We start from the raw sequence: 72,089 nt of genomic DNA, 5'->3' as shown, positions 1-72,089 counted from the left end.
AGTATTGCTACCTTTTTAACTTAATTTTTTACTTTGATTTTGAAATGAAAAAGAAAAAAATCGAATTCACTGGTAAAGTTAATTGACTGTTTTTGAGGGGATTTGATAGGTGATATGGATATAAATTAATCTTTTTTTAGTGTTTTGTTAAAAAAATACACCATAAAAGTAAGCAACATAACAACATATCTTTAGCTGTTACGTCAAATCTCCCAAATTATTGTGTTACGTAACTGTGGTCATTGTTATTTTAGAGTTAGGTAAGGCAGGGTTGAAAGTGCATTTGTGTGCTTGAATATTATTTTTAATTTCAGAGTGGTGCGTCACTGAAATAAACCATGCTTGTTTTGTTGACGGTTGCTACTGCAACGGAAATCCAATCCTCACTAACTCTAATGCCCAAGAAAGCCACCCTTTCTTTCATTCCAGCAAAGGGCATCTTGTATTTTCTTATGCACAAAAATTGTATCTAAGCTTTTTGATGATTGATTTTTCCAAACAATAATGTAGTTGCCATATCCTTATGGTTTGTGAAGGTCATGTTTGATGTAATACCATACACAGTGAACATCTAGGAACAAAATATATATCTGGCAAATATATCAGCTTTCATTCTAAGCTGTGTGACATGTTATTTAAAGGTACATTTGAGATCGAAACCTAATGTAGATCTACATAATGTCTCTTTTCTTACGTAAATATTTCATACAAAAGAGAGTAGATTCCTTCTTTACACTCTACAGTCAATACACTGTTTTGTATTTTTTATTCGGTGTGAAAACTGTGATTAGTCTTTACTTGTGACCAACACCTCTGCCCCGCATGGCTTGTGGCACTTTGTTAGCCTTACATGTTGACATAGATTAAACAAAGTTAATGTTTTAATTCCAGTGTTGATAAACAGTTATCAATTAACAAATAATTGATCTTCAGTATGTTTTTGATATGTGGACATCCACATACTTTTCCTTGACTTCTGTGAACATATTGCTATAGTGGGCTTAGGAAGAAGACATTTGTACACATGCCCTCTCTTCCCAACCTAGATCTTCACAAATCAGGTGATGGGGTGAGTTGCTACTACTTGTTTTTTAACTCCTCTTTTCTTGTTTATTTTCTTGTCTTACCTCGGTTTTGCTGCGGTTTTATCACTCTTACCATTATGTTAATATTAGACATCTCTCAAATACCTAAAAATTGCCTCTGTCAAAGCCTAAACATTTTTTGCTGATTTTTTCCTTGTCAGTTTGAAGTGTTTGAACCTACTGGTCAACTATCCAATGCAGAAGACGAGGTGCGCATTGCCGCATGTGGGTTGGTGTGCGAGTGGGCACAGAAAGTGCTGAGTCGTCAGTTTGACAGCGTTGAAGATCTGGCTCGGTTTCTTTTGAACAGCCACTACACTGGAACTAAGTCTGTGGCAGCTCTTACTGTGATGACCGGTTCCCCCTCAGGTAAACTTGGAAATGCTCAGCACTTCATTCCATGCACCTACATTTGGAAATGTCTCCACCTTGTGGCTAACAAATACAAGACAAACCTAGAAATAAGTGCATATGTTGTGGAAATATGTATTTCATTTATTTTTTAATGTCATCATAACTACAGCTGATTCTCTTTTTTCCCCAAAGGAGTAAAGATGTCTATTCAGTCATCTGCATTCGCTCCCACAGCTGATGCACTCTCATTCCAGCCTCAGGTTAAAACCCTGGTCTCACCCTCCATAGATGCCAAACAGCAGCTACAAAGGAAAATACAGAAGAAGCAGCAGGAACAGAAACTGCACTCTCCACTCCCTGTTGAAGCTCAGGCCAGGAGGGCAGATGGGGGCCTAACTCCCGGGACAGGCATACCTTGTGGAAGTCCTGCCCTTCTTTCGCCACAACCTATTGGGATTGTGGTCGCAGCTATGTCCAGCCCCATCACGGTAAACTATGTCACAAATGTTCACATTCATTTTATATCAGCACCTATTTTTAATTGACATTTCTCTTTTTTCATTATTGTAATTCCTCCAGGTTCAGAGGACTAAGCAGTTAATGTCTCCTAGCCCTCTTCCCATGGCAGCTGCAGACAGCAAAGTTCTTCCTGTAAACTTTCAAGTGGTTACGCAGTCTGTGCAGCCAATTAAGCAGTGCCCCAAGACACCTCATAACATCTCAGCTAGTCCTGTAAGCGACCGGTCAGCCCGACACCGGTATGCCCAAATCCTGCCCAAACCATCTGCCTCTAGTGGCATATCCCTACGCTCGCCAACCCTGCTTATCACCAACAGCCCCATCAAGACAGTAATGTCGACTCCGCACGTCAGTTCAGTCAATGTTGTCAAGATGACGACCATATCTCTAGGCTCTAATGGCAGTGGTACCAGCACACCAGTAGATACCCCTACCAGCAACAAAGTCAGACCTGCATCTGCTGGGGTTGCCAGCCTCAGTGATGATCCACAGCCAGTTACTCGTGTTCGTAGTGGGTCTATAGCTGCAATGCCATCTGTTTTGGCAAGATCAGGACGCTCAACCACAACGCCTGTCATCGACACTAAAACAAATATTGAAGCCATAATGGGAAGTGGTCAAGAGCAGGGTGGTACTAGTAGGCTGGCAACCACTCCAGATTCTGTTGGTGGTATACAACGGTCAGGAACATTTAAACCCAGAGTGGCTAGCTTACCCAATCCTCTTCACAAGGGCTCTCTGGGATTGGACATAGGGACCAAATGCAATGGGAGGACACTCCTTAGTGCCAATACTCTGGCTGCTGGCAGCAATAATATGTCTAACACTACTGAAAGGACTTTGTACCAGAACATAAGCAGCACTCAGTCAATCAGCAGTAAACCAGTTGTGACGTCACCCAAAGATGTAGTGTTCACATCCAAGAGCCCTCACAAGAGACCTGGCTTATGCACTGATTTGAGCCCATCGCCTGTTAAAAAAGCCCACATCTCTGTGCTACCAGTCAGTGGATCTGACGAACAGAAGTCTGAAATAATGATGGCGCAATTTCCAAGATCATGTACTCCAATCAGGCCAGAAAGTGCACCTCTTACAGCCATAGGCAAAGCAACTACAGCTCCAGTCAGGAATATTGGCTTCCAGACAATTCGCAGGCCACAAAGCATCACCCAGGGAAGATGGGAAGGAGCTTCATCAGTAATGGATTATAGAGCTTCTGTCACCTCTACATCAAGTCAGGATACATCAGTAGGGAATACCATGTTTCATACTGTTAGCAGGCCTCGAAGCATCTCCCAAGGGAGATGGGAAGGATCTTCAACAGGAATCGGAAGTAGAGTTGAGGTCACCCGTACTGTTAGTGCTCCAGGTCAAGCTTTGCTACAAGTAACAAAAAACTCACAGGATTTGCTTCTAGACCAATCAGACTCCACTGCAGTATGTGAACTGAAGAGTGTGTTTTGGGATAGTGAGCCACAAGATGGCACTCAACAGCATCAAGAAGTTTATGGTCAGCAAATGGTGTCTGAGCCAAAGCAAATGTCCACCCCAGTAATGGAGCATCTTCCTTCAATTGCTCAAGCCTCTCCTGCCAACCCACAGGCTCAGATGAGTGACTATGGAACCCAGGCCAACGCTGGCTACTACCCCTTTAATGATGATGACATGACCCAGGATAGCATTGTCGAGGAACTTGTACAAATGGAAGAGCAGATGAAAATTAACAATAGCATGCAAAGTTTCAGCAACTGTGTAGATATTTCTCTGCAAGGCCAGCATCAAACCATGCAGACTACCATAATGTCTACCCTCCAGACTAACACCCTGTACTACAGCTCTGCTCATAGCAGCAGCACCCCAATCCAAACACCCACTCCAACCCCTACTCCCACTTCAGAGATGATGGGAAATGGCCAGGGATTGATGCATGAAAGCCCCTGCTTGCGCCTAGCTCCCACTACTCCGGTCGACAGTGCTCTTGGAAGTAGTCGACAAACACCTATTGGCACGCCACACTCCAACTGCAGTAGTAGTATCCCACCCAGCCCAGTGGAATGCAGGAACCCTTTTGCATTTACTCCGATTAACTCCAGCATCACTGGATACCACGACGGAAGTACGGTCTCCCCGAGCCCTATCAAGCCAATGCAAAGGCCAATGGCAACGCATCCAGATAAGACTAAACTGGAGTGGATGAACAGTGGGTACAATAATAACAGTGGTGGGAACTCTAACAATGGCATTAGCATTCTGCCCAGCTACCAAGACCTGGTAGATGACCACTTTCGAAAGCCTCACGCCTTTGCCATCCCGGGCCAGACCTGTCAGTCGCAAAGCAGACATCATGACACTCATATCAGCCGCTTGACACCCATTTCACCTGTCCAGCAGCAAGTGGCAAGCATGACTAGCATCAACAAGAAAGAGGGTTTTGCTGTGCCAGCACCCCTTGACAATAAATCCAGCACCTCCTCCTCAGGGTCTGGAGCATTTCGTTGCCGCAGCGTTAGCCCAGCAGTCAGGCAGCGCAACTTGAGTGGGACGCAAGCTCCCAATGTTCACCACTCTGTGGTGTCTCCTTTCAATTCACCTGTAACACCTGAAGTGCTAAGCATCTTTTCTAACAGTGACCCTGATGCAACTGTCAGCAGCATGGCACAGAGGAGTCAGTCCGTTCCAGTTACCGTGATGATGCAGTCTGAGGTTCTACCCATGCAATCAGGCCGTCAGATTAATACCAAAAACATCACCAATGTCCTCATCAGCAAAATGGATGGCGATGGAGATGACTCGGTACGTGGCCTCGGAATCAACAACATGCCGTCCAACTACACTGCCCGCATGAATCTCACCCAGATTCTGGAGACCACCACAGTGCCCAGCTTCCCTGGTAGTGCCAGCCACCAAGCTCTGATCTCACCTTGTTCATCAGCCTTTGAGTCTCAGAAGCCTGGTTACCTCATGAAAAATGCCAGGGAGGAGCAGATGAGTTTCTCTGTAGACGAAAGCCAAGCACAATCAGCCTCAGGGGAGCACCAGCCGCCACAACAGCAACAGCACTTAGGCAGACGGCAGCTCCTTGGGCAGGAACAGCAAAGTCAGGCCATGCTGTTGCCTCTACAGCAAAACCTCCAACAACATCCGCACCAGCAACCACTGGATTTAGACCAAACTGTCAAAGAGCTTTTAAATGAGGAAAGCTTGAATGCAGGCTCACAGCTTGTTGGTCAAGGATCAGAGCTCAGTGCTGGGGGTTCAGAGTTTCACAGCGATATGCGAATAACCTCTGAACTCACCGGTGGCATAAATGACTTCAATACATTGGACACAAACCTTCTTTTTGATCCAAGTCAACAGCAAGGACAATATGAAGACTCAACACTGGAAGAACTGAAGAATGACCCACTTTTTCAACAGATTTGCAGCGAGACTGTGAATTCTGCTGGCTTTGACTGGCTGGAGAGCAAAGACCAGGCAACAGTGGAAATGTTGGGTTAATTTGTGCTTTTGTGTTGTTTTTATATTTGTATAGGTTTCTATGTATGTATTTTCGTAATCGCATCGATGTATGTATTCATCTCATTGTTGTGAACCATATACTACAGTAAGCCCCTGGACGTCGTGATACAGGTCCATATTAAAGTGCCAGGCTGAACAGAAATTATTGCGCTTTCAAAATTGCTGGGTTTTTGTCTCAATGGTTAGTGCAAGCGAGTTTAACTGGGGAGTCCTGTCACATTTTGCCGCCTCTTTCCCATCAATTTTGTAAAGAAAATACGCTTCAGCGCTTTACATAAGAAGTCATCAGAGAGCTTTTTATGCTCTACACTTTTGTGCATTAATTTACGCAACTTTTATATAATCTTTTGAACATTTTGCAGTCAAAGGGCATTGTATGGAAAATTGAAAAATAAGAATTTCTTTTTAACCCTTTTTCTTAAAGAAAGATTTTTGTATATGCTTTTTCACTCTGTAAAGAAAAGCAGTGCTTCCATGTGCTGTAAACCATAATAATTGAACTTTGAACATATTACTGTAACATTTATTGTCCTTCAGCAAACAAAGAATAAGGGAAGATCACATTAGATCACAAAGCTTTCAGGTAAAGCTTAATATAAAAAAATATGGCAATTATAAAAGTAATAACTTATTGGTTCACATTAAAAAATTGTACTTGTGTGCAATAAGTAAGTTGTGATATTTGCAGATTCATTCTTATTGCCACTGTCAATTGGGAAGTATGCAGCTACTTGCACAAACTTATGTTAGATGGCTAATTAATGATGTTCAAAGGGAATAAATGAGTGCGCTGTTGCTATTTAAAGTTATATATGCTAATATTTAACTAAATAGACTCTATGATTTTATTATTATTAATAATAATATTTGCAATATGCTTTCCTGAGCTGCATCTCAAGTTTCCCCCAGTCTCTAGATTTAAAGAAATCATTCAGATTTTTTATCCCACAGAACAGGCTGGGATTTTTTTTTATATAGATATACAATCATTGAATATGAATGGCACTGGTTATTGCACTAGCTGGCACCTTTATACTGCATTTGCAATTTGAATATGGCTGAGAAGAGATTGAAGGAAAAAACGGGGGTGGGGGGTAACTGGTAAAACCAAATGCCAAAGCGGATTATATGTGTGAAAAAAAATGTAAAAAAATATTATAGGACAGTTGTCAAAACCTATCCCAAATGTTTGTTTTATTGTCAACTATGCATTTATGAGGCCAAGAAATAGATGATTAGCCACATTTTGACTTCATGTGAATTTTCCCCAATTGATGCTTGTCATTTATCAGTTTGCATAAATGATATTCATTAACATATATATGCTTTCATGCACATGCCTCGTTTTGGCATTTTCAACGACTGTTTTCTACTTGAGCACTTCATTCAGGAACTTCTTTTATAACATGCACTATTAAAGAGCCTGTACCCCTTAATCAAAATATCGTACCAGCTGTAAAAACATCAGGAAACTGAAATTACCCAGATCACATTACTAATAAATGAACTCGGTGCTAATTTTAAAGCTGGAATGAAGACATTTAACTCAAATGGCCATTACCATTTTGTACTGATGCACTTGATTGGTAGACTGCTTACAAAATATCAGAGCATACACTTTGTTACTGAGTGTGGTAGTTTTTGAAGTCCATCTTAGCCTTACTTCCATACCAAAGACAAGTTTTTTGAGTTACTGAACAACATGTTGAAGGAATTCTACCTTTTTTAGTATGACCACTTTAGTATGACAAATTTAATTCTTTCCCCAGCTTTTAAGGTGCATGTTTTAATATGAATTTGTGGAAATGTCACCCAGGTTGAAATGGGGCCAAGATTGTGGGGTTGAAAAGGGAATTTGTTTTGTGAATACATAGTGTCATTTGCATAAGACTACTGTAGCACTTGAACTTTATTTATTTACAGAACATGTCAGATGTAATACTTCTGGTATTTGTAGCAGGACGATTCTTATGGGATGAAGAAAGTGGACTATTGAACTTCTGTTTGTGACTCTCTGTAAATAAGCTCCATTTATAAAAGGAAAAAAAAACCCACTGTATTACCAGTTTGACTAACATTCATATTTACAATATGACCATTATAATAGTGATCAATGGTCCGTAACAGGTTTTTTCTTTTCTCTTTTTTTTATTGTTACAATTAATAGTTTACACAACTAGACATCTCTTGTATAGTTATAGCTTGTGTGTTTCATTTTCAAACATTGATTTATCTTCTATTTATTATTAATTGGCTTCCAGTTTTTTATAGCATGTTGCTTTTTTTTTTGCTTTTTTTTTGCATATGAGTGCATTTGTGTGGGAATATAGCATGGATTTTAAAATATTTATTGTGGTTTTATATTACAAAATTGCATATCTTTCTTTTTTTATTAACAGGGATCTAGCTGTTAACACTGGAAATGTAACAACTGAAAATTCACAAAGTTCTTGTGGTTCCTTTATTGCACTAATTTCTTCAATGAACTTTGGCTTTGAGAATTTCAGTGCAGTACATGAATCCTCGGTATACGGTTTTGAAGAACAAAAAAAAAGTTTCAAGTTAAAAATAAGAAGTACTTAAATGTAAATGAGAGAAAGCAATTAAAATGTTGAATTAAACTGAACATTTTAATAAGCAAACGTTCATTACATTATCAAAATCGTAAATATGCATTTGTTCAGAATCACTGTACATAAGTGTCATGACACTCTTTATAAGTATTTCTGTACAACAGAAGGAAGTTCACCTGTTTTTATTTTTTTATTTTAAAATGTCTTCATGTAATATTTCCTTCCTCTTAAAGTATGTATGTGAACATTAGTTTTTTTCAACAAGCACTACTATTTCTACATTAATGAAGAGGCAGGTCAGAATTGTGACTATTGTTTACTGACCTGGTCAAATTTACCGTTCCCCGTGTCTTTCTTTCTTACCTTTGCTATTCCCTAATGTTGTTGTTGTTTATGTACAGACTCTTAATGGTAGTATACATTTGTTATGACGTTTCTGCAAGATTTTCTTTATTCTTTTGTATTAAAAGTGCTTACTAATGTTGAGATTTTTTAAGTGGTTTTAAAAACCAATAAACATTTTGTAAAGTATTGCAGATATGTTGTTCTGTCTGTAGATGAAATCACTTGGATCTAAAACTTTAAGGCAATCTTTTTAGGCTGAAAATTATTATATGTTCCAAAAGTAAGACTAAGACAAAAGCAGGTTAGTCTTAGTTTTAGTAACTAACCTGCTCCAGGCAAGGTTATGTTCTGGAATCTGGATAATAGATCTCAAACCAAAACTAAACCAATCAGCTGTGAGCAAAGTGACACCTCTGACAAATCACTTCCCAAGAGTCTGCTTTAAATTGAATGTCACTACATAGCAAATCATTTTAAAAGACAAATTGTCTGGCTTTCAGCTAGCCTATTTATAATAATTGAATATATATATATATATATATATATATATATATATATATATATATATATATATATATATATATATATATATATATATAATTTTGTATAATTTATTTAGACATTTATGTAATAATTACACATAATCCATTAGACATGTACAGTTTTGGTTGATCAATTATTATTAAGAACTTAGGTTAAATTAAAGGGTTAGTTTACCCAAAAATGAAAATTCTGTCATTAACTACTTACCCTCATGTCGTTCAACACACGTAAGACCTTTGTTTATCTTCGGAAGACAAATTAAGATATTTTTGTTGAAATCCGATTGCTCAGACAGGCCTTCATTGGCCTGATCTGCCAACATTGTTGCTATATGATAAATTAAAATAAGCTGATAACATCACTGTTTTCTCCAGTACGACTGTACAGCCAAATCTAATTTTGTCGCAATATTATCCTGTTTGACACTGTGAAGCTGCTTTGACACAATCGTGATTGCAAAAGCGCTATATAAATAAAGTTGATTGATTGATTGATTCATTGACACCATTGACACCTGTGCCATTTCCTCTCTCAAGACCCATAAATGGCATTAAAAACGTTGTTACAAAGCCCATCTTTGGTTCTACAATAATTTTATGAAGTGACAAGTATTTTTTGTGCGCAAAAAAGATAAAAATAACTACTTTTATAGTGATGGGCCGATTTCAAAACAAATTTTTGAACCGTTATGAATCATCATATTGTTTCAGGATTCGAATCGCGTGTCAAACTGCTGAAATCACGTAACATTGGCGATCGGAATCCTGAAACAATAGACTGATAACGGTTTGAAAATTTGTTTTGAAATCGGACCATCACTATAAATCGTGTTTTTTTGTGCACAAAAACTATTCTCGTTGTTTCATAAAATTATTGTAGAGCCACTAGTGAGATGGCATTGACTACGTTTACATGGACAACAGTACTCCGATATCTGATTAAGAGGCTACCATGTAGACAGCGATTTCTAATTACCTTAATCTGATTAAAGTCATAATCTAACTAAACATAAATCAGATTAAGACATGTGGAGTATGCCTATTTTAGTCGCATTATTGGAGAACATTACAGACATGCACACACCTTAATCTAACTATTAACGTTGTGTCGGAGATTTCGCCGCATTTTGTGACAGGACACAAATGTTACACACAACAGGGAAGTGCAGAGGGGAGGCTTTGTGGGGTTTGAGACTCTGCCCTTTTTGAAAATTAATCAAAAGTGCCCCTCTCAACAATCATCGATAATATTGTGGCAAATAAAACAGAATTGGAATTATAATTAATATAATAACGTCTACAAAACAGTAACACATGGCGGAAAAGTCCCGTTTATCTTTTACGTATTTGTCAGTCTGAAATGTCGTTGCTATGGGCAGTGTGTGATTTGCTTGACTGTTCACCCGCAGGTGAAGTTACAGCGGGTTTCCTGAGCCCATAAAAATGGACAGATCTGCCAAAGTCACGCTATGATTGGATGTTGGAGAACATAGCGTGGCATGGGGATGTAATGACGTGCCATAATCAATCTATGTTCTATCACATGTAAAACGGGAACATGAACGGAGTACTCTAAAAGCAACTCATGTAAACACCTTAATCAGAATATTGTCTTATTTAGAATAAGGTCAATAATTCGATTACTGCTGTCCATGTAAACGTAGTCATTGTGTCAATGAAAACCTTTCAGAGCCATCTGATTTCAACATCTTCATTTGTGTTCCAAAGATGAACGGAGGTCTTACGGGTTTTGAACGATATTAGGTAAATATTGACAGTTTTCCTTTTGGGGTAAACTAACCCTTTAATATAAATATAGCCTATAAAGTTGATATAAATAAGCATTAGAATTAATAGCTAAAGCTATTAAAATGAGTACATATGAGCTTTATTGTTTAAGTCTTTATATTAACTAACTTCACAACTTTTACTTGCACTGATATACCAAGACTTTTGATATACTATCTTTTAGTTGTCCTCTTTCATAGACAGCTCTTTTCTTCTTGCTGTGTAAAGTTGTTTAAATTCTTAATGTTCTTAAATCCTATTGTGATATTCTACAGAACAGAAAAGTGACTCAATTTCACTGTTCTACAATGTGATTGGCTGTTAACTATTGATGTCACACCAAAACTCAGGATCAAAGCCTCATCTGCCTCATGTACCAACAAAGCTGGATTGGTTTGGTTTGCAAAACTAATCATGTAACCCTGAGTTTGTTTAACTATACCTTCATGTACAATAAGGAGCTTCAACCAACACTTGAGTTTAAACTTGAGCTCTGGGTTTCAGAGTAGGTTTTGAGTTGACAAATCTAGATAAGTCCGACCTGTTTTAGATCAATGGTCTCTCAAAGCTTTGTATAAACATTCTCTGTCAACTCAGGGGGATATTCCAGAAAGAAAGGTTAACTTATTGTCACATATACCTTGGAACTCTCGGTTGATTAACCCAAACCTTGCTTAATCGAGGTATGCTGGTTCCAAAAACACGAGTATGTTCAGACAACTTAGAGTATGTTCCCGGATAACACACAGGACATTCTTAACAATGACGAATCAATTATTCACCATCGACACTAAGAAAAAACGTGACATTCTACCCTTCTACTTCCTTCTTCTTTTATGGCAATACAATATCAATTAAAAGAAACAATAAAATAAATAAATATAGGCTATTTTAACTGAACTAACATTTAAACATTGCCTTGTTGTAATAGTGCTTTAGAATGAATAATATTGTATATTATATAACTGTAATTATATAACAAATGTAGTTATATTAATATAACTATGTTAATTGTATATATGCATCTGAATATCCTTAACTAACCCTGGAACATGAGCTGCTATGGTTACTTACATACCCTGAAAGTTACCTCCGTTTTTAGAACAAAAGTTATCCGCTTGCTTACTCTTAAACATACCCATGTATGTCACATAACCTGCTTTCTGTAATACCCCCCAGGGTTGTCATTGGCCATGTATGTAAACCAACCCATTGAAATGATGATTATTTAACACATACATAGGCCTATTAGGCTACCTATTGAATGGGGACATTCTGTTTAGAAGCACTGTATGTTTGAAGGGAAGAAAAAGAGATTCTCCTTTGGCTGTGGATGAGTCAGTTGTTTTGCATGAAATATGAACTCAACACACAAACAAAGAGACTCATCACAAATAAAACTTTACCGGACCAGCAGATGGAGCCATAACACACTAAAGTATAGCCTACCTGCTGCTCATAATGAACACAGAACAATTTTGCCATAAACACATGTGAGGTTGTCAAGAAGCATACAACGTGCTATTACGTCTCATTTTAAAATGTTTTATTATTGCTTTTGTAATTTGTGTGGAGGGACATAAATGTGAGCTGCTGAGATCCTTGTATTTCCAGGCGTGTGACTCTGAAGAACTACACAATACTCGTACTAGCCTACTTTTACCATATCTTTCTATGACAGAAATAAATAAAAATAAAAACGACATAATAGTAGGCTATATACTCGTAGGACTTTTGCAATATGTTTATGACAGAAATAGTAAGGGTATACTGTTTTACCATATCTTTCTATGACAGAAATAAATAAAAATAAAAACGACATAATAGTATTTACTACTACTCGTAGTACTTTTGCCATCTTTTTATGACAGAAATAGTAAGGGTAGAATGCTACTGTGTGGTTCAGCATCACTGAAGTTCTTTCAGTCTGTTTCCTGGTGACGTCATTGCTCTGCTTTTTAATTTGACTACAGTCCGAGTTTCATTTCAGTGTTGACAGTGGCGCGTGGCGGGTCAGTCGCTTTTCTCTTTTAGATGACTTGTTGTAACAAACGGAAAACTGCGGTGGAAAGCGAGTTTAACTTTTAGACTTTGTGACCACGGATGAACCATGGCTACAATAACATGTCGAGTGCAATATCTGGAGGACTCGGACCCATTCGTGTGCACAAATTTCCCCGAGCCCCGCAGACCTCTGCCGTATGACTTGAACGAACATTTGCCGTTGAACGAACAGATAGCCGGTGTTCACAAACTGCTCGAAGCGCCCTTGAAGGTCAGTGAACTTCATTTGCCTCATAAAGGGCTCATTACCTGCGCCAAATGCCTGCTATAGTGTCCGCCCGCGTGTAAGCTGTGCGTAACGCCAGACTAATGTAATATGGCTAATGTTTGTATTCATTAGTATTCATTATGTGAATGAATAGTCCAAAGATTAACCTCCTAGTACTGAGAGTTTATAATGTAATAGTGGGTGGGTCGGAGTGCACATAGCCTATCTAAAGTTCTTTTGAGAAAAAATGCTGTTCGTCAGCATTAGAAGGTCAAACTAACTTTTATTTTGATACATTTGCATGGAGGTTTGCTTTTGCTGTTATTATAATTTGAGATGTCGTAGTATCAGTGTTGCGTGCAAAATGTGACAGTTTATATAATGTGTTTGGTCATTTAAAGTTAATTAATTTTAATTGTGTTACATTATTAAACTAAATATCAAATATAATAAACACAACAAAAACATTTGTGCCACTGATACTTAAAAAAGTAAATAAAATAAAATAAAAACCTTCATGGAACCCATAGTTTTTTAAACATTGCTAGTAAAGTAGAACAGCGACAGTGTGTAAACGTATATAATTAAAATAATGTGCAAAATAGATCCATACTCTAATCCATTACACATTAAACCACTTCACAGAAATCTGTGTTTCCAAATGTGTTTACATGTGATTCTACACGGCTATATGATAATATCAGAATGTATGTAATTGTACACAGGTTTAGGTTATCACTGTGCATAGTATATAAGTGAATGTCAGTAACTCTGAGAGAGTTCAGAAATCCCTGCAGCTGGAGCGTTGATGCTTGCGGAAAGGGTGGGATCTGTAAACAGAAGATAAGCTCAGCTCCTCAATCAAACCATTATTTCAGCGCAGCTTCAGATGTGACTCTGCATCAAACACTGCCATATGAGAACAATAACCTCACTTTCTTTTGCAGTAGCTGACCGATAATGATGGCTGATTTTTGTGAATGAGTGCATAAGCTTATAATGTGACTGTGTCTCAAGGGTTACTCATTTGAGATTGGATTTTAACTTTTGTTTTGTAGTTGTGATGTCTTTTATATCTTGTCAGATCATAATATGTGGGGAAAAAGACTTAAAGTTGCTCTCTCTCTCTCTCTCTCTCTCTCTCTCTCTCTCTCTCTCTCTCTCTCTCTCTCTCTCTCTCTCTCTCTCAGTTAGAGGAGTGTGCACTGCAACTGGCTAATAATGGCAACTATCTGGATCTGGATTCATCACTTGCTGAACAGAGAGATGATCTGGAGCAGCTTTATGACGATGTGGAGTAAGAATGACTGACTAAATTTTGCCATCCAATCTTCTCTCTCTTTCTTTCTATCTTGCTTTGCTTTTGTCTTACTTTGACTTTTCCCAGAGATGGAAACTTGCATCTGAGACAAAAAAACAAACATCAACAAAATATCAACAGTGGCATTTACAGAAATTAAATAAACTGTTACAATGTTTTTTTTCTTTTTCCTTTAATGAAATCCCTCTCTTGCTGACTTATGAGTAAAATATGAGGTATAAAAAATGAGGTACACCAGCTCTGTGTTTTACTTTCGTGTTTTACTCTGTGTTATAATTAGTTTATTTTGTCCATTAGATCAGTTGATCTAAAAAAAATATGTACATTTACCTGTCCATAGACCCTCCCCTCGAAACAATCAGGACAGAAGTGGTTGAAAGTGGGCAAAAGAGATTAAAACACCAGGTGTATACCTCTATGCGTCTCCCTGATCCACCTATGATTCGATTGACCAAACGCGTCTTAATACCAGGCTTAAAAAGGGCTTGATTTGGCCTTGAAAGACTTTAGACATGGCTTAGACTTTACGTCAGAGACTTAAACATGTATGCCTCATTCATACCCTTATACTTTTAATGAATAGGAAAAACAGCATAAAAATTCTGTAAAAGCGGAGGACTTTTCCATTCTTGGGTCAGTCAGAGTTCTTAGTCACATTCTAGAACCAAATTTGGGAGAATCGTTCATAAGTTGAATGTTACTTACTTGCACACAGATATTCTTAGTGAGGCCAGAGGGAAGGAGTGGACAACATTAGTCAGAGACGCTGGGAACATTACTTTATAATGATGGAGCGTTTAGAAGAGAGAGTGGATGAGGAAAGCTTGCAACACTCCACTGATAAACCTATTTTTTTGGGATGTGCAGCAATGTAAAGTTTAAACTAATTTTGACCTCTGGGGACTTTATATCACGTGCTTACCATGACTGCTCTCTCTGTTATATAATGCTATATTTAGTCATTTTTTTATTACCTAGTGGTGTCATCAGACTATAATCATGACATTGCATTCTCTTGATGCTCCTGTAGAACTCCTGTATGTTAGCTCTTAATAACATAAGTTACTGACTTAACTTGACTTAAAGGTGCACTATGTATTTTTGCAGTAAAATAACCAAAAACCACTAGGTCAGTGTTATATATTTTGTTCAGTTAAGTACTTACAATATCCCAAATGTTTCCAACTATTTGTAAATTGTGAGAAAATTGCTATTTTAACCAAGGACCGGGGACGTGTCAGCACAGCGTTCGAGGGAGTCGCCTGTCAATTGCGTCATATCCGTGTTACCCTCGGTTTTATTTGGCAGAAGCGCTTTTCTCTTAGCAGTGTGAACATGTCACAGCAGCGCCGAGCAAACGCACAGAGTAATGTCATAACATCATGTTAAACACACTTAAATGTATCTGTATATGATAAACAGAGCTGCTTTACCTTATAATCATGACCGGAAACGCGGAAATACTGCAGGCGCCCGGCGACTGTGTCCCGCCCCGTCATAATAAAAGTCCCGGTACTCGCGAGCCGTGTGTGTGTAACAATCGCTTCAGCGGCCATGCTCAGCTCCTCAACACTGTCCTGCTCCGCTTTACACTACAGTAACGTTAATAAACGCATCCATCAACATGATTTCTGCCCGTGTCCTATTTTCCACCAGCTGTGCATGTCCCAAGATACTGTGCTCTCACTTGGCGTCATCAAACTACACCTTTGTTTTGAATAGGTGCCCTCTAGTGGACGGAAAGTTGCATAGTGCACCTTTAAGAAAAAGAATGGGTTTCAACTTTTAGCCAACACACTCATAGCAGTTCATTACCTTTGGCGAGGTGCATCTGGCAGAACAAAGTAAAATCAATAACATTTATGTTTTTAGGTCTCTGTCTCTACACATCCATCCATTTGTTCTTCTAATCGGATGGAACGGTATTGAAACAATGCTGCTGATTCTGTTATAGTCAGGAAATGCACTGATAACTCTATTCTCTTTGTGTTTGTGTTTAGTCTTTGACATTATAGTTGAGGAATTCCCCAATTTGTGTTGTTTTAAAAACTGTCAGCTATGGTTACTTTCACCATGAATTTGTAACTGTCACAGTTTTTGGGATGTACCATGACACTTAAGAGGGATGGTTAGGTACTAGAAAATGGCCCTATTTAACTCTCTAGCATGGTTGTTTAATCACATTGATGTTTGAGAACACCAATTTTAGGTTGTTTAATATATAACAGGCTAATTTATGAAGATGTTTGACTGGACATATCACAAATGCTTAAATAAACTTTTGAATTAGCTAAACCAAAAACAATGGCTGGATTAAAAGCGCTAATTTGATATTAATGCTTATTTATTATTCATTTATAGTGTTGAAATCATGCCAAACTCTTATGTAGAATGTCTGTGACCCCCTGAATGTTAGGCCTTGCCTAATTATGACACATATCAGTGTCACTAAATCATTTACTAGCGTTGCTTAGTAACACAGTCATTGGACACACCAAAGGCATGAGTGATTTCACACAGGCAGAGCCAGCATTTCAGTGAGTGTGCTGACCACAGCTTAGACTGACAGTCTCAGAATACACTGAATTGAGGAAAAACACTGAACCGCAGATCTAGAACTCTGAGTCAGCTCAAACTGCAGTATTGCATAAGTTTGAAACTTTCAGCCTTGGTCTGGAGAACCACTTTAAAACCACTTTAATACTTTTTTCTAGTAATTTGAAGTAATTGTAAATCAAGTACACTCCATTCCACTCAAAAGCTTAGGGGCAGTGTTTTTGGAAAGAAATTAATAATCGGCAAGGGTGCATTAAATTGGTCAAAATTAACCTTAAAGACATTTATAATCTTTTAAACGTTCTATTCCTCAAATAATCCAGAATGTGTTTGTCATTGTTATAGTGTAATTATAAATTTAAGTACTTAGTAATATTAATTAACAGCATGCACTTATTATAGAGTATGGTTAAGAATAGGGGTTTGATTTAGGGATAGTTGCATTAATTATGAATAATTTAATCAAATAAAATACTATTATTATTACAGTAATTTCATGTAACATATGTACAACGCTGTATGTAAGAAATGTTTCTTGAGCACCAAATGTGACACTGAAGACTGGATGAATGAAGCTGACAATTCACATGCTGACAGCTTTGCCAGAAAAAAAATCTTTAAAAATATATAAACAGGAAATTTTAGATGTAAACAATATTAAACAGTACTATCATCTTACTGAATATAAACGTTAGAACATTACTGTGTGTTTTCAAAAACTGATTCAGCATGACTGTAATTGTAATCATCATTGTAATTTGTTTTAAAGGGGTGGGTGAAATGCTATTTTATGCATACTGAGCTTTTTACACTGTTAAAGACTTGGATTCCCATGCCAAAAATGGACAAAGTTTCGAAACATAAGTTGGTCATTTGGTATTTCTGTGCCAAAAATACATCTTCCGGGTCCGCTTGATGTCAACAAGTGCGGAATGTCCTTGTACAAACCATACGGGCTTTTCTCCCAGAAGGGCACGCACGCGACTTGAGCAAGAGAAGCACGCCCATTAACGCGCTTTGCTCGGCTTTAGGGAAGCTGGCTGCGCTACAGTTACAGGACTTCATCAAATCAACAATACCACCAAAGAAGTGTGTTTTTGGTTGTCAGGGCAAGACAACCCTGTGCAGCTTCCCAAAGAACCTAGCGTTAAAGGGACAATAGATGGAGTTTATTTTTCCAATGCAGCAACAGAGTGCGTTGGAAGCAGGTGGTGACTAAACTACTTGTTGGCTATCAATGCGTAAGTGCACATCATTAAACAACATGATCACATATAGTTAATCAATGGAGCATATAATGTTATTTCATATTGAACCTAGGGAACGTTCACACAAAATGAGCTTCTTCATTCAAATTCGCTACTATTCAAAAACGCGCGCTAGTCTGACGTACAAAACGGTTCTGCTTGCTACTACTGCTAACGATAAGTCGCATACAATAGTCCTTAAACCATGAGTGCGCAAACACAAATGGCCACTGTTAAATCATGTTTTGCCCTGCCATGCACGCAAACTCAAGAGATGTAGCCAGTGTGTCATTCACCTAAACCTCTTAAGATGCAATTGTCAGGATAATGATAACATATTTTAACATTATAAACACATACATACATACATTATTTTTTAAGGGCTCGCTTTATGGGTGCATGTGTTTAAAGCATACATGGTGTGTACGTATTTGTAAGCCCGCAAAATTGCATCTGCAGCTCCTTCAGGTTCGCTGTGATTCGCAATAGGAAACGCGTCATTTGAAGCAGCTGCGCTTGGAAAATAGAAGACAAAACTGGGGTGTTTGTGGTGTGTGTTCATGTTTGAGTGTATTTGTGACTGGGTGTGTGAACCACACAGAACATTGTGAAGAAAACGTAAGACTTGGAGCAGTTCATTTTTAGCCATGAACACCCTTGATGCATAGTTTCCATGCCTGTTTACTCTCTCTTTCCATACCTTAATCCCTAGTACCGGCCCATATTCTCTCTTTCTGACTCTGTCTCTCCATTTCGCCTTCAGTAAAGCGAATGTGTTTGCAATTGGAAAATGACAAATTCAAAATATGTTTTAAATGTTCTTTGCTCCATCTGCATTATTATTCAAGTAGTTCAAGAATTCAGGTAAATAGAACTCACCTAGATGGGATTTGCAAACTGTCTGTGTATGTGAAATGAAAGTTAATGAGTTTACAAAATTGTTCTTCTTTCTACAGAAAAGGCAAAAAGCCCATCTTGATTCTCCGTACGCAGCTCTCAGTTCGGGTTCATTCCATCCTAGGTAAGAGTATATGTGCACAATAATATGCCGTGATGAACGTGGCAGGTTATTTGTGTGCTCATTTCAGCATTTGTATGTGTATTGCTGAGGTGGCAAGTACGTCATCCCAGGCTTTCCACTCTGGCTGTTGGTTTAGTTTGTCTTAGAGAAGGAAAAAATGGGCCACGTTCTCCAAAAATGCTGAAATGATATTATCCCTGTTAGGTTTTCCCCTCAGTTGGGATCATTCCAAAATCCTTAATGACCCCTTCAGTGAGCTATAGCCTCTCATTGTAACATGAATCTATTAAAGTAATTAACATAAGAGTGTTCACTTCACCCTCGTGTCGTTCCAAACCTGTAAGTCTCATTCATCTTCAAAACACAAATGAAGATATTGTTAATGAAATCTGAGATATCTCTATGCCTCCATTGACAGTCTACACAACTAGCACTTGACGCTTTAAAAAAGTTCATAAAGAGATCGTAAAGCTGATCCATTTGAATTGAGCGGTTTATTCCACATTTTCTAAAGAGACACTTGCTTTACATGATGAACAGATTTAATTTAGGCTTTTATACACATATAAATATTCATCAACCCACACATGGTAAACTAGATATGGTAAACTGAATCTCAAGATTTCTTGCTTGAAGTGCGAGAACCAGTGAGGTTCGTTTTTGTGTGTTACACAGCACATTTGAGCTTTTAGCTTTTACAAGAACCAGTTAGGTTCATTCTCATTTATTACCGAAGTGTTACACAGCACATTTGAGCTTTCACAAGAACCAATGAGGTTTTTTCTCGCGCTTCAACCAGATACAGTTGAGTTTCAGTTTGTTTATTTTTCATTTTACGGTATATGTAAATAAAAGCCTACGATCTCTATATGAACTTATTGATGTGACAAAGAGGTAGTTGTGTAAAAAGTCTCAGATTTCATTTAAAGGTGCCCTAGAATGAAAAATTGAATTAACCTTGCCATGGTGAAATAATAAGAGTTCAGTGCATGGACATCACATACTGTGAGTCTCAAACATCATTGCCTCCTACTTCTTATGTAAATCTCGTGAATCCATAACACAAGGGGGAAAAAAGTGCTTCTCAACATAAACCCAACCGTGACACAAACATTGGGGATCATTTATATGCACGCCCCCAACATTTGCATCTGTCCAAACATGTGCATTGTCAGGCGGTAATGATGGAGCGAATCATCAAAACAAGCTGCTCGCATGAACATACTTCATGTTCCAGGCTGTTCAGGAGACTTTCCCCTTTCCCACAGATAAAAAATGTCAACAGTCATGGTTGATGTTTATAATCCGATACCACAACAATTTAATTCAAGATCGTTTATTTGTTCGGCCCATTTCAAGCAAGCTTCGCTCAGCGTCTTAAACTGAAGAAAGTGGCAATTACAACTATATTCCTGCAAGCAGTAAGTAGCGGTTTATCCACTTATTGACTGTTTAAACAACTTCTGATTAAATTGAAAGTTTCGTAGAGAGACAGCATTTTCTAGATAACGCAAGATGCTAGTACAGTAACAATAGGAAACCCCAAGTACCATACCAAACTAGTCTGTCTAATGACAAAGGGTAATATTATTTTGTATTACAAAATACAACCGTAGATACTTTGCTTAGATCATTCACTCGATCCTTCTAGCAAACGTCACCTTTTCCACCATATAAGTTAAAACGATAGTCATTTGACAAAGCTATTCATTTTGTAAAAATATAAGTTATATATTTATATTTTTGAGAACTGAAGTATGGTGTTTCCTATGATGTTTTTGCCTATTTGTATTTCAGATTAGGCTACATCACAGTCACTGTGTAACCTTAGTCTACATTGTGACTAACGTTATATAAATATGCAATATCGTTGATGAAAAAGACAAGTCTAAATTGTAGGCTGAACAACACACTTTAAGCAGAACATCTCAAATGGAGATTGATAAAGTGCAGCTTACTTGTTTATTGGTGTTTCCAGTTTGTCGGCGCGCGAGAGAGAGAGAGCTTGCGTGAATATGGTTGCCAGATTGGACATGTTTAGGTATAACACTGAATCATACAGGTATTTTTCACAGAAAAGCTCTGTTTAGGGGATTTAATTACTGAAATCTGGCAACCGCACAAATGCGAGCTCTTTCTCGTGCGCGGATGATCTGAAAACGCAAATAAACAAGTAAGCTGCAATATCGCAGTCTCCATTTTGAGATGTTTTGCTTAAAGTGTGTCATTTAGTCTGTCTGTGTTCTGTCAGGAAGGCCAGGACTCACGAGCTGAACAGCTAAACTGCTGTGAGCTGTGAGCTGCTGAAATAAGCCAATCAGAGCAGAGCTCAACATTAATATTCATGACTCTTCCAAATAAGGCAAAAACAGAGCATTACATCCTAGGGACAATTTCTAGGGTTGTAAATGGACCTGTAAAACTGTATCTGGACAATTTTTTGCCCTTAAATAAGCCACATACCCTTTATGTAGATATCGGAGAACAATTTAACATATTGTTTCGAATCATTCTAGGGCACCTTTAAAATATTTTGCAGGTTTGGAATGACATGAGGGTGAGTAATTCATTTTTTGTTTGGGGGGGGGGGGGGGGGGGGGTATTATTATATGGTACAAATAATGCAGCTACAGTTGGTTTAGATCAGCGATTAAGTGAAATTGGATTTGTGTTTTATGGTCATCTTAAATTATTTTAAGCTGGCCTATATGAAGCAAGTTCTGGAGGTTTTGTAGTGACATGCTGGATGAGTGAAATAGATGACTAAAGGCTGGAATAAATTACATGACTTTTGCCCAGATTTTTGTCCCAATTTGCAGTCTGGACGAGTTAATACTAGATGCCAAAATCTGAGCCAGTCTGCAGTTTTTGGGCAGTCGGAGTTGACAAGAAATGTGCTTGTGCTTTTTAGTTGTGAAATTTTAGCTTTAGACTATGATTTGGAGGATATCAAACATGTTTGATATTTGAGCTGATTTTGAACATTGTTTTCATTTGTCATGCATCTCCTAGAAACACGCCGTTTCTGCACATGTTTCTGCAAGCATAAATTTGTTGTGTTCGACGGAATGTCTTGAATGTCTATTAATGTGTGATTCTCAGTATGAAAAAGTTGGCAAGTATGATACCTAGTGTTTTAAAGTCTGTTCAGATTTTAAAAGTTGTGTTCATGTATTCCAGCCTTAACTTGTGCAAGGTGAGCTAACATTACCGCATAGAAAAATAGCCCTTATAAAAAAAATAGCATCATTAATCGGTTTGAGCAAATTGTATTTTGTGTGTTCATTTTGTGCAAGGGATACAATGGTGGTTAAGAGCTTAGGGACAAAACATGGTATCTCTGCTGCCATTAAAGACTAACCATAAACTGAGTTTATTTTAGGCACCTGAGACTGTATTACAAAAACGCCCTCAGAATCCTATCCTATCTGTTTAGTAACTATGGTAATTTCAGTGAGGAAATAGACAGTAATACAGCTTGAAATAGACCTTTTCAGTTTCAGTAATAGAGCCGCAGGTGTGTACTGTTAAGTTAGAATCTTATTTCTGATGTCCAGGATGTAGTTAGAAAGTTACCATTGTGAGGATTCCTTCTAGCCTAGAAATCTAGATGCACCCTAGTGGCAGCTAGGCATGTGCCGATAACAATTTTTCATGTTGCGATTAATTGCTGAAGTTTTATCACGGTATACGATATTATCACGATATTGAAATAAGTTGCAAAAAAAGTGTTGCCATAGCATAACAGCTTTAAGAACTATTTTTGTAATAACAAAAATAACCAAATGTTTAATACAATAGTGCACCAAAAATATATACAGCTCTGGAAAAAAAATTAAGATACCAATTAACATTGAGAAACAATGAGAAATCAATGTTAAGTGGTCTCTTGATTTTTTTCAGGGCTGTAAAATTTTCGAACAGATTAAAGTGCAAAAGAATTAGGCTATAAAGAACAACAGGTAGGCTAACAAATAAGGTCTCATTATTTAATGCATTCACTAAGATTGAGCAACAGCTACATTTGGTACAGAAAGTATAATGTTTTTGGTAATGTTAGTTAAGAAATACTGATTGTTAGTTTTATCTTGGGTCCATTAAAAAGTTATTTTGATTTTGATTGTAATGTTATTAAACAGTAACTAAGAAATTAACATTACTTAGAATGATTAATTCTTTATAAGTATTTTTCATTGTCAGTTTGGTAATAATGAAGTCATATGTCTCAAAGTTTTACTGAACAATAACAAATAATTAGAACAGTTCTAATTATTAGGGCATGTTGTAGTCCAGATTAAAACATAAAAATGTTTAAGTTTAAAAATAAATGGCATATTAAGTCTTTAAGTATTAAGTATTTGGTGCTGTGATGAACAACATTGAGATTACAAAAAACGTATGGCTGTTTTAAAAACTACACGCGTTTTTGTTTTGTTTACGGGGTAAGCGCTGCATTCTGCAGTTCATCAGCGCCCTCTGCTGTCACTGAGCGGCACTTCACCAGCGCGTCTCCTTCACCGGTTTTGATATTCCATTTAGACATTCTACTAACTATAAGTAACTTTGCAACTACATGTCAACTAACTGTCATTAGAGTATTTGTAGACTGTCTACTAAAACTTTATTTTGTCGGTCCCCCAACAGACATTCTACTGACTATAAGTAAATTGGCAACTACAATTCAACTTATTCTACTAACCCGAACCCTAACACCTAACCAACCTACCTGTCTACTGACAGTCTACTAATACTCTAATGAGAGTTAGCGGACATGTAGTTGCAAAGTTACTTATAGTTCGTAGAATGTCTAAAGTGGACTATCAAAATAAAGTGTAACCAATTATTATTTACGATATTTTAAAGTGCCCACGATAACAATATCGTGCATATTCATTATCGTGATAAATCGCATTATCGAAAATCGGCACATGTCTATTGGCAGCAAATCTAATCTGCCGTGAGTATCGTTTAGCAGCTCTCAATACCTTTTGAGCTGTAAAAACAAAACTCTGGTCAGGCCAATCACATCCTGTATAGAGTCGGTGGACGAGGCTTAACATGATGACGGCAGAGTTGCGCTTGCAGGCTACTAATAAACACAGAAGCTGCAAGGTGGCGAGCGGCGGTCTTTCAAATCAGCTTTGACCGTGACTCTGGAAGACTTGGAGTTAAGCTTTTGTCTGAGAGAAGAACAAAGAACGGCACTGAAGTCATTCTTAAAAAGGGAAGATGTGTTTGGAGTTTTGCCGACCGGATACGGCGAAAGTTTAATCTGTCAACTAGTTCCGCTTCACCTTCGTTGCTCTGGTTGGTTGTAGCTCTATCCAATTGCATACAAAGACAACCGTTTATCCCGCCCCTCTGATTGAGCCCTGTCAATGGTGAGTTTCCAGACCAAACATCTTGATGTGGGTCAGGCTTGTCAGGCTAGATTCCTTCTCCTCTCATACTTAGAAATTGCACTCAATCAATGTGACTAAGCCAAAACACTCCAGTTGTAATCAGCATAGATTTACAGTATCTGCACTGCAAGGTCTCAAGTTCCATGTGGCGGTGTATCACTTTCCTTTGTTCACTGTCCTTATTTATTTTTTTCAAGCAGAAAATATTTGAGGCTATTAAAAAAGCATTTGAGATTTTTTGAGCATTTGACGCCCCTGCTATTAACTATCAACTTAACATTGTCTGGCAGAAGGTGAAGATGAGTAGGTTCAAACAAGGAAATATCTTTCTCTCCTCATTCTCTAAATGCATACCTTGTCTTGATTGATATTATCCGGATATAAGGTGTGTGTGTTTGAGTGACACAAAGAGAGTAACATACCTCAAGACAGGACAGACCAGTCCCAGCCCTGGAGGATTTGGGTCACTATAGTGTATGGTACATAACACTTATATACTCATATATATATATGGTACATAACACTTCCAACTCCCTCTGTAGAATTGCTTTTGTGGTCATGCACAATCAATAGATTTAGCAGTTTTGCCTTTTTTATTTGTAATCTACAATGGTCTTGTAATAATTGAGGTAATGTTGAGTCCTTGCAGCTTGTAATTGTGTTGTCGGGATCAGGAATGTCATGTGGAACGTTTAGGAATTTAGTCACATTGCCTGATTGTTTTGATAGTGTGTCTGCATGGTGTTTTTCTTTCCAGATCTGAGATGTTTTTTCATCCCATGGTATATTGACTGCTTAAACATGACCATTTTGAAAATCTTTGCAATGTAGTTTTTTTTTTTTTTACACAACCTTTTAAACTAGGAAAGTTCTAATTACATTTGGATCGGTTTAAATCAAAGAGCACTTCCTTCCACTCAGTCCAACCACCACTGAGCAGTTGTAGTGTCTGGCATACTTTCAGTTTGATTAACTGATTCAAACTGTGCTCACACTTTCACTCATTTGTTACAAACAAGTGGCCAGGCTTTGTTCCAGTACCTTGCTGTGACTGCATGGTCACATGACTTTGGCTCTTGAACATGATCCACATGTTGTCCGTGCCAGCTGGCCCAGCCAATCAGATATGAGTAAAAATAGTGGCTGATTTTAATGAAGCCATTATTATTAGTCATGGCTGTTTGTTTTTTCTTCTGTTGGAACTGTAAAGGGATTGTCACGTTGCTAGTAGTGTCTAGAGAAATGTTGCTTTGTTTTTAAAGAAATGCATGATCTTTAACCAAAACTATGCATATGAATGAGTCTTTATGTAGCATATGCGGCTCCTCCTCCTGTGATGTTAAATGATTCTTAGCTGAATCACAGCTTCCTTTCCACTTTTACATCATTCACATTTTAGTGTGAATTGGACTTTCTAAGGATTTGTTTTTATTACTGTATGTTCTTCGAACTCTTCCTGATCTCAAGCAAGTTCCTTCATTTTTCTATGTCAGAACAATGTGTTCCTTTCTATTCAGTATTAGATGTGTCCTCTTTTGCTCTCTGGTGCAGACATAATTTATGAAAATGAAAGAATCTGCTGAGTTACTTCCTTGGTATCTAAAGGAGTGTGTAAAATATCCATTCAGATTTATAACTCCACAGAGACTTATAAATAACTAATGCTCACTGTGGCTCAAATAAGTGCTTCTGTAAACTTTACATAAAGTTACAGCATCAACAGCTAATTAAAAAACATTTTTCTTTAATAACGTGTTAAAATGTATGATTTTAGGGGTTAAAAACTAAGACTAAGCTCTTATCTCCCTCTGTTTTCCTGTTTTTTTTTTTTTTAAGAAATAAGCTGATGCTGCATCCTGCATCTAATAGTCATTAGTCATGTTTGAATCATGAAATGCTTCTAAAGAGGAATTTAAATGGCAAACCTAGTTTTTAGTTTAAAGAGAGAAAAAAATAAAATAAAGAAATGCCACTCTGGAAAGGTTCCCAAAAAACAATGCAATTCATCATCCTGTTGCTCAATCAAGGAAGTTATTATTTTTATTTTTTATCGCTGTCTGCCAGTAATAGTTCAAAGCTTTCCTCAGAACCCTCAGCTTGCAGGTGCTAGCCATATTTAAGCTTTCAGCACCTGGATTCATTAAGAATATCATATTATTGTATGCAGTATATCAAGTAAAGTATTGTATGCAGTGTATCAAGTTTGTAAAGTTGTGTAAAGACTATTTAATCGATGTCTTTACTTCCTTTCTATGCCGTGAAAGTGTTTATTAAATTGCTGTCTGCGGACGGGTCAGAGACCTCTCGGATTAAAAATGTTTTAATTTGTGTTCTGAAGATGAACAAAGGTCTTATGGGTCTGGAACGACATGAGGGGGTAATTAAAAAGACAGTAATTAAAGACAGATTTTTCATTTTTGGGTGAAGTAACCCTTTAAAATTATTTAAAATGGAACTAAACAAGCATTAATAGTTGCTGCTATCATAAAAATACACAATTTGTTAACCATTTCGGTTACACTTTATTTTGATAGTCCACTTTAGACATTCTACTAACTATAAGTAACTTTGCAACTACATGTCCGCTAACTCTCATTAGAGTATTAGTAGACTGTCAGTAGACAGGTAGGTTGGTTAGGTGTTAGGGTTCGGGTTAGTAGAATAAGTTGAATTGTAGTTGCCAATTTACTTATAGTCAGTAGAATGTCTGTTGGCAGACCGACAAAATAAAGTTTTAGAAAATATTAATCAGACAGTCTACAAATACTCTAATGACAGTTAGTTGACATGTAGTTGCAAAGTTACTTATAGTTAGTAAAATGTCTAAAGTGGACTATCAAAATAAAGTGTTACCCTGATTTCAAACAAAATATGCAGATATGCAACACATGCAGATTGTTTAGTGTTTGATAAACTGCATCTGTAATATTGAAGCAACAATACATTGCAAAGTGAATAGACTGTGATGTTCATCCAAATTAAAAATAATAATTAGCTTTATGTGCTTTAGTTTCAATTGAGTTCAAATCAGTCAGAATAATCACTTTTGGTTAAAGCTACTGTATATCCCGTCAGCTCACAAAAGAGCTGTGGTGTTTTTTTTTAAAAAAAGTGTTTCCCAAGTAATTCTCTGTAGGAGGAACAGTGTCATTTAAATTGGCCAACAGGAAATGCCATGCTGCAGATAGGTCATCCCTAAGGCCTCAGGCTTCTATTTCTTACCCTGTTTATGTGAGGCTGGTCAGCAGCACATACTGTTCAAATTTTAGCAAAGCCAACCGTATGTCTGTCATTAGCATCCATTCTCTAACACCTCTACAGGCCCTCTCCCTTGCAGAGACCCACAGGTCACGTTCATAGTCAAATAAACATTTTATGTAATCTCTTTAAGTGCTGTTTTAGACCTTGAGGTGTACATTCTGCCAAAATAGGACAGATGTGTTTATTTTTAATTTGATGCCACCCTGCACACTGTTAACCCACTTAAATGCCTTTAAAATCTTTTTTACAGCTCACAGAATAAATGCAGTGACTTCTAACTAACTAATCTAACTAAACTGTTGTTGGCTGGTCTGCTTTAAATCCCTGTGTCTGCATACTGCAGGCTTCCCACAGTCACAGAAAACCTGGAATTATCAGGGATATTCCAGGCCTGGAAAGGTTATGGAAATTACTTAAATCTTCATGAAATCATCTCAAGACATTTCTAATGCGAATATCAGTTTTTTTATTTTTTTGTTTTTTTATTGCACTTAAAACTAGTAGTAAACCCCAAAATGACTGTCATCTGTGGATATTTTGATGAAAGAGAAAGTCAGCGGGGTTTATTGTTGTGTGGGACCCAATAGATATGGATGAAACAACATATCTTTAAAGAATAGGGACAAATAAATGATTTGTCCAAAGGTGTGGGAACCCTGATTTTGAAGGCAAACTGTAAGCCTGTCTCTGATTCCTGCATGTCAGCTGCTCGTGTTTAGACTTGTTGGCTCTCTCATTGTGTGCTCTGAAAGAAAAGGTTTATAATCTGGGGATTTTCAAAGTTTCATTAACATTAGTCCTTTCTACTGAACTGACTTACTGTAGCTGCTCATATATAGATAGATTGACTTCATATATCTATCAAAACTAACGCATGTGGTCACAATTGTAAAAAAAAAAAAAAAAAAAATCAGGTGTTGGGGTGGATAAATTGAAGTGTTATTCACCCCATTCTCTACACCCCCACCCCTCCATTTGTTGTGAGCTGGTTTTCTAAGCATAGCTAGCAATTGTGTCGTCCACATGGGATATGGGGGTGGTTTAGCCAGACCCACAGGCGTCCTATTGGAGTCAATTTATAAAATGTGGCTGTGGAGATACAATGCTTTATGCATGCAAGTGCTGTTCCCCATTCAATTTTGTATTTATTTTATTTTCCCCCTTCAGGCTAATCGAAAGCCAATGTGCCAATGCATGTACTGTGGGTTACCTAAGTTTGCACAACCCTAGACCATTTTTCCATGATGCTGCAAATCCAATTTTAGCTCCCCATCTCTTTTTTCCCCCCTCTGTGCCCAAGTCGTTTATGACCATTAAAGCCTGATCTCTCTCTCTCTGTGACATCTTTTCTTGCCTTGTGTTCCTTATCCAATTGACAGACTCTATCTAAAGCATCACACTCATCGCTGAAGCATTTCACATCCCTATGTTGGCATCTCTCTGGGGACTCTTCATAACCTTGGTGACTAATTTAGATCACAAGCTTTCATACCTAGTGAAATTCTTCCATAATACTGGTGTCATACTTTTTTGCGAGCCGGCGCTGGTGTCAAATCTGGATAAGGATTTGGCAGGAATAAGTCTTGTGGATGTACTGTGAGTCATTAGCCCAGGATATCCTGCATCTGTGTCTGTCAGAGTTCACATGTATTTGTCCAACTATACCAGGGGTTTCCAAACTTTTTGTCAGTGCTGTTTGACCTAAAATATTTACCCCTTGAGATTTAATAAACACGTTCACAGTTTTCTATGGTTATGCACTTGAGGGAGATCAAGTTTTATTTCATGGAGCAACAATTTTCTTTCAACACCGTTTTTGATGTGAGGAAACGCCTTACCAAATCGTTAAAACTTATGTGGTATGTGTTTTTGCAGAAAGAGTCTTCACATCCACATTCAGTTATGCTGATATGATTTTCACTTATGCAAAACTCCAGAACATTCACCTTAAGCACATAAATGTAAATACAGATTTGGACATTTCCATTTAGACAGGACACTCAGCACGTATTCAGTGTTTGTATATTTAAGTGAATATTTGTCTTTGTTTTGAAAATTGATTTGTAGATATGTTTTCCTGTAGCTAGCATGGTGCTAGCAAAACACCAAGATAATGGGTTGGATTCCCAGGGAACTGCCAAAAGCTGAAGCAAGGATAATATATCAGGCAAGGAAAGGATAAAACACTTTGGATAAAATGTCTGCCAAATGCATAAATTCAATGTAAATGTAAAATATTATGTTTGCATGCTAGAAGCCTGCAAACATGGAAAATTAAGCAAATCATGTTAAACTGAAAAGCAATCTTTAAAAAAAAGGTTCTCAAAACATTTAACAATGTTTAAGCTTTTTCTTTCCATCTCTCTATGTAAAGTGCCAGGCACACTTGGCTGTTGTCACTAGTTCAGTAATGGGGTCAATCCTTATCACCAACTTAATGTATTGGCAACAGTGACAGAATTATTTCATGCTGTGGTGCTCTTGGCTCAACATTGACAGCAGCCCTTTGACCAAATAAGTTCTGTAAATAGGGCTTTTTATTAGTAAAACATGTGCCATGTTATTGTAAAGAGATGAGAACATTATGGACACAATGAAAGCCCCCCCCCCCCATATATACTAGTTAGTGGTTACACTCATGACCTTTCTTGTGTGTTTTTATGTCTGCTCACACCTGGCGTCAGTTTGAAGTCATTAGTGTTTCATCCACTGGTTTAGGGCAAGTGCATTGTTACTCAAAATAATGGAGTCTAAGGTCCCTACTGCAATAAGGTTTGAACTCACAGAAGGCAGTGAGTGATAAAGATCTGTTCACATGAACTTAAGTGGACACTGATACCCAACAACAGCATAACTCTCTGGCTGTGGACAAAGATGTCTATGCGCAAAATACTTATTTACAGAGCTCTAAGCTTAACACGTGGTGTTGATAATGTGACAGTTGAATCAGCTGGGTAAAAGGCAATCATTTAGCATGCCATTCACATTTAATCATTGTAAACTTTCCCAGTTTAGGGACCAGTAATGGTCAGGGAACATTAACTATTAAGCACTAAAGTTTAATCCTGTGAATTTAGGTTGCCATGCAGAAGAGGTCTCTTATTGAACTAAGCGTAATTTGCTTTTGTGGTCTCGTTTACTGTTGATGGTGTCTTGAACATGGTCGTAGATTCTGGGAATAATTTTGATTACTCCTTTTGGCAATGTGCTCTGTGCATGCTTTCTATTGATGCAGATCTGAAAAGAGAGAGTGTTTTTCTAGTTTGCCCTTATAAGGCTGTAAAGGTTTTGTCTATAAATGAACTGGATTCAGGTAACCAAAAGCTATTAAATGTCTTACCCACAACCTTTTGTTTTGGCACTCCTAAAAGGGACCCTTAACTAGTCTTCACAGGCTCATTAAACTCTCCACGGGGAACCTTCTCCTCTGTCATTTTAGTCTTTGCCAATGTGCTGTTCTTTTGTCCATATGGGCATACAGCAGGGGTTTATTTGGTTAACTGCAGTTAGGATGGCATGTGTGAGGAGGTCAAACAGAGTTTCTGCCCAGTCATTGTTTTGACCTACAGTGTTAACCTTTGACCCATCCTAGGATGAAAGCTTTTTCAGATGTTTTTAGGTTTAGTTTACACTCCCACTGATATTTAAAACATAACCATAACAGAAACTAAGAGTGAATACAGCATCCTTGTGTCTGTCGCTTTAAACATCTTGTTTGGATACCTATCCATCACTTTCTATTCTTACCTTCTTATGGAATAGAGCAGTATAAGGAGCCAATCACTTGTAGCATATCGACTTTCAGAGGACCAGGCCCTGAAAAAACATAAATGGGGGTTAACTGAGGTAGAAGATTATTTCCATAGTCTTGCCAGACTGCCACTGAGAATAACACTTGTGTGTTTGGCAAAGCATGCTGTAGTGGTTTATCTTCATTCAAATGTTCTGAATATTTTGTTAGGCTACATTCAGATTTTTTTAGGTTGAGCTTTGTGTGTATGCCCTAACAAACTAACAAGTGCTTAACCTGATTTGAAAAGATAATTGGTATAGCAAAACTAGAATGCTAAATAAGGCCCTTCAAAGCACACGTTCCTTGTGATGTATTTACATGAAGCACTCCCTGTCTGATTGTTTCCAACTGAGTGATGTAGAGGGAACCAAAACTAGCATAGACTTGTTCGGCATTAGTGGGAACACCTACAAAAACATCATATCCGTTTATGTCGCGGTGGGAAAACACGCTATTCGAATAAACACAGGTAGACTTTGATCTTTCCTTTTTTTTAATGATTATGCTTGCTTGGTGCAAAGCGAAAAGTGGCTGTGTGGCATTATGCATTTCTAAGAAGTAAAAAAATAAAAATGTTTTCTACTGCTGAATAAACAGAATAAACAGACATTAGTCAGTTCCGAAAGACTGTGCAATACGTCACATTACATTTTAGCCTACTTCATAAACCACCCAGTCTTTTGATGAAGATGGTTGTTATTAAACAGCTAATTGATAAACTTCAAAAATTAAGACATTTTTAATAATATTGTGACACTGACATGTCAACTACAAATTTGCTTTGTAAAATGTAAATACTGAACTAATTAATTGGTGCATGGCTAACAAGAAAAATGAATAAATAAACAAATAAAGCTACATGCATTCAAGACGATAGAAAACTAACGGATGTCTAAACTTTGTCATTGATGCCAAAGCTCATCGTATAACTGGATTTTAGTCTTTTGATAATGGTTGTTAAACATACTGCGGTAAATTAACATTTGACATTAGACTCTGAGCATTTCATGTTGTATTCTAGCCCAAACAAACTTATACATAAACGCTCTTTGCAATGCACACGGCATATTTTGAAATATATTCATTTCCTAGCACAAGGCAAGTTTTATGATCATTTTAAAACGTTAAATGTATGTACTCTAAATCCATTAAATTCAGGAACACTGAAAAAACGTCTTCATCGAAAGACAGGGTGATTTATGAAGTAGCCACATCATGTAATATTTGGGGAAGCAGCATGCATTTTGACTAGGAAAAACGACACCACCTCTGGCTATTCTGTTGGATCATTTGTCCAGTCACAGATTATAAAGCAGATTATACATGTATCGTGCGAACGCAATAGTTTCTCGTGCACCTGTGAAAGTCTGTATAGTTTTTTATTTTTGCAAAAGTTCCTTTAGGGGCTTCGTACTTAGGGGCTCCATATTTTTGTATCGGCCTGGTTGAAGTCTTTTACTCAGGACATGATAGCTGGCAACATAGGATTCCATTCATTATGCTAAACTAAGCTGGCTGCGACCCTGCCAAACTAAAACAATGCATGCACTGAGACAAAAATGCTTTTGCCCACATATCTAAATGTAGGTAAGAAGTTGAATAAGCCCTATTTCTAAAAACAGTGGAGTGTTCCTTTAAGGACGTTATATTAAAGTGACATGCAATATTAGTGCTTCCAGTGTAGACGGTGTGAATGTTGATCAGTTAATGTCATTGTCTTTGCAAATGTTTGATCCCGCTGGCCTAAATTATTAGTGCTTTGTGTTTTCAGACCGTTGTGTTCAGAGTACTGTCTGTTACTCTTCCCTTGTGTCACTCTTCCTACGTTTCCGTTTCCTGCCTGAATGGCTTCCTGTGCTAAAACCCTTATACAATAGGCTTGACTTCTGGGGCACCCTGTGTCACAGAACTGAATGACTGCCTGAATGATACAACATATCTGGAGGAATTGTTGATCTCAAGTCTTTAACTCAGGGTAAAATTACAAGATGACAGTTATTTAGTCATTTTAACAATTATTTTGATATGTTGGGCAGTATTGGTATCACTGCATATCTTTATCCCAAATAACCAGTCTAAACAATGTTCTTGAACTGATTCTGCTAAGTTTAACCTTAGAGACGTTACGAATATCTTGTACTTGTCTTGAGTTGGGGCAGTAAATGCTGAAACAGAGGGAGAGGCCATGTGTGAATAATCTTATCCAGTCTGACGTGAGGAATGTACCAAGTCACAGTTTCTCTGAAGAATTCTGTGTCCATGTCATATTTGGTTTTGTCATTCGATATCCTCAGACGAACCTGGAACGATCCATCCTTGAATTAAGTGTTCAAATTATTCAACTGTTCTTTCTATATTCACTCATTTTATTATAACATAGTCAAATAATATATTTCTGTTCATATTATTTATTTATTTATGTATTTATTTTATTTGGATAGGGACAGATACATAATACATAGATAAACTTAAACATTCATCTGAATTATGCATCATAGTGTTTTTAGCTAAAGCTAATTCACAACATCGTCCCTAGTGAGGCTATTAAAAATACAGACTAACATCATTAAATGTGATATAAAATGAAATGTATGGAGTGTGTGTGTGTGTGTGTGTGTGTGTGTGTGTGTGTTTAAAATGCAAGTAAGTTACTTCTGAAAGCATGAAAAGTTTGTGAAGTCCCTAAAAAAAATCAGTGTTTTGGGCTTCCCCTCAGTGATGATTTATGATGTAATCTAATTAGTTTAACAGTAGCTGTTGTTGTATGACTGGGCATGGCAGGTTGTATGAGGTATGGAAGAACAGAAATGGCAACACTTTTTAACAAGTATAACAGTCAGTCTGGTGCTTTGCATTACAGATTGTTTAGACTTTTATGTAATTCAGCTGTATAAGATCTGAAGGTCAGCCGACTGTTTGTGTAAAAAGTGAGGTTTGATAAAAGCTCTTAGTACACTTTTACTTGTATGTTTGTTTGTTTGCTTGCTTGCTTGCTTTAGTATGTTGATTTACCCTGCATGTATGAGCAGCAGAGGAAGACACACAAACATGTAACCACTAAAGGATCTGTGTGGTTTCATATATTTTTCATAATATTTTGCCCATCTGCCCTCACTTCTTTTACGTGTAATTCTTCATCTCTTTCATGAACACGATATAGATGTATAGTTTTAGACTGGGAGGACTGGTTTATGGTACCACATTTGCTGACAGCAAAATTCTTGGCAGATCTATTAGCCTGTATAATAAGAGGTTGAAAATAATTTATTGAAAGGATATATGCTTGCATGTGAAAAAAAGAATGCAAGTATATATTTTTCATAGTGAGATGTTGAGAGAATTTAGTTAAATATGTGTGCCACAATCTCTCCGTAAAACCATGCTTCCTTCTCTTTGTGTGTGTGTGTGTGTGTGTGTGTGTGTGTGTGTGTGTGTGTGTGTGGCATATGATATCCTGTCTTCTTGTTGTGACATCCATCCAAGCAGCAGCATAACATTTTCACGTGTTCTTCTTCTTCATGGATGCCATAAGTGTACAATTTGTGTTGTGTGAGCAGATGTGTGTTTGGGGATCATCTGTAATGTTGGTGTTCTTTTGACACTGAAGTCTGTGTGTCTGTGTGACGTTATCAGTAGCAAGCAGCTGTCAGCAATGAACCACATCTTTCTCCATGCTGTCATGGACTTTACCACTGAGCTCAGACCACACGCGCACGCGCACACACACACACACAAATATATACACATACACAGGGATAGTAACTACAACAGAACACATCATAGTGACAGACTTTTGGTCTTTTCGTTGTCAAAACAGATCACCAAAACAAAACATTATTAGAAACCCATGCTTTTGCTAAAGGCCAGAAGCTCTTAATCTGACTCGCTTCATGACGTCACATCAAGGCTTCAAATGGCCAGTAATATTTGATTCTCGTGGGACATTAACTTGGGCACAAAATGTACAAATATTCAGTGTTCATGACCAGTCTGTGAATCAAGATGGTATCAACATTCTTTAGAAACCACTTTTTCATGGCTATACCAGATATTGTGGGAAGTTTTATACATTATACATACTGTATGAATTTAAAGCAGCTTTACACAAAATAGACTGTTTGTTCGCTGAGTCTTAGACCTTAACTGACAGTTTCAAACATTACAAAGAGTTGTTTACAAATGATGCTGTTCCCAGGCATTGAGGAATAACTGTTTACTAAGGATATCTGCAATTTTTTTCAAATAAATAATTGGTGTAGATGGTCAATCAACTGTAAAATATGCCTGTAGCATGCATTGCCTGAGTGCATCAGCTTGCGAATGCTATTGAGTAGGATCGTGTCTGCTGTGCCAGTTTCCTTCAGGAGCCGTATTCACAAAACATTTTATCTTATCACTAAAAGTTCTCCTAAATGGCAGTAAAAGTTCTTAGTTAAAGGGTTTTTTTAAATAAAAATGTTGCTATATTCAAAGAAAGATATTTAAAAGTAGGCTAAATATTTTATTAATGATACATGAATTGTCATATTGCCTCTATGTTGTACAGTGTCTTTGGGCGGATTGCAGCAACAGCCATTAGGATTGTTTAGTGATTTGGTCTTTGTGATCTTGACTACTCCTAGCGTTTCATGGATTTAGGAACTGAATTTAGTGCTAAAATGCTTTGTGAAATACTCTGAGCAAAAATTTAGGAGTCCTAAAATTAGGACTGACACGCCCATTATTTTTAAAGAGTTTCTTATAAATCAGCAAGTTAGGAGCTACTGTTAGCCTTAAGATATTTTGTTAATACGGCCCCAGTTCTCACTACATGCACAAACCAGCTTGATTGAGACTGTTCACACTGTCAGTCCAAATCCAATTATTTGTATATATATTGGAATCTGATCTAAATTATTACTGTCCACACTTTTTATTGCATTTTATTTTTTATTTTTTGTACTTGCGTGAGCTTAAATGTCTGTATATGCACTACTTTAGTGATGGATACCCCCCCCCCCCCCCCCCCCCCATTTAGTTCACATAGTACCAGTCAGAATTAGGACTCACCTGACTGTTTCTCATGATCCTAAAAATGGTGTCTACGAAGGGTTTTGCAAACCTAAAATTAATTCCACACCTTTTTGATGGTTGAGTTTCCAACTAGTTTCCCACATAATAAAGCAATGAAGCTGGTTGAAACAATGTAGAAGGCAAACGATGACGGCTTTAAAGTACATCAATTATAAAATTGTTATTGTTTTATTTTCACTTTCCCATATTTCTGTGTTATTTCACAATTGTTATGACTATAGTATTGCTTCAAAATGTGGAAAATAATAAAGAGTGAGTTGGTGTGTCTGGTAGTGGAGTAAAATTTTAAATGCTTATCAAGAAAATAAGACACTTTTATGTCATGACTAACCTGTCAATCCAGTGCTATTTATGTCCAAGGCATTTATATGACTGGAATGGCTATTTACAGGCAGTCAGTGTCAGTGACATCGCCTCTCATTTCCTACCCAAATTCCTTAAAATGATAAGTTAGTGAGGGAATTCCTAAGATCTGATGGTTAATGAATCCTTGTTTTTTTTCAATGCATATGGTTAACTTGTAATTACCACCACATGATTGGTAAGATCTAGCTATCAGAGTGAGTTTAGTGCCAGCTATGGACACTGATGCCTCAGTCATTCTGTAAACTCTAATCTTTAGGTCAGTAGGTAAATTAAGTAGGTGGTCATTTTCATTGCTGATCCTTATCTTGATCAGGTGTGTGTTGAAGTGCTCTTTGTGAATATGTCACTGCAATAATAATATTTGCCTCTTTGAATCCAGTATTGTTGCCTTTTGTTGATTGAGTTGAATGATTGTTCACTTTTACAAATTTCTTTTACCTCTCTCCCTCTCATAGAAAAGTTGTATAACTGCCATGGCCCTGAGCTCCGACGGTCCTTGTTTTCTTTAAAGCAACTCTTCCAGGTGAGATCATGAAATGACACACAACAGGTTTTTAAGAGCGATAAGATATTGAGTTGGATTAGGTTTGTGAGATGTTACAGATAGGGAGAGTAAGAATAGAACAAAAATAAGTAGTGAGTAGAAGTAGAAAGACTATCATGGTGAACTAAATGAGTAACAATAACTTGATATCTCTTCCACACATATTGTATTACAGTGAACTTTATGCATGTTCTCACTTCTGCATTTAGCCTATACATGAAAAAAATAAACAGAAAATATACTCCTGAGGAAGTATCCCATAACATCACGAAGTTGCACAAATACAATCCACCTTAATGTTTAAGGAATAGGTTCCAAAAGCTGTAAACACATTTAGTGTAATTTTCAATATAATATACTGAATAGTATGTTAACTATAATACACCATTATGTCTTGCATGTATAATATACTGTATTATAATGTAATTAGGTTTTTATTGACAGTTAAAAATAGGACAGAAAGAGATTGCTACTATTTGCTATGGAAGAATACTTTACCCGAAGCTTTTGTAGCTCTGAGATTTTAGCAGAAATATGTCGGCAGTAGACATGCATCGAGTCCATTTAAAAAAAGGTTTTAGACAAATAAGAAGGAAGGGTAAAAAAAAAAGTCTCATTTCAATCAATCAGGTCCCAAGAATGTAAAACTGATTTCCTTAAAGCTACACTGTGTAACTTTTTTAGTTTATTCTTAGCTAAAAAAAACACTTAGTTCTTTCAAAAATATATGTGCACATTATTGTATATTTACTTCTTTCAAGTAATAAAGTATTCTAGTAAGTTTATAATATGTCATTGAAAATACATACGGATGAGGGGTTCGAATGCTGGTCGCCATGTTACCTCTCCATCTTGAATGTACATTAGCCAAAGAGGGACATTACCCCGTAAATTCAAGCTTCGACTTTCGCGTTTTAACACTCGACGGCACCGTGTCGAATGTGAAGAGGGGGATTGCCGTGTTAATCTTGGACTAAATCGGCCACCGTAGGAGTTAAAACGAAATCATAATTGAAAGGAACAGAAACTAATATTCACTGGATGGTCATATACCTTTACACCGCTAGATGGGGGAAAATATCACACAGTGTAGCTTTAAATGGGTCATGATTATTTTAATATGTAATGGGTTCACACAAAAAAAGAGACCCCCTGTCTGCTTGTCAGTGAATGCTAACATCAATGCATAGGAAACCGTATCATTGCTCACTCGCTATTGAACATGACGAGTAAGTTTTTTTTAAAACATTATCCATTTAAAGCTGTCATTTACAGACAGCATTTTTAAAGAATTTACTTGTGGTTTATGCAGCTACTGTCTGATCCAATGAAGCTGACTGCTTCATCTTCAACAAAAGTTTCTTTGCAGACTACATTGTGCCTCGTTTACATGCTGATGCAGTATCCTTCTGAAGTCTGTACAGACATGCAAACAAGCCATTTAAACTGGTCACCAAAAAGTGAACTTTCTTTCATTCTTCTATTTGACCTGTTCACAGACTCAAGTGCGCGGAGCATGTCAGAAACTAAATGTGCACCTATATACTGTAGCCACTGTACCTAGACAGTGTCAGTGATTTAAAATAGGTTCTATTTGCTTTTGATGTGATGCTCACATCACAGTGCATTGCACAGTGCAGTGTATGCAGTGTCAGATGTTAAACAAACAAATGTACGCAAACAACATACAACTATTTGTTGATGTCTTGCTTTGGAGATATGCAAATGCATTTTTCTGTTTGACATCACAAGTCCCCAAATTTCGAAATAAGCCATTATTGGAACTTGGTTAAATAAATGCTTTGTTTATAATGAGGAGGACGTCTTAAACTATAACACTTGCAGGATGTTTTAAATGACCTCTTTTATGTCAAAAGATGTCATGACCCATTTAACACTACCATAAACATATTTATAAAGGGCATCTAAAGAGTTTATGTAATAAGAGAGCAAACTGTCCTCTTTATTATTAGGTATGCAGTTCATACTCTTTAAACACAAGCTCATGGTTGTAAACAGACAAACATGGCAATGTCAAAGCAAGTTTATGCAAACATACTCTACCGTTAGTAAGATTTTTTTAAATAGTTTTAAAAGACATCTAATATCTCCACCAAGGCTACATTTATTCGATCAAAAATACAGTAAAACATAAACATTGAAATACATTGTTTTCATTTAAAATAGATTTTAATGTAACTTATTCCTGTTGTGGTCATTACACCAGTCGTCAGTGTCACGTAATTCTAATACGCTGCTTTGAAACATTTCTTACTCTTATTCTTTTTGAAAACCATTTTATGTTTTTGTGGAAACCTTGGTACTGTTTTTTTTAAAGGATTCTCTGATAAATAGAAAGTCAAACAGCATTCGTATTTGACCATTTTGGGGTTCAAATGTAAATGTCTTTAATGTCATTTTTTTTTATCAAATTAATGCATCCATGCTAAATAAAAGTATTAATTTCTTTGAAAAATATCTTAATGACCCCACACTTTTTGAATGGTAGTGTATATCATATTTGTGCACATAAGCAGATTTAATTCTGTATTTTATATTGCACAGGATGATAAGGACTTGGTTCCAGAGTTTGTGCTGTCCGAGGGTCTGACATGTTTCATTAAAGTGGGTGCTGAGGCAGATCATAACTACCAGAACTACATCCTCAGAGGTTTGTTTTACATTGCTACAAAATACTTTATCTATGTCTTATAATTTTTTTAGCAGGGTTATTGATGGTTCTGTCACTAATCATTAACATGACTTTTAACATGTGCATTATGTACTAGTCCAGAGTTTCTAAAAGCAGCAGTCAGTAATAGATTATGATGAATTTATTATGCATGTACACCACACATCTTGCATGCAGACTTCAAATAGCACAAATAAATTTTTTTTGGCTAAATAGGCCATCTGTTACAGGAAGTTTATACTGGCTGGAATTAGACCAGCAAACAGGAAAGCTTTAGGACAAATCACCAGATCCTTTAAGGGCATGCCGACACTGTATGCTAAAATCTGCTGTACTGTTCCCAGCTCTCAGTCAGATCATGCTGTTTGTGGATGGAATGAACGGTGTTGTGAACCACAACGAGACTGTACAGTGGCTGTATACGTTGACTGGCAGCCTGGTGAGTGATTGCAAAACAGACATGCACACCACAGCATCTGTAAATACAGACCACAATATACATATGATTCCTCACTGCTAGATTACTTATTGTACAGAAGCCTATCTGCTATATTATCCAACACAACTTACACTTCTTAAGCTCAAACAATACAGCGTGAGGCTGGCAACACCCAAGTTCATGGATTCGGTCTCTAGTGTGTGTATATATATATATATAATATAATATATGTGGGTGTGAATCTGGACTAAAATCAAGATCTTCACTTTCAACCTTCACCTCTAATTATTAAATTGAAATATTACTATTGTGGGAGAATAGTTTGCCAAATCCACCACAGACATGATTACAGGTTACTTGATATTGAAATGGGGCACAATAAACTGGCTGGGGCTGTTTGGTAACCATTTCATTCTCATTTGTTCATGAAAATGAGAAAACTATCAGAAATAATGCCTGAAAAATACTTTTTTATTTTTATAGCAAACACAAAACACATTAATGTTAGAGAAGCAGGTTTATTTCATTCTTATATTATTATGTGCAGTACTTGTTGGTTGCATTAAAAAGATTAAGGTTTGATACTGCCATCTTCTGTATGAGGACTGTAAATGCTGCCTGTTTATATCTGTGTCATTCTCTCTCTATCTCTTCAGTCTCGGCTGGTTGTGAAGACGGCTTTGAAGTTGCTGATAGTGTTTGTGGAATACACTGAGTCCAACAGTCCACTCCTCATTCAAGCTGTTAACATTGTAGATGAAAAAAGAGGTTAAACATTTAAGCCTTCTTTCATAAAAATAAATAAAAGGAAATAATTGCACATTATTGTTATAAAAATTAGTTTTTGTTGTTTTTTTGCTACTGCTGGGCTAACTGGAAGTAGCAAATTTGAACCTGCCTTGCTAACATTTTCACTGGCCTATTTTAAGCAATGTATTTCACTCTAAAGTCATTAGACATCAAGTTTCTTTAGAAAAAAACTTTAATAATTTAACTTCATAACGCCTGATTTCACTTACATACTTTTGTAGAATAGCAATATCACATGGTACAAAACCATTTTCAGATTTGTTTAGTTTTTAGCCAATTCCTACTTAATCTCATCTGTACTGCCAGATAGATAATGAAATCAGCACATTTTCTTTTTCAAATGTATATTAGAAAAATATGTTTTTGTTTTAGAGACATAGAGGAAGATGTTGCTAATGTAGGAATACCACAGTACTGGCCTGCTTGATTCTGTCAGCTTGCTAAAATGCTCTCACATTGTCCTTGAGCCATCCTTATTGCTGAGCTATTATAATTTTGATAAAAACTTTAGTAGGCATGTTGATTTTTGAGAGAGCTTAGGGAATACTTTGTCTCTTTCAGGTGTGAAGCCTTGGACATACCTAACAGATATCTTGGCAGCGAAGAATGGATCAGACACAGAGCTGCTCATCTACACCATGAGCCTCATAAACAAGGTACTTTAACATGGATATACTGACATATATCAATCTACAAATATCAATAACCACATCAGTAGTTACCAAAGCCTCACCTCAATGCTCTTGATATGAAATTATTCCTCTGTCCTCTCAGACGCTGACAGCTCTTCCAGATCAGGACTCATTTTATGATGTGACCGACTGTTTGGAGCAGCTAGGAATGGAAGGCATCATCCAGAAGCACATGTCTAGCAGTGGCACAGAGGGCGACCTTAAACAACAGTTCACCATTTATGAAGTAAACTCTCAATGCACCTCATACACTCCATATGGAGTCTGTCAACATTTATCAGACATATACTACTGTTCATTTTTTTTAAGATATTTTTTTTTTATTCTGCAAGAATTAAAATGATCAAAAGTGACCGTAAAGTATAATGTTTCGAAATAATTCCTTTTTTGAAATTATTTGAACTTTCTTTTCATCAAAGAATCCTGAAAAGGTATTAAAGGGTTAGTTCACCCAAAAATGAAATTTCTTTCATTAATGACTCACCCCAATGTCGTTCCACATCCGTAAGACCTCTGTTCATCTTCAGAACACAGTTTAAGGTATTTTAGATTTAGTCCGAGGGCTTTCTGTCTTTTGAATGTAAGAGTATGCCCACTTGCTGTCCATGTCCAGAAGGTAATGAAAACATCATCAGAGTAGTCCATATGTGGCATCAGTTGGTTAGTTAGACTCTTTTGAAGCGTCGACAATATATTTTGGTCCAAATATAAAATAAAATAAAACGACTATTCAGCATTCTTCTCTTGCGTGTTCCTCAAATAAAGAATCAAACGTTCATGATTCAAGATTCGGATCTCGTGTCAAACTGCCAAACTGCTGAAGTCACGTGACATTGGCGATATGAATCACGAATCAATCTGCTGATTCTCGACCGTTTGATTCTTTATTTGAGGTTTGAAAACAAACGCGGAAGAGAAGACAATGCTGAATAAAGTCGTATTTTTTGTTATTTTTGGACCAAAATGTCTTGTCGACGCTTTAAAAGAGTCTAACTAACCAACTGATGCCACATATGGACTACTTTGATGATGTTTTCATTACCTTCTGGATGTGGACAGCAAGTGGGCATACACTTACACTCAAAGGACAGAAAGGCCTCGGACTAAATCTAAAATATATTAAACTGTGTTCCGAGGAGGAACAGAGGTCTTACGGGTGTGGAACGACATTAGGGTGAGTCATTAATGAAAGAAATTTCATTTTTTGAGTGAACTAACCCTTTAATAAGAAATGTGTGTTGAGCAATAAATCAGAATATTAAAATGATTTCTGAAGGATTATGTGACACTGAAGACTGGAGTAAGGATGCTGAAAATTCGGCTTTGCCATCATATAAACATAAATTAAATGTATTAAATTAGAAAAGTTATTTTAAATTGTAATTCTATTTCACAATATTACAGTTTTTACTGTATGTTTGATACAATTTTTTATCATAAATGCAGTCCTGGTGATCATAAGAGACTTCTACTACAAACATTAAAAATTTAGACCCCAAACTTTTGATTGAGGTTGTAACTAAAAATACTGAATGTTTTCTGTGTTTTCTATGTTTTGTAGAATGCCCTCAAGAATGAAGATGACGAGATGGATGAAGCGGCACCTAACATCCGTAGGGACAGAAGGAAGCTGACTCCCAGTGAGCAGGAGGGCAGGAGGAGCCGGCGGTCATCTTCACACAGCATTCCAGATAGTTCCTTTCGTCCCGCTTCCCCAACTGTATCCGTTTCTTCTAATAGCCCTACACTAGGTATTTTCAATTCAGTCTCTCTCTGTCCCTGTTCTTGTACCTTCTGCTGTCCACTGAAGGTGTTTGGTTTGTTTCACACATCCAGTGTCTGTACATCCCTTTTTATCGGATCCTAGATTATAGCGTTCACACTTGCACTGTCTGTGTTTCAGAGGTGATGCGCACAGCCTCCCCTCAGCAGTCAGATTCCTCTTATTCTCCTGTTCCTGGCAGTCCTGTGTTGACCAGCCCCTCTTCTACAACCTCTAACTCCCCAACTCCACTCCTTGCTCAGGTGACTAATGGATCTGAGTCTGTTGCCGCCTCTGAGCAGGACCACAACTTGTGAGTATTAACCGTACAATGTGTTTTTAAACATTACACATTCATAAGCAAATCAAAATATGTTATATGTTTTGTTTTACAATGCCTCTCAGTAACCAAAAAGAGCAAACGAGTAAATGCATTATAACGTTCGTCCACTTTGAGGCAGTATAACCCAAGCAGACTGGCTCTGGTACTGTAGAAAAGAAAAGGTTTAAAAAAAGACTGATAATTAGGTTTGATGGTTACACTATTGTCTCAGATGTGAATCCAATCTGAGTCTTAAAAGGGTTGTCCAAAGAAGGCAAAGGTGTGTCTCTCATGTTCTCACTTTATAATACCTATAATTAAAAAACAAATGGATTCATTTAATGTTTATACTGTAGGAAAAAAGGTGCTTATGTATCAAAAAACTAATAAAGCAATCAGTAGCAGCTTTACCATTTAGTGGTATTGACAATAATTCATTTCCAACCATACCCACAGCAGTATATTTTAGTATTATTTATATACTAGTATGTATTATTACTATTTGCTATTTATAAATTAGTTTATTAATATTTTGAATTGGCTATTTTTCTAACTTTAGTTTTATTTTTAGTAATTTTGCTATGTGCATTTTTTCATTATAATTTTATATATTTTTAGCTTTCTTGTACTAATTTTAGCAATTTTAGTATTTCAACTAATTTCATCAAACATATATGATAGCATATACTATTTATATTTTACTTTATTCAGCTTTGATGTAACAAAATGATTTCTGAATTGTTTTAGATTTGGCTAACAATAACACCACTGACCAACAGGAAACAAACATTCACATACCTTGTTATTTGACTGACAGTAGGGAATTTTACTAACCTAGCCAAACCTTCTTTCCAGATTTGTTTATCCTTTGGCTGAATGTGTGTTTGTGTTTGTCCTGTGTGGATGACTGTGATGAGATAAACACACATTCCTGCACTCTGCTCTCTTCTCTATGAAGACATAATCATGATGTGAATTCACGGGTACTACCTACCTACTTCACCTGCTGTTTCTAGCTTCCCTGCACAGGCATTATCAGAGTCTATAAACAGTTTACACAAGGCCATATCGGTTAGTGGTTAATACATAAGTCCTTATACAGATAACATAATTACATTAATTCATACTTCACCGCTTTTTTATATTAAACTGTTATTCCCTTAACTAAAACGAGTTGATGCATACCTCTCTCGTCTCAGTGTGCACACTTAATCTCTCTGACGCGCGGTGACGATCTGATAGCATTTAGCTTAGCCCTTTAAGCCCAGTTCATTCACTATGGTACCAAACAGAGATCAAGTTAGAAGCGACCAAACACCTCCACGTTTTCCCTATTTAAATACAGTTACACAAATAGTTGAACGACCTAGTATGGTGACATAAAACAAAACGTGGAGCTTTTCTAAGCAGATTAAAAAGGAGAATTATAATGTATGGCGGAATAGCACTTCTGAGAGTACTTCGACTCGGAACAGTAAAAAGTCCCGGCTGAAACATCCTCCCTCACATCTCCCCCTCCCTCTCTCATTTCTGTCAATAGGGGGGAGGGGGAGATGTGAGAAAGGATGTTTCATAGGGAAAACATAAGCCCCGTTTCCACCAAAATTACCCGGAACAATTTGTTCAGTAACTTTTCTCCCCCCAGACCTGCAACTGTCTGCGTTTCTACCGCGATCTAAAGTTCCGTGAAGATTAGGCAAATTATTCTGGTGATGTAGGACCGCGTGACTGCTCCTCAAGTCAGTGACGGACAGTAATAATTTTTTGCGCGACACTAGCCAGATTACTTTTTTTGTCATTCCGATTGAAAGATTTAGTGGACTGTTTACATGAGACATTATCTAAACCGATCTGGTGTTTACATGTGATGACTTTCAGTCGCAATCATTTTGTTGTAAAAGTGTAATCATCTCAGAAAAAAATAGTTCTTCTGTCAGGCGCAGTTAAAGTAAAAACTGCCTGGGGCAATATACGCTGTCATTATTCCATTATTTCACGAAATAAAAAGTGTACCCCTCAGAAAAAGGGGGGGTTTTCCTCTCTTGTCAACATGAGCGCGGTGCGCGCTGTCACGTCATGTAAGGACGCACACTTAAAAGTAACCGGTCAGGTCGCTTACATGGTGAAAAATAGACTGTAAAAAAATTAATAATGAGTATGGAAGAGATTCAAGCTGTGCTGCTTTTGCTGGTTATGTATAGGTTTACTAAAGAGGTAATTAACGACAGTAAAGAGCACTAGCATATTCTGAAAGCTTGTAAAGCTAGATTTAAAATGACAATGTATGTTATTATCAGCTATTACGGACATTGAACGTGAGATGGCTGAGACGAACGCGCGCCATCAGACAGAGAGCAAGACTGATATTTACTGAACGCAGAACAAACCTCACAACAGACATTTAAAAATGCCGGTTGAAATAAAATGCTGTGCGAGCTAAACCAATCAGCATGTTCAGCACCCATGTCCCGCCCTCGAAAGTTCCTGAACTTTGAAAAAGTACTACCTCGCGAGCAGGGCCGTTTGGAGGGGGAAATATTTACCCGGAACTTTAGATCCTGGTTCCTGCGGTCAAAACACACCGAGTACTACCCCAAAGTTCCTGGTTCCTGGGTAAAGTTCCTGCAGTGGAAATGCGGCTATAGAGGTGTTTGGTCGCTTCTTCCTTGATCTCTGTTTGGTACCATAGTGAATGAACTGGGCTTAGTGGGCTAAGCTAAATGCTATCAGATCATCACCGCGCGTCAGAGCGATTAAGTGCACGCACTGAGACGAGAGAGGTATGTATCAACTCGTTTTAGTTAAGGGAATAACATACAGGTAGTTTAATATGAAAAAGCGGTGAAGTATCCCTTTAAGTTGATGCTCATTTTATTTACTACGTTCTGTGAGTCTTATTTAATTACCACGTGGCACCCAGGATGCAGCACAGATTATGTACAGCCACTCAAATGACCATTCTCATTCTTTATAAGCCATTAATATAAACCCAATTGTTTGCGTATAGAAAATATACTATAATATTTTCATTTGATTGGTAACACAGACCTGCATCATACATGAGTTAACAGCATTATATTCACTTAATTTTACATTTTCATATTGTCAGGTGTTCCTTGCAGGGTTTTGTAAATGTGGTATGTGTGAAATTTTGGTTGGCTGCTTTTCTCAGTTTACCCAAGTCACAATAAGACATTTCACTTTGGCCAAATGCAACACTTGAAATGGCACATTGAGTCAACAGTCCTTCCTTGCACACATATGTGGAAATTGAATGTTTTATTTGGGAAGCTTTCTTCTCTGCGTAGAGCTACAGGAATGTTTTGTGAAGTTGGACAGGATGTGTTTGGTCTTTTAGGGCACAATTGTGGACTGCCTATCGGCTCTCTTGATCTGAGCTTGTGTTTTCCTCAAAATGTTTTGCCAGTTTTATGTGATGTCACAAAGGAACATGGCTATTAACAAGTGCAGTCATTAAATACAATAACACCGCAATTTATAGTTTAGTTTCTTAAATTATACAATAATTTTAATTACATATGCATATTTTTGTATGCATAGTGATATATAACTAAATTGCATAATTTATAAATGATGACATACAATACAGAAGTTTAGCATTATTTCTTTAACATCCATGTATCATAAATAATCCTTTAGAGTAAGCGTTTGTAATGTTTATTTAACACTGGTGACTTATCACTTTTGGTATCCTTAATTGTAACAATTTCTATTCATATGCCAGTTTCCTCCTTTTCTAATTCAGTACTGCGCATTTTCTCTATGACTCTGGGTGGTGGTTGGAACCGTTTTTCTCTGATTCTTGCTGATGTTTTGGTCCCGTCAACATATTAACCCTCTGTTTGTCCATGTAACCACCATTACTGTTCCACCTCTTTCTATTTCTTTTTCTTCTCTCCCACAAATCCTTCGTCATTCACTAGGGGGCGCTCTTTTATGAGTCAGTACATAGCTCACATGGGGATTTCTAGACGGAGGTTAAAAAAGGAGAGGTCAATAACAGAGGAAAACTCAAGCATCTCCAAAAGGTCTGTATCACATTTTACATCACCTTCAGCTTTTGAGCCTTTTACTAATTATTTGGTGTTTGTTGAACTTGTCCTGGCTACTGATTTGAAACCAGTTTAGAGTTCATGCAATACATAAAATACGCTGGATTTTTGATTATAGATGCAGGTGTTAAGTCAGCAAGCCAAGGTAACTTCAACAAATTCATCTAATTTCAAACTTTTCTTAACTAACAATTACACTCACGCACATTTTGTTTTGGGATTTTTTGGGATTTTTTTTTACAGTTGTCTCACTAGCATTAATATCTGATATTTGACAAGGTGCATTAAAACATAAAAGGTGATATAGTAGCTACATATAACAAGAATACAGAAACAGATTATATTATTACATAATAGTATTCTGAACAATTGGAGACGGGGAGGTTGTAAGCAGTGGCAGGAGAGGATTATTGTAGCACTTAAGAAGTCCTGAAAGCTGCAGTCTTGTCACTGCAATAATGCTGTCAGCTCATCCACGCACGAAATGATAAATAAAAGTAACTCCAATGAAGCAGCAAGCTTCAGTGATCCATCTAAAGAATTTTTTATTTAATTTTTTTAGCTAGGTTAATATTTATTTATAAATATATTGTTTACCATACACTGCCATTCAGAAGTTGTTGTTTTTTGGAAGGAAATTGATACTTCAGCAAAGATGCATTAAATTTGTTCAAAAGTGACTTTTGCATTGTTAAAAAAAAAGTCAAATAAATGATGCTGTTCTGGACAAATTAGCATGCTTTCCAAAAAAAAAAAAAAATATATATATATATATATATATATATATATATATATATATATATATATATATATATATATATATATATATATATATATATATATATATATATATATATATATATATATATATATATATATATATATATATTGCCATTTTCAGTGTTGATAATATTAAGAAATGGTTTTGAGCAACAAATCGGTATATTATAATGATTTCTGAAGGATCATGTGACACTGAGTAAAAAGCCATTACAGGAAAAAAATTACATTAAACAATGTTACTAACTTTACTGTATTTTTGATCAAATAAATGCACTCTTGATGAGCAAAAGAAACTTGTATAAAAAAAAAAAAAGAATGCTGTGAAGGTCTTATTTATTGTTACCTTAGTTCATGGTATTGAAAGCATTAATAAATGTTAACCTAATTGTAAAGTTTTAAATTTCTCTAAGGAGCTTTATGAGCATTGCACCCCTAAGAAAAGCAGAAAATGATTTATCTGTTGGTTTTATCAAATAAAACAATGTGCCTTCAAACAGTGTATTTTGGAGTGAATGGAGAGACACTTTTACTGGCATGTACATTCTTTTCATGTTTGAGTATAATGTGGACCTGGTTCACATGAAACTGCCCATAATACTGGTGGTAATAGCCTTGAGCTTGCACTGACTAACTGTCTCTCTGCAGAGCGTCTTTCACAGAAACGGACTCTCCTCAGGAGATCCCTGCCCAGTCAGCAGCAGAGCAACCCAGCCGGACGGAGGGAAAGCGAGTCTTCAAGTAAGTTAACAACTGATGCTCTTATAGGAGGAATTGGGGGGAAAGGCAGAGGAAAGAGATGTGAAAGGAGCTGTAGAGGAGGCAGGGCATGGGAATATTTTGGGAGCAACTTGAAAGTCTTGAATGAGCTGAGTGTAATGGCGGGAGTGAACAGTGTGAGCTGTGATAAACATTTTATATGGGGAACCTGCTGCATTAACTGAAATTAAAGGAAAATAGGCAAGTTTTCACTTTTTGATATCTCAAAAAATATTGAAATTGGCATTTTAATCTTCAGTTAATTGTGCTGTTAACTTGTAAAAATGCCTACAATGAGAATTAGTCATTTTGTTTTCATTCTAATGAATAAGATCAGGTATGTTTCTTGCTTTTTTCTTTCTTCTTTTACTCAAATATTCTTTGCTTGTATTTTTACTTTGTCAGAAAAGATTTTCTTTCTTCAGTATATTCCTTGCCTGTTTTTAGTTCTACTTTTCCTTCTGTTCTAGCCAATTACCTGATTATGTTTTCTCTCTTTGTGTGTATTCTCTCTCTCATTCTGCATCTCTCACTCCTCTCCTCTCCTCTCCTCTTTTCCCTCATAATATTTGGCACATCTCCTAATCCCTTTCTCTACTTCTGTGGCGCCCAACATTCCTGCGCTTTGCTTCTCTCTCTCCTTTTACAGACAGCACCAGGCAGACAGTTTTTGGTGAGTAGCTGCAGTGTGGCCAAAGAATGTGGCTTTTGGAGGTTCTAGCACTTTAAATCATTGTGATGCTTAGTCATTTTGAGGAGACAAAGTCAGAGGGAGGGAGGGTTGGAGGAAACAACTGCTGGCTGGAAATTTTAAAATAAATTAAATAGATTGTTAAATCTGATAACGTGATAAGACTAATCCACAAAAAATTCTTATAAAATTATGATTTTTAAATAAAAGTTTGTTATTCTCTTCAGATGTTTATGATTTTTGATATTTTAGACATAACATTTGTTGCAGGATATTAGTGAGAAAAATACCTTTTTGAATGGACAATAATTATTTTCTGTCTAACTCTTCTCCCCCTCCACTCCTGTCATTCTTTATTCTCTGTCTTGTCATGGGAAAAGTAAAGTAATTTCATCTTAAGTTGTTACTCAAAGATGACTATCTTTTTGTTTTTGTGGACTGCAATCATATCATTTTTTCCCAAGCTTTAAAAGCTTAATGATTAAAAAGTAGTTAAAAGTTTGTAAAAGGCAAAACAATTCCTTTAAATTCTTAAAGGAAAATAACTTCCATTTCTAAACCAGATGTGGAGTATGCACAGTTTCTTCTCAAAGCATTTTCTGTATATTGAATGAGACTTGTGCAGTGATATGGAGAGTGTGTTTAAATTGAAGTGTTTCTCTTCAGTCCAGAGAATGTGAATAAAGACTTGCCGGTTCTGAGGAATTTAGAGTAAGTATTCTGCAGCTCTGTATGTTTACAGGCGCTCTTTCTGCATATATCAGCATGTGACCAGGTGTTTGGGGATTAATTCAGATGCTATGCTCAGAAACTGAAGCTGTGTGGGTTTGTGTGCTATATGTGAATGATAACCTTTAATTTTCCTTAAAAAAAATATATTTAATATATATTGTTTTAATTTAATTTAGTGTAATTCTTGTAATTTTAATGATTCTACATGGATGATAAACTTAAATGAAGCTTCAATGCAGTGGCAATTGGGTTTATAAAAAATAAAAAAAAGATTTTTTGCTTCATTTGTTAGCAAGTTTTAAGACAAACAAGAATATTTTCAAATATATCGTTCATGTGGAGCATTTCATTCTTTTACACATGCCTCGGTGTTACTGAGCTCTTACCATAACTCTTCTGATGGATCACTGTGGGGAGAGGTAATGCTTGAACCTGATCAGCTTGCTGATTATTGAAACAAGAACTAATCATGCACAGTATTTTCTGCAGTGTTTACTACATTATCTACAGGGACACATAGTGGTGGCTTGTGGTTTTGGAGCTTTTAAGGTGCAAGTGGCTTTAGTGGTGGTGGTCTTTGTCAGACACTGGGCAATATTTCTGTGGTGGGATGCCAGGGATTTTTAAAACAATTATATTTATTTTTTATACAACTTTGCTTGTGTCTTTTGTTCTTGTATAAATGAAAATGTCTAATATTTTGTCTCTCTGTGATATAACTGCACGTATATCAGGACATTGTGTATTTACCTTTTTAAAAAATCATCTCTTTTTTTATTGTACTAAATAAAGATTGTGGACAAACCAATAGGATTCAGTCCATAAAGTTAATTTAGTATATGCCTTTATGATTCAAACTAGTTTTCTGTTTCTCATTGTATTCTGCAACCACTTATTTTAGAGCAGGTCTACTATATATAACTTCTCCTCAGAATCAGAACATTTATGTCATGCAACCCTCCATTTACAGCTCAGTAAATGAGTGCTTCTTCTCTGATGGCTTTATAGAGACACGTTCTTGCGTTCTCTGGCTGCGTCCCAGTGGGAGAAGAAAAGGAAGTCATTTGGCATATATGAGAGACCTTCTCTAAGCGAGAGTGTGGCGACGACAGAAGCAGAGACGCCTACTGAAGCAGAGCAGCCGGTCTCCAGCTCCGACACCACAGGTGCTGATTCCCTGACCTTCTGTTCCTTACAATGTCAAACAGTAATGTTCTCCTTTTCAATTATGCGCTGATTTCTTCCTTTTGAATCTCTCCACTTCTCTTTTTGTCCTGTTGTTACACTTATTCTCTTCCTCTGATTGTCTGTCTTTTTATTTCCAAAGTTCCAGTCATTATTCAACGTCTAAATCTCTCTGCTTTCCCCCTGATCAGTTAAGCTTTATCAAACCCAAATGCATAAATGTTGGAGAGTATTTGTGGTCATCTATTTGTGTGCGTGTTTGTGTGTGAACTGTCATGAATTACAAACTTGTCTGTATGTCAATTGTATGTACTAGTGTTAATTGCCAAGTCATGCCAAGTCTGGAATGTTCTCTGAGTGGTCTAGAGCAAGTTTGCCATGATTATGTAATGTGTCCTGCTGAGATGCATAACTTTTAGAGGCATTCCAACTGTGATGGTTTGACTGCTAATTTAAACTGTTCACTTTTAATTACTGCTTGTCGCCTGGTTTATGTCAAGCATAGATAGGAAGTTGCTCAACTTAATTGATTGCTGTAAGGTTAAGATGATCTGTTTGTGTTCTGGAATCATAGGTCTTGCAGGTTTGAAAGTTTCTAATTTAGTGAGAGATGATTTTTGTTGTGTTATGGAAGCAGAAATGATAGTTGGACAACACGTATGCAACCACTAGTCCACATCACTGCTGCGCCCATACAAAATAAACGTTTGTATGCAGGCAAACATCTTGAGAGAGATTTAAAGGGATGGTTCACCCAAAAATAACCTTTTCATAATGTACTCACCCTCACATTGTTTCAAAGACATATGTCTTCCTTTCTTCTTTGGACAACAAACTACGTTCTTAAGAATGTTTTGGTGTGTGTGTGTGTGTGTGTGTGTGTGTGTGTGTGTATCTGTCTGTCTTGCAGGATCTATTAGTGGTCAGGAGTCCCAGGGGGTGAACTTGACCAGGCACACCCTGGAGCAGCAAGAGGACACAACGACAGCCCACAATGAAGCAGGCAAGAGATTTATTCCCAACGCCACCCTCCATCTCTGTCAGCCTAAGACATAAACATGCAGTTAATCATTGTCATCTCAATTTAATGCTCACCCAGCAGTCACTCTTAAACATGAGTTCAGTTGTATTTTCAAGCAACTAACTAGAGCAGACAAAACTTTTGAGACTCATTGTGTATAATCAATAACTTGTTTCCTCCACTTTGTAGATTTCTTTTAACCAGCTTTCTGCTTAATGAAATTCTCACACACAGAGCAATAGTCAGGCACTTCTGTGTGAGGGCTTCTTTGGGAAGTCGAGAGCTTTATTTCAAACAGAAATCTTCAAAGTGGAAATATTTGAGTGCGATTCCATCTCTTCCTCTAGTGGCCGTAATCCAAATGACACAGCCACTAAAGGGCCTTTCGTCCAGGGAGTGTAAATTAGCTGAAGCAGTGGGCAGATATAAACTATTTAGATTTCGAGATGGGAATCTCCCCTTACCAGTTTCCGTTTTTGCTTATTGGGGATTTAGACTGTTAGCACTGGTTACAGAGCTGTTAGATCTGAGAAGAGTAACTGTTGTTAGTTTGCACTGGGTTACTAAAGCAGAGGATGGTAGCGTGTGGGAACAACATGATCTGTGCTTGCACTGGACATTTCGAAGGTAGGATGTCTCTTTTAGCACGCTGCTATTATACTACATATATGAAATGAAGATTACTGCTTCAATACAATGCAGATGCCAACAGTGTTGTATACTATCTAGGGATGCACTGATATACAAATTTAGATCATGTTTTCATGTTATGGCTAATAACTGATACATGGACAATCTTCATAACAAAATGTACAGTATGAAAAATGGATATTCATTTTTGAGATTAAATTTAAAATTGTTATTAAATTAGTGTTTTTAAAGATTAACTAAGAATATTTTCAGTCTAGCAGTTTTTATTACTACTTGTGTATTTTACACATGTAACGTCATTTATAAATAGTTCCATTTGCTTGTGATTTGTAGGTGTGGCGTTTTATGCATGTTATTTATAGAACATTGTTTTAATTATGCGTTATATTTGTTTTGTTTTTTACCCCTGTTGATTAAATTTAGCTCTGCAGCTATTCAGAAGTGGACTGACTATGATTGTCCGTGTTTAAAATATCTATGATAAATACATATAAATATATAAGGTATGCTCCAATTAAGATTTTTGGGGACGATCACTGGAAGCAGTATTGGCTGATACAGATCACCAAAATAAATAACTAGAATATACTATTCTTAACAACAATGTATTTTAAGTATATATAAAAATAAAAAGAGATGGAAAAGTATCATGAATTTACAACTCTTTATTTGTTGGCTAGCAACATATTCCATTCTCTCTCTTAGAAGTGATTAGGAGCAGCTTAGAGCTTAAAGGGACAGTTCACCCAAAAATCTAAAACCAAGCAGATAGAGCAACCATTGAATACAATAGTATTTTCCCCTACTATAGTAGTTAATGGTTGCTCTATCTGCTTGCTCATACAGGTTTGGAACAACTTGAAGGTAAGTAAATGGTGACAGTATTTTCATTTTGGGGTGAACTATCCCTTTAAAAATATAGCATTGCCATATAACATGAATCTTATATGGCAGTCAATCAGCTTTCGTGTTTGTGGAGATTGTACCACAGACACATAAAATGGATTTTATTCTTCAGCTAACAGTTATCCAGTTCTTCCAGTTCCAGTTAGCCTAGCTTATATCCGCTCCTGTTTGTACCATTAATGTTTAAATAAACATCAATAACAGGGGAAAGGCTACTGTTAGTTTATCGAAACTTAAAGCACTGTTTGTATCTGTATAAATATGTTGTATTTATTTGGCCTATTGTCATTTGTTTATAAGTGCTTATTTTATTACTGTGCATCTAACATGATGGCTTGGGAAATGTGGCATCCAGATCATGAAATTATTGAATTTTTTGCAAATTTCTTGAATTGACCACCGCAAAATCGGTCATTTTGATCTCAAAAGTATTCAGACCCCCTTAAATTTTATCATTAATGTACACACAGCACCCCATATTGACAGAAAAACACAGATTTGTTGACATTTTTGCAGATTATTGCACACAAAAAATTAATTTATTGCACACTGAAATATCACATGGTCCTAAGTATTCAGACCCTTAGCACAGTAATTAGTAGAAGCACCCTTTTGATCTAATAAAGACATGAGTCTTTTTTGGGAAAAGATGCAACAAGTTTTTCACACCTGGATTTGGGGATCCTTTGCCATTCCTCCTTGCAGATCCTCTCCAGTTCTGTCAGGTTGGATGGTAAACGTAAGTGGACAACCGTTTTCTGGTCTCTCCATAGATGCTCAATTGGGTTTAAGTCAGGGCTCTGGCTGGGCCATTCAATAACAGCCGTAGAGTTTTTGTGAAGCCATTTTTTCGTTATTTTACCAGTGCTTAGGGTCATTGTCTTGTTGGAAGGTGAACCTTCGTCCCAGTCTGAGATCTTGAGCACTGTGGAGAAGGTTTTCGTCCAGGATATCCCTTTACTTGGTCGCATTCATCTTCCCCTCGATTGCAACCAGTCGTCCTGTCCCTTCAGCTGAAAAACACCCCCACAGCATGATGCTGCCACCACCATGCTTCACTGTTGGGACTGTATTGGACAGGCGACAAGCCGTGCCTGGTTTTCTCCACACATACTGCTTAGAATTAAGGCCAAAAGGGGTCATCAGACCAGAGAATCTTATTTCTCACCATCTTGGAGTCCTTCAGGTGTTTTTTTTTTAGTAAACTCCATTAAGGCTTTCATGTGTCTTGCACTGAGGAGAGGCTTCCGTCGGGCCACTCTTACATAAAGCCCCGACTGGTGGAGGACTGCAGTGATGGTTGACTTTCTGCACCTTTCTCCCATCTCCATCTCTGGAGCTCAGCCACAGTAATCTTTGGGTTCTTATTTACCTCCCTCACCAAAGCTCTTCTCCGCCAATAGCTCAGTTTGGCTGGATGGCCAGCTCTAGGAAGGGTTCTGGTCATCCAAAACGTCATCCATTTAAGGATTATAGAGGCCACTGTGCTCTTAGGAGCCTCAAGTGCAGCAGAAATTGTTTTGTAACCATGGCCAGATCTGTGCCTTGCCCAAATTCTGTCTCTGAGCTCTTCAGGCAGTTCCTTTGACCTCATGATTCTCATTTGGTCTGGCATGCACTGTGAGCTGTAAGGTCTTATATTTACAGGTGTGTGGCTTTCCTAATCAAGTCCAATCAGTATTAAAAAACATAGCTGGACTTAAATGAAGGTGTAGAACCATCTCAAGGATGATCAGAAAAAATGGACAGCACCAGAGTTAAATATATAGTGTCACAACAAAGGGTCTGAAAACTTAGTGACACCATGTGATATTTCAGTTTTTCTTTTTTAATAAATCTACAAAAATGTCATCAGTTCTGTGTGTTTCTGTTAATATGAGGTGATGTGTGTACATTAATGAGAAAAAAAAATTAGCTTAAAGGATTTTAGCAAATGGCTGCAATATAACAATTCCATTCATATATCATATAACTAATATTTTCCTTTCAGCACTAAATGATTTCTTGTTCCTCTAGAGGGTGGTTTGCAGCGTCAGGGCAGTACAGCGGAACAGCACAGCACCCTCTCTAATGACAGGAAGTTCATGTTGGACATGCTCTACTCCAAAAATAACAGTTCCTCTGGAGGTCTAAAAGGTCCAAGTCTGGAAAGTACACTTGAGGAGCATGGAATCACCAGTATGGCCGGACGGCTCTCAAGACTGCAGTGTCAATCTTCTCAGCCCACAGAGGACACATCCAGACGGGCGGAGCTGGAGAGCCTCGAAGGTACTGCTCAGGCCGCTCGCGCCAGGCTGGTGGAGGAACAAATGCTCAAGAAGCTGCGTCCACAGTTCAGTATTGAAGCTGAGACGCATTCGCAGAGTTTGGAGAAGACCATGATGACACCATTGTCCAGGGGTAGTCAGGATGCCTGGGAGAAGCTGCAGCCCAGTTCCAGACCTCTGCGGATTAAAGATCTTGACTTCTCTGATCTGATGGAGGAGGAGGATATTGATGTGCTGGATATAGACACTTTTGACACCGCTTTGCCTAATGGAGTACTGCCACCCCCTCCTCCAGTGCCAGGATTGGGTTCTGCCCCCCCACCTCCACCTCCTCCTCCTCCTCCAGGATCTACTGCTCTGGTTCCACCTCCTCCTCCTCCACCTCCTCCACCTCCTGGAGGTTTGAGTGTGCCCCCTCCTCCTCCACCTCCTCCCCCTCCTGGAGGTTTGAGTGTGCCCCTTCCTCCGTCCCCATCTCAGGGTGATCCAGCTTTTCTAAAGAAGCGGAAAACAGTCAAACTGTTTTGGAAGGAGCTTAAGCAGCCCGACAGCCCCAGGAAGTGCAAGTTTGGGCGGGGCACAGTGTGGGCTTCGCTTGATAAGGTTTCAGTCGATACAGCTAAGCTGGAGCACCTGTTTGAGTCCAAGGGCAAGGAACTTCCTGTAACAAAGGTGCGCTGGGCAAGCATGTTTATTTTTTTGTAATCTTTGTTTTTATTGATTTATCTTTTAAAATTAATTTAAATAGTTTTTTGTTTGTTTTGTTTTGTACAAATGTGTATACAGATTATAATCTTATACAGCAGGTACTTTATATAATTGTATGGATTTTACGCATACAAATCAAGAAATACAAATGGAGCATATGTTACATGAAAAACTCAAATTATGCCAAACAACCCAAACTGGCAAACTTATTTATGAATAAAGCATTTAAGGTTTTACACAAAAATGTCAATGTAAAACCATTATAACTCTTTTAAATTAATCATTAAAGCTGTTGGATTACCCAGAGATCACAGTTGGAATAGTTGATATTGAATGTATTGACAAAATAGTGTAAAAGCTACAGCTTTAGTTATTTTTGTTTTGTTTTATTTTTTACAGTCGATGAGTGCATGTTATAAAAGATTTAGGTTTACGTAAACTTCATTTATTTCTCCTTTTTATACAGAAATGTGCCGAGACCAAGAAAGCAGCAATTTCAGTGCTTGATCCTAAGAGAAGCAATGCCATCAATATTGGCATGACTGTTTTACCTGCTGTTCATGTCATCAAGAGTGCCATCCTCACCTTTGATGAGTTTGCCATCAGTAAAGAGGGCATTGAGGTAATATAGCACTAGCATCCAAAAGGGGGCAGTAGTAACTCACTTATTTAGCATTCATTTATTTCTCTATTGAGAAAAAATATCAGTGTATTTGTTTTCTTTTTATAAATCATGTAAAATTAATAAAGATTTAAGTGATTCATTTGCACAGTAAAAAAATCCTCTTCTTCCCTCTGCTTGTAGAAAATACTGACCATGACTCCGACAGATGAAGAGAAACAGAAGATTCAGGAGGCGCAGCTGGCTAACCCGGACGTACCGCTGGGTACAGCAGAGCAATTTCTTTTCACTCTCTCCTCCATCAGTGGCCTTACAGACAGATTACAGCTCTGGGCCTTTAAACTGAACTATGAGACCCTGGAGAAGGTCAGAACACCATGACAATAAATCCTGTTTTGTATACGCAATTTTTTAGTAAAAATGAAAACCTGTTTGGTCCAATGATCATAATAAAATGACTAATCTAGGTTATATTACACCATGCAGAGGTGGTCATGTGGTAAAAGTTTGGAGTCAGTAAGATTATTATAATATATTCATTGTTTAAGTGTCTTATACTCACCAAGACTTGATTTTATTTGAACAAAAATAGTGAAAACAGTAATGTTGTGAAATATGATTACAATTTAAAATGACTATTTTCAGAAATGTAATTCATTCCAGTGATGTAAAGCTACATTTTCAGAATCATTATAGCGTCACATGATCCTTTAGAAATCTTTCTAACTTGCTGATTTGATAATGATAATAATAAATGTTTCTTAAGCAGCAATGTTAAAAACTGCTTAATATTTTTCAGGAATCTTAGATAAATATTATTTATTTATTTACATTTATTTGACATGGAAATCTTTTATAACACTATGAAATGGTCACTTTTTGAATCAAGTAAATGCATTCTTGCTAAATAAATGTATTACGGTAGTCTTTTAAAAAAAAATCTTACTGATCCCAGACTTTTTTAAATTTGATAGTTTCTACTCCAAAATCTGACTGGACAAGCTGCATTTGAAACGGTTGTAAAATGCAGATAAACCCATTTGATGCTGTGTTGCTTAACCCACAGTTAATTGCTTATATTGTTGGTTGAAGCATTGTTTGTACCTATTATTATGATTAATACATGTAACTGTCTATTCTGGTGTCTTTAGTCATATTTTTGGTTTGACCATGTTGGGATTCTATTTTTTTTTATTACTTTTTTTAAAATCCACTTTCAGACTGATTCAGCCCTACTGCCTACAGCCCTACTCAGTATTGCATTCTGACTGGTAGCTGAACTCTAGCTCTGTTAGCAGAGGAACCATTAATGAAATTTAGTCATTTAGGCTTTTTAAATTGAGTTCTGGTGACCTAAAGTAATCTGCAATTACTTTAGTGAGCTACCAATGAGACATTCATGGCAAACATTCTTTCTCAATCCGTCTCTTCTTCTATCCTTTACACATGAATATTGCAGGAGATTGCAGAGCCTCTTTTTGACCTCAAACTGGGTATGGAACAACTTGCCAAGAACAAAACCTTCAAGCGTATTCTCGCAACACTACTGGCCATTGGCAACTTCCTCAATAGCTCAAATGTAAGTGAGCAGAGTTTAAAGTGCCTGTATTAAGGACAGGTGAACTGATCTGAAGCTTTATGGACATGTGATTAGTCAAAGCAGCTCTGTACTGATGCCTTAATCCTTTGCTGTTTCCTGTGAAAGATAAGATATGATTTAAGACAATGCATGGCACCTTTTCTATGCTGTAGTATATGATGACCTTTTAAACTCTAGTGTACAAGTACTGAAGATGGTATTTAGGCTCTACTACCATGCATAGAACCAGGACAGATTGATGAAATATATTTTTGATTTTACAGAATAGTTTACCCACAAAACTTCTGTCATCAATTCAGGCACCTTTAAAGGAACATTCCACCGTTTTTAGAAATAGTTCTTATTCAACTTCTTTTTCTGCCTTTAGATATGTTGGCAAATGCATTTTTGTCTCAGTGCATGCATTGATTTAGTTTGGCAGGGTCGCCGCTAGCTTAGCTTAGCATAATGAATGGAATCCTATGTTTCCAGCTAGCATGTCCTGAGTAAAATGTATCCAAAAAAAAAAAAAAAAACACCTACCTAATTACTTTTTGTGACCTGCATATTCGCAACAAGTGCAAAAAGTGATGCAGATTAAGACTAGGCGATTTCCTAGGCAGATATTGACTAAGCACAGGCGAAGCTCTGCTACATGGGCACAGAGATATCACGCAACACATTGTGATCGCTCAACAGCCGGAGGATGTGAGGATGAAAGCCATGATATCTCTGCGCCCAAGTAGCAGTGCTTCGCTGTGAAATCTTAATCTGCATCACTATTTGTACTTGTTGTAAATATGCAGGCCATAAGTCGTAATTAGGTGGGTGGTTTTTTTTTGGATCACTTTTACTCTGGACATGCTAGCTGGCAACATAGGATTCCATTCATTATGCTAAGCTAAGCTAGCGGCGACCCTGCCAAACTAAAACAATACATGTACTGAGACAAAAATGCATTTGCCCACATATCTAAAGGGAGGAAAGAAGTTGAATAAGCCCTATTTCTAAAAAGGGTGGAGTGTTCCTTTAAAGTCACCATAAAACAATGGACAATATTACAGTATTTATTTTAAAGGATTTATCTGTGCTCATAATTTTTCTTTTCATACGTGTCCTCATAATCTTTAATAAAAAAATTACTTCCTCCACCATTTGCAGCAACATTTCTTCTCTGAGGATGTTTACTGGCATGATATCGCAGCAATAGCAAATCACAACAGTCCATTCCTGATGGACTAATTCAAGTCTAGCCTTGCGCCTCTTTCTATAAGCTGTTTCACTTAGATAAATGTCACAATATAGAAGAACATACAATTTTATTTGTGTAAATAAAAAGCTTTCTGAACATTTCACATAATTCAATATGTGGGAACGTTTTATTTCATGAATCATTTATAAAATATGTCATCAGTTTTAATGTGGTCTTTACAGCACTACCACTTCCATATCTTGATCCTTGTTAGTGTCATGTTAACAAAATACTTGACAGTTAGTAGTTATTAACTATTCAGAACATGATGTCCTTTAATTTGTGCCACTCCATTTAATGAGTAGCCATCTTAATTATGCTCCCCCCCCCTCACCAATTGCCAAGAAAGGCAATGTAGTCGTTTACTACATTGTTCATCACATAATGACTTTAATTAGCACTTCTCATCTCTCTCACAGGCTAAGGGCTTTGAGCTCAGTTATCTAGAGAAGGTAACTGAGGTAAAGGACACAGTACACAGGCAGTCGCTGCTTCATCATACTTCCAATTTTGTGGTGGAAAATTACCCTGATACGACAGACCTTTACTCCGAGATCCCTGCTATTACACGCTCTGCTAAAGTATGTGTCTCAGACACTTCTTTATGTACAGTTTTTATGTAATTTCTTTGTCCTATTTGTTTTCCATCTTACATTGCATTATTATACATTATATTATTTGTACAGATATTTTCAATGCTATTCCAATTTTTAAGCAGTTTTTTTCTTGTAAAGGTAATCATTTTAATTCAATTTTAATTTAATTCTGTGCACATGATGTTATTTTCTGTTTGTTTTCTCTCTTTGAAGGTGACTAAGATGCAAAGAACCATTTACCATGCATTGTCATCATACTCCCTCCTTTCCTTTCCACACAGGTGGAGTTTGAGCAGTTGTCTGAAAACCTGATTCAGTTAGAGAGAAAGTGCAAAGCCTCGTGGGACAACCTTAAAGTAATGGCCAAACATGAAACTAAACCTAACTTGAAAAACAAAATGACAGAATTCCTGAAAGACTGCACTGAAAGGATCATCATCCTGAAAGTAGTTCACAGACGCATTATTAACAGGTAAAAACACTGTAATCCATTTTAACATGTTAAACTTAAAAGATTCCAACATCATTTTGATGATTCCCCATAAGTTGACGAGCATGAATGACTGATTCATGTTTTAATTAGGATGAACTTATAGTGTATCCACTTTGCAGGTTTCATTCCTTCTTGCTATACTTGGGTCAGCCCTCATACTCCGTGCGGGACATTAAAGTAACTCAGTTCTGTAAGATCATCAGTGAGTTTGCCCTGGAATACCGCACCACACGAGAGCGAGTCCTCACCCAGAAACGCAAGCGCGCTGTCCACCGGGAGCGCACCAAAACCCGGGGCAAGATGATCACAGAGGTGTGAAATGAAAGCTCTTAAATAAAAATGATACATTTAAAGCATACTTTAAAATAAAAACATAGTTTAAATTTACTAAGCATATGTTTACACACACCTTGCAGAATATGTCAAATTTGAGCAAAATAAGGGGGATCATACAAATTACTAATTAAATACTGCCCTGACTAAGCTATTTTCTATATTGAATATTTAAATATTCCCAATTCTGCATATCATATTATGTGAAGAAGAAGAGAGAAGTTAACCCCCAACCTCAAAATATTCCCAGTCCTGTACATGTCTTTGGTTTTCCAGTATATTTTATCCAGTAGTGACTGATTTCAAAATCCATCTTTTCACACTGAAGACAGTTGAGGAATTCATACATCATACAACTATTACAAAAGGTGTAAATATTCACCAATGCTCAATGAGTTAACATAATGCATTGAGTGCAGAGAGGTTAAAAACTGTTCAATTGTACTTATTTTGTTTTGTGGGGAACATGCAAGTATCTTATATAGCTTGTAAAGGGCAGTATGAAATTAAAATTAAAATAATATTAAAATATTAAAATTCACATCTTCATCCTTTCAGTGGATGGGACAAAAAAGGATGAGGATGTGTATATTTTTCTTTTTTCATCCTTAGAATTTCCAAGATCCAAACTAAATTGTGGTTCACCTCCAAACACTCAGCAGTATAAAGCATTTAGCCGCCTCAACACAGGGCGTTGGACAATTTTCTCAGCTGTCCTCCCTCTTACGACAGCCCTGATCGACATTATGCCACAAATGTTGTCAATAAAGCTTAACTTTTATTGAACCCAGATTGTTCATTTAAGGGAATTAATTATTTCATGGCCCTGTCCACAACCCCACTGGCTCATTCTCAGTTGTCATTTGAGTAAATTCAGTCAAACAATTACCAGTAACTAATTATATCTCTGAATCTTTTCACAGACAGAGAAGTTTTCTGGAGCAGTTCCACAGTTGTCTCTGGAGGACAGCCCATCCCCGGTTTCTTCACCAGTAGAATCAGAGCCAGCCCAAGAGGAGCATGAGAACATGAAAAACCTGCTCATCGCCAACAATGACAACAGAAATCTGCGCAGGAGCCGTGCTGTACGAAGTAAGAGACCAAATCCTGGATACAAGTTAGAGTTAGCCGTTTAGACCAGTGACGGTCCTCCTGCTATTGCCCAACCTTCCTGTAAAATTGAATTCCATTCCTCCTCTAACACACCTGCTTTAAAAAAGTTCACTATCTGATCCAGATTTGTTTGATTACAGTCAGAGAAGTAACATCTGCAGGAAGGTAGATCTCCAGAAACAGAACTGAAGACTCCAGTTTCAATTACAATAAGTTTAGTTGCCAAACACAGATGATGCTCAGTGTCTTAACATATTAAGTTGCCAGATAAGCTGCAGGATCCAGCAGGAACATTTATATCTGCAGCTGTGGTAACTAGAGCAGATCTGGCAACCTGGATGACTAAACCTCGAAACACTACTGACTTTGTGTTGTGACCACAACATGTCAACAACAACATCAGGGGCCTGTTCTTCGTACGTCGCTAAATCAGTTAGCTGGATTTGATTGTTGACGGTCTGGCTTGATCTCGGATTGTTTGGTTCTTCGAAGCTCATCCTGGACTTGCTGTCATAGCAGCAGGGGCCTGTACCATGATGGTAGTTTAACAAACTCAGGGTTACAGGATTAGTTTTGAGTTGACAAAACCAAACCAATGTATTAAGGCTTTGTTGGTCCCATGAAGCTGATCACAGCTTTCTCTGTTAACTCAGGCTTCGGTCCTGAGTTCAAGAGTTTAGCTGTGACATCAGCAGTGAACAGCCAATCACACGCTGTGGAACTGAGATTCACTTCTCGCGAGAGAAGCAGTGAGATTAATTTCTCTCTTCTGCAGAATATTACATGATTTGAAAAATATTAAGAATAAAAAAAAATACACAGCAAGAAGAAAAGCTGTCTGAAAGAGGACAACTTAAAGAAAAAAATATTATACGTCAATGCAAGTAAAAGTTATGAAGTTATTTTAGTTGATATAGAGAAAATTGAACATTTAAGCTAAATAAGCTTCTTTTTTTAGTAGTTTTATTTATTGATTTTAAAGCTTATTTATATGACTTTATGTAGGCTATGTATATTAATTTTAACAAAGAGCCTATTAATGATTGAGTAACTAAAATGATTCATGTGTAATATATTAAGGGTATACTAATTACACCAATTGTATGTAAATCATTCAAAATTTGTATTATTATTATTATTATTATTATTATAAATAAGCATTGTTAAAAGCCAGATGCTTTAGTCTTTAAAAACCATTTGCTATGTAGTGACCTTTAATTTGTGTAGAAACAGAGGGAGTGACTTTATTGCATTAGAAGTGTGTCACTTTACTCACAGCTTATTGGTCCAATTTCAGTTTGTGATCTCTAATCCGGAACATAACCTACCCCAGAGCAGGTTAGCCGTGGATCTTAAGTTACTATGGCGACGAACACAGCTAAAAGCCAAACTACTTTAATGGTACCTAAAACCCAGGATTGGCACAAACTAAGCTTAAACAAATCTGGCTAGGCAGCTAAATTAGCTTCATGGTACAGGCCCCAGGTCCGTAATCTTAAACCTGCTCAGGAGCAGGCTTATTTCATGTAAACAGGATTAGATTGCATCTTGAGGTGATACTTAAAATCTGTCCCAGCCACTGTTACTTTATTACAAAAATGTGTTACTGAACCAGGGGCAATAATAATTTAAAATAATAATAAATATAAAAGTTTATTAGAAAATAATATTTTAATGTTGTGTAAAATTAGTGTATAATACTATAGACAAAGTCACTTGATTGAGAGATTTATTTGTGAATTGTTCTGGAATGATTACTTTATTGATGTATTGGAGGTTTACACACATTGTGCAGTTAATCTTTTTTTTTTTCCCAGAAAAAAAAAACATGTAAAATACAGCAAAGAAAATATATTAATACACATATACAAAAAAAAAAATGAAAACAATTAAAAAGAAAAATGAAAAAAAAAAAATGCCAGAGTATACAAACCTTGATAAATTAATCAAAAAAGTTATATTCTTTAAGAATATTACAAGTCTTTCTTGCTTTTTTTATTCATAATATTCTTTAAACTGGTGCAATAGTCCTTAGTCTCCTGAAGAAAATGAATAAAATGTGGCTTGGATCCTGACCATTTCTTCTTGTGTATATGAAATTTTCCCAAAATAATAAAAAGTTGTACAATAAAGGTGAATTTATAGTTATTATCACAGTCATTGAAATAATATATACATATATCAAAATTATTTAATTTAAATATAACATTTGTTTTCCTTCTAATTAAATGTTCAATGTCCACCCAAAAAAATCACAAAATAGATGAATAATAGATTATTTTTCTATTGAACAAAAATCACATGAATAATCAATATCTAAATTAAACTTATCTAATACATTTTTAGCTGGATATAAGAACCATGTAAAATTTTAAATGTAACTTCTTTTACTTTGTTATTTAAGCAGTATGCTTCACAAATACACCAAGCTTTATTCCAGTTTATATTTCTAAATACACTGTTCCACAATAAACTTTTATGAGTAGCTGTTTCACCTGTTATAATATCCCTAATATGTTTATTAGTACAACTGTGTTTCAGAATGTCAATGTCTCCTAAAAACATGCTGTCTTGAACATATACTGCCTCAGAAGAATCACTTCCACACACTCTTACAAACTGTATAACTTGTTGAGGTATGGCACAAAATACAACAGCACACTCTTTTGGTGTTACTGGAAACCCAAATTTATCCAAAAAAGTTCACTATAAGATAATAAAATACAGTTTGAATTCAAAAGTTGTTTAACTAACACAATGTTGTTTTCATACCAATTATTATAGAAGAGAGATCTATTTTTATATTGAATGCATCTATTATTCCAAATGTGCAGTTAATCTTTGTCGTGCATTAATGTGAGTGATGACGGATATTTTGGGAGTGGCTTAATGCAGCGCAAGAGATGCAGATCATTTGATCTTGACTGTTAAGAAACTTTAATTAATATTGTCACATAACAAATCTGCTTCAAATTGAATTAAAAATGAAATTACAACATTAAAATAAAAATGTAAAGTGTGTACAAATATTATAAAATCGTGAATATAAATAATTAAGAATCATGTTCATCAAAACAGTGCACATTTAATTGATCTAACTTTTATGTTGGTTTGTTCGTTTGTCTGTTTCCTTATAAATGTTCTTTTTTTTTTCTTTGACAAGTTTTTTGCCAGTTGGCTTTTTTAATTATATGATGTCATTACGTTGTCTTGACGCCAGCCAATCGCTGCATTGCTGATCGTGGTTTCGAGTATCGATGCATCTGTCCTCTTCAGGGAACACAGGCACGAGCAGTAATCTCAGATAATTTAATCCAGCTATATTAATCCAATCCGCAAATTCATTTAAAGAACCAAATTAGCCAGAGATCAGTTATCTTGATTAAAAGATCTGGGATCTGTCAAATCATCTCGGATGTATTAAGCGAGGTACGAAGAACGGGCCCCAGTTGAGGGCTGCAACAACAACTTTTAAAAAATGACTATTCTGGCCAGACTACTGTTGTCAGTGATTTAAGTATTTGAAATTAACATGATTATTTCATAATGTCTAGTGACATATCAGGGTCATTTTATGATTCATTGAAATGCATTTCTTACATACAGTTAATTTAATTAATAATAATTGTATTATTGTTTGTTATAATTATTATTTATTTATTTATTTAATACATTTTATTTATTTGGGGGTCCTTTTATAGAGATTCTTACTACTGGTCCAATTTCACCAACCCTTCAGTGGAGTGATGAAGGTATATTGTTTGGAGCATGAATGTGTGGAAAGATAAAGCTCTTGTGCAGCTTTCAAAATATGATAACTTTATAATTAATGAGAGTTTGGGTCATTTGATCTCACAGAGGGGCCTTATGACTTTGACTACGCTCCTACTTCACCAGTAGAGAGCCAATCAGCTCATCATGATGATGATGATGAAGGTAGAGCTACCGCACAGGCTGCATGGAGTGGGTTTTCTCAACTAACAGATTTTTTTTGTGGACTAAATAGTAAATAATTGTCTTTCTGAAGTGATTATACAGGGCTAACTGTCAAGACAGACATAAAAAGGCTGGATGAAAAAGCCATGGATTTAAACTTCACACCCAACTCTGTATTTGCCTGAATTTCTGTGAACCTTTTACAAATGACTGATTTTTATCAGCTTGCCGAGAAGTAATACCAGCCTCACTCATTTTAACGCTTCCCTTTAAGGATCTTGGACCTGTTTCTGTTGTAATTAAGCACAGATTTGATTGTTCTGTTGTACTGTTTCTACACAGGTTTAGGCAGGGTTAGCACACACATGTCTGTAGCCAAAGAGGACAGCGCCAGCTCACAGGATGATGCCACAGATGAGATCATGGATCGTCTGGTTAAGTCTGTCACCCAGAATCCCACAGAGAGGGCATCTAGTCCAAAAACACGAAAACGTTCGCGGCTTAACCGAAAGTCATGTGAGTACATTTTGACTGTCAACGCAATTTTTATTTGTTTTTTGTTTTTTTGACCACTGAACTTCATAACCAGTTCTGAAGGTTGTTTTAGCCCTAAACCTGGGGGATGAGATTAAGGATTTAGTCACTGTTTGCATTCAACACTATCTGTATCCAAAACATAATGTAATCTGCCTTCTACCATTGCTTAGCTTGGTAGAAGCCCCTAAATCTCCCATCGTGAGATTTAGATCCATATCGTGCCACCTCTTTACTTCTGCTTGTGCCGGATTGAACTGCTAGACATCTCAGGATTCGAACACCACAAAGAGCCTTTTGCAGGGCACATTCTTGCAACTGTGCTTTTTAAAAAAGGAAAGCGAAAGCACACAAACCTTCAAACCTGAAAAAATCTTAAGTGCAGCTGTGAGGCTTGGGTTTATTTATATTATTATAAAGTGGTTTATGGTATATCTAAAGGTGCAGTAACATTTACCGCTGTTCAGTGGATTTTTGCTGGCTAAATGCAGTCATTTCGGTAGGGAATCCATGTGGTTGGTCAGTTTGGTGAAAAGGTGAAACAACAGGTTCAAGGGAATTTGTCATGTTTACCAAAAGAAAGCTGCTCGGTTTGAAAAGTGACTTCTGTGTCTAAGCGGTGCACAACATTTCTATTCACCCCTTTACAGTTTCATATCATTTTAGTGCATCAAATGAATGTCTTTATACATGTTTAAGTGGCATTATATGGATTGTCTGAAAATTAGTTTTACATTTTATTTTACAGTATAACGTAACGTGCATTATGTGTGTTGCAGTGCGGAGGACTCTAAAGAGTGGACTAAGTGTGGATGTGGTGCAGGCTCTTGGCCTCAGCAGTCCTAATGGGAAAGTCTGAAGCTGTTGGCTTTTGGCTGTGGAAAACTCTTGCAAGGCAGCAATGAAGCCATGAGGCGAGCTGCATTTGTGATGGGAAGAACTGCGATAACAAAGGGATCTTCACTGAAGACAGTTTGTGGAATGCCTGCATCTAATTCTGTCTGCCAATCTCAACAATTTAGCGGATGAATCATGTGCTTCAGTTGAAACAGACAGCTGCGTTACTGTACAAATACCTGAAGTGTCTGCATGATACCAATTAGACACATTATGATTTGATTGGTACAAACTTTATTTGCATAGTATTAAATACCAGCCTATGTTTACTGATGAAGAATAAATGTAAATGTAAAATGCTTAATATTTTGACCAGATGAACATATATTATCTTGTATAGAGACTTAGATTGCATAGATTGGAGAACAATTTATCAGTCAAAGAGATGTATTTAAGGGTTTGAAAGGTTTTAAGTTAAAACTGAATTTTTTTAAAAGACAAATGTAATACTTTCACCTTATCTGTTGTGATGGCTCAGCTCAAGGTTAGGATCAAGAAAGCCAGTAACTGAAATCAGTGCAATAGGGTAACTCGAACACACTGGTTTCCTGGGCCCATTAATGAGGCCGGACTCTGGATTACATGGCAGTGTCAGTAATGATTGGCCATTAAAAACTCCTTAGTCTTGGGTGGGGTTTAATTTGTGTCTGGAAAGCTGACCCATGTGCACCTGGGTAGTGTTCAACTGGACATCCTGACTACCAAGGAGATCTTGATTAGAAAGGACATAAACTAGGTCACATGTTTGTTTTTCTTTTATTTATCACAGCGCTTTCTTGATAGGTTTGTGGATTCTAAAACACAGTCGTGTATTCTGCTGTATCACATTTCTGTCCTGATATGTACTCTGTAGTTAAGAGAAAGGTGGGTATATGATGTTTCCAACCATTCTTTCACTTTTAAGTTTTCGATGAATTAGTTTCACCTTAAGCCACTGTTATGGTGTTATAAAATATGTGCATGGACCACTCACTCTCTTGCTAAAGAGAAATGTTGCGTTAAAGCAAAACTTTTCTCTAGCCCTTTATTACTGTTACAACAAGCACATATTTTAGGGATTTTCTTGGTATTGCTTTTTTTGCACATGGGGTTTGTTGTAAGAATTTAGAGTCACCATGAGTCACTCTGTTGTTTTATGTATGACCTTATTACCTGTCTGCATGAGTGCATGTGTTCTTCACTCTGAATGTATCACCCGTCACTACGCTCGACACCTGCACAAATAATGTTTGCAAGTACAGTACATCTGATGTTAGACATTGTATTCTGATTCAGATTTGTTTTACAAAACATGTTGGCCTCGGAACCCAAGATAGTTCTCTGTTTAAAATTAAAATAAATGTTTTATTAGACTTTTTTTCTGTTTTATTCATGATTTGTTTATTGCCACCATGGACAGATGTCAGAACAGCTTCATTGTTTTAACCTTCTGGGGCGCGTGTGTCATTTTAAATACAATTGACAGTTTCTATTATAATATTATTGAGCTTGAACTATTATTTTGAATATACTTGTTGCTTAAATGGCTAGATCGATTTGTTGATTATTCTGACATGACTAACCCCAGCAAGCAATTTTGCGTCTAAAAGACGTCTAATAACCGTCTAAACACAGCCCAGACGTCTAGGCTAAATCAAGTCTAAACTTGGGCTGTCAGTGAAAATCTAATAGACGTCTAATCATAGCCCAAGATTAGACGGCTACTGAATGGCTACATCTATACGTCTAATAGACAGCAAATATGGGTCTAGGCTAAATCAAGGCTAAATTTGGGCTGTCAGTGAAAATCTAATAGACGTCTAACCATAGCCCAAAATTAGACGGCTACTGAATGGCTACATCCATATGTCTAATAGACAGCAAATATGGGTCTAGGCTAAATCAAGGCTAAATTTGGGCTGTCAGTGAAAATCTAATAGACGTCTGGCCATAGCCCTAGTCATCAAATAGACGGCTAACGAATGACTAATCTATACATTTAATAGACAATAAAATGGCTAAAGGATTCTTTTCACTCAAATATAACAGGTTCTAAAAAAATAACAATCAATCAAAACACATTAAATATAAAGGTTTTATTTAGAAAGAGAACATTAACAACAGAGACGACTTAAGATAATACAAAAAGATTAAAACATAAAAATGACCAAATAATATGTCAAAAATAAAATTAAATATAAAATTAGGATAAGAAATATGGAATACTAACAACGTAATATAAAAAAAAAAAATATATATATATATATATATATATATATATATATATATATATATATATATATATATATATATATATATATATATATATATAACAAACCGTTGCTGCTGGGAAGTCAGTCATCATGGCATCTGCCAAATAAGAAACAAAACATTGCACAAGAAAAGCAATGTTGACATCATAATTGTTTACTTTATTTACAGTAATTGTGATGAAGTCATTCTCTTTAGCTTGGATGCGCTCTAGAGCTGGGCTATAAAAGGTTAAGATACATGTATGTGACATGTTTAAAGAGATAGTCATCATTTACTCACCCTCAAGTTGTTCCAAACCTGTATGGGTTTCTTTCTTCTGTTGAACACACACAAAAATTTATATTTTGAAGAATGTTGGTAACCAGACATCTGATGGTAGCCACTGACTTTCACTGTAGGAAAATAAATAC

General features: G+C 36.8%; 2 protein-coding genes across 7 annotated transcripts in view; both read left to right on the top strand.

Moving 5' to 3' along the window:
- rfx7a (regulatory factor X7a) overlaps window positions 1–8,553 on the top strand; it is a 47,835-nt gene extending 39,282 nt beyond the window's left edge. The window contains exons 6-9 of the mRNA XM_067440414.1: window positions 989–1,069; window positions 1,247–1,454; window positions 1,632–1,927; window positions 2,019–8,553. Coding sequence (XP_067296515.1) covers window positions 989–1,069; window positions 1,247–1,454; window positions 1,632–1,927; window positions 2,019–5,456 — 4,023 coding nt within the window. The 3' untranslated portion in view covers window positions 5,457–8,553. The remainder of the gene's footprint in view (window positions 1–988; window positions 1,070–1,246; window positions 1,455–1,631; window positions 1,928–2,018) is intronic.
- Window positions 8,554–12,715: 4,162 nt separating this feature from the next.
- fhod1 (formin homology 2 domain containing 1) lies at window positions 12,716–70,767 on the top strand. 6 transcript variants are annotated; one of them, XM_067440408.1, is made up of 27 exons: window positions 12,716–13,000; window positions 14,188–14,294; window positions 19,078–19,142; window positions 37,493–37,560; window positions 40,147–40,252; window positions 40,618–40,712; window positions 41,369–41,480; window positions 42,084–42,178; window positions 42,297–42,440; window positions 43,776–43,965; window positions 44,118–44,289; window positions 48,243–48,347; window positions 49,800–49,892; window positions 50,560–50,583; window positions 51,268–51,312; window positions 52,342–52,499; window positions 53,429–53,521; window positions 57,113–58,035; window positions 58,538–58,693; window positions 58,877–59,059; window positions 60,153–60,272; window positions 61,944–62,105; window positions 62,402–62,592; window positions 62,733–62,925; window positions 63,870–64,038; window positions 68,338–68,511; window positions 69,309–70,767. In XM_067440408.1, the coding sequence occupies exons 1-27, from the start codon at window positions 12,836–12,838 to the stop codon at window positions 69,386–69,388; spliced, it is 4,188 nt and encodes a 1,395-aa protein (XP_067296509.1). In that variant the 5' UTR covers window positions 12,716–12,835; the 3' UTR covers window positions 69,389–70,767. The 6 variants fall into 6 exon arrangements, with proteins under 6 accessions (XP_067296509.1, XP_067296512.1, XP_067296510.1 ...); XM_067440411.1 differs by lacking the exon at window positions 48,243–48,347; XM_067440409.1 differs by lacking the exon at window positions 50,560–50,583.
- The last annotated feature ends 1,322 nt before the right edge of the window (window positions 70,768–72,089 follow it).

The sequence above is a fragment of the Pseudorasbora parva genome, chromosome 1, assembly GCF_024679245.1.
Source record: "Pseudorasbora parva isolate DD20220531a chromosome 1, ASM2467924v1, whole genome shotgun sequence".
NCBI classification, from domain to species: Eukaryota; Metazoa; Chordata; class Actinopteri; order Cypriniformes; family Gobionidae; genus Pseudorasbora; species Pseudorasbora parva.
This window is presented reverse-complemented; position numbering and strand designations above follow the sequence as displayed.

Excerpts from the sequence above, each read along its gene's own strand:
- fhod1 (XM_067440408.1), top strand. The coding sequence starts at position 12,836 with ATGGCTACAATAACATGTCGAGTGCAATATCTGGAGGACTCGGACCCA. Across the intron at positions 52,500-53,428 it reads CTCCAGCTCCGACACCACAG|GATCTATTAGTGGTCAGGAG; the intron begins GTGCTGATTCCC and ends TCTGTCTTGCAG. Across the intron at positions 59,060-60,152 it reads ACTATGAGACCCTGGAGAAG|GAGATTGCAGAGCCTCTTTT; the intron begins GTCAGAACACCA and ends TGAATATTGCAG.